Below are 72,089 nucleotides of genomic sequence, written 5' to 3'. Positions count from 1 at the left end.
TTTATACATAGTTAAAATATAAAAAAAAACAGATATACTCTTTATCCAAGAAACCCATTTTGCTGTAGGAATAGAAAATAAAGTAAGCAGTGAATATGCCACAGATATTTTTCACAGTTTTTGCACAACACAATCAAAAGGTGTGGCTTTATTTATTAAAAAAACTAAATTCAAAGATAATTGATATTGTTTGGTCCCCGAGGGTATCACCAGCCCAGTAGTCAGCACTTCGGTGTTGACATGAATATCAATTATGTGGTCATTTTTATAAATTTCCTGTTAACAAAACTTTGAATTTTTCGAAAAACTATGGATTTTCTTATCCCAGGAGTAGATTACCTTAGCCGTATTTGGCACAACCTTTTGGAATTTTGGATCCCCAATGCTCTTCAACTTTGTATTTGTTTGGCTTTATAAATATTTTGATATGAGCGTCACTGATGAGTCTTATGTAGACGAAACGCGCGTCTGGCGTACTAAATTATAATCCTGGTACCTTTGATAACTATTTACACCACTGGGTCGATGCCTCTGCTGGTGGACGTTTCGTCCCCGAGGATATCACCAGCCTAGTAGTCAGCACTTCGGTGTTGACATGAATATCAATTATGTGGTCATTTTTTAAAATTTCCTGTTAACAAAACTTTGAATTTTTCGAAAAACTAAGGATTTTCTTATCCCAGGAGTAGATTACCTTAGCCGTATTTGGCACAACTTTTTGGAATTTTGGATCCCCAATGCTCTTCAACTTTGTATTTGTTTGGCTTTATAAATATTTTGATATGAGCGTCACTGATGAGTCTTATGTAGACGAAACGCGTGTCTGGCGTACTAAATTATAATCCTGGTACCTTTGATAACTATTTACACCACTGGGTCGATGCCTCTGCTGGTGGACGTTTCGTCCCCGAGGGTATCACCAGCCTAGTAGTCAGCACTTCGGTGTTGACATGAATATCAATTATGTGGTCATTTTTATAAATTTCCTGTTAACAAAACTTTGAATTTTTCGAAAAACTAAGGATTTTCTTATCCCAGGAGTAGATTACCTTAGCCGTATTTGGCACAACTTTTTGGAATTTTGGATCCCCAATGCTCTTCAACTTTGTATTTGTTTGGCTTTATAAATATTTTGATATGAGCGTCACTGATGAGTCTTATGTAGACGAAACGCGCGTCTGGCGTACTACATTATAATCCTGGTACCTTTGATAACTATCTACTGATCAAGAAGGTCGCATAATTCTTGAAAATGTTGAAATAAACAACAACATATTTTCTTTAATAAATGTATATGCACCTAATGAGAAAAAAAAGCGAAACATCTTCTTTAAAAATGTAAATAAAATAATTGAAGAACACAGTCTTGGAATTTTACTAGTAGGGGGAGATATGAATGAAACATTGAGTAGTACAGATAGAAAGAATAATAAAAAGAATAGAGAACAACAAATTCCAAATAGTTTGAAAACTTTAATCAAAAAAAATAAACTAGAAGATATATTGAGACAATTACATCCGAAACTATATCAATATACATGGAAACGTAAAAATAAGGACGATGAGGCAAGTAGAATAGATTATTTTCTACCCGGTAAGGAATTGAGAACTATGATAAAGTCTACAGATATAAGACCACCCCTGATTTCTAGTACAGACCATCAGGCAATTTCACTGAAAATTAACATGTCCAATGATAATAAGGGTAAAGGTTTCTTTAAAATAAACAACAGTATACTTACTGACAAATCTTATAAAGATAAAATAGAAAACGTTATAGACTATTTTATACTTAAAAGCAATTACACTGAAAATCAAAAGGAAAGCAATTCTCTAAATGGACTTCTAACAACAGAAGAATGTACAAAATCAATTTTTCAAATGAAATTAAATATATCTCCAGGCCTAGATGGACTTTCAGTAGAGTTTATAGAGAATTTTGGGACAAATTAAAGAAATATGCAATTAAAGCTTCAATTATTGCTATAAAAAAGGAATGTTCTCTGAATCACAAAAAATAGGCCTAATGTCTCTAATATTAAAAAAAAAAGGAGACCCCACTGAATTAGGTAACTACAGACAAATTACACTATTGAATGTTGATGTTAAAATTATTGCATATACATAAGCCCAAAGATTAAAACCTCTGATGTCAAAAATTATCCACAGTGACCAAAATGGATACATTTAAAACCGTTATATAGGTTTTAATATACGTCAGGTACAAGACATTGTAGATCATGCAGAAAGTTAAAAATAGATGGAGCTATACTTTTTCTAGATTTCTCCAAAACCTTTGATTCCCTAGAGCGTGAATTCATGTTTCAATCACTAACAAAATTTGGTATTGAAAATTCTATGTTGGGACGGGTCAAAACCTTGTATGTAGATATCAAGGCATGTATCTCAAATAATGGATGGATTTCAAGCCCACTGCAAATATTTAGAGGAATTCGTCAAGGATGTCCTTTAAGCGCCATTTTATTTGTCTTTGCAGTCAAAATATTAGCCTGTAGAATAAGAAACGACAATAATCTTAAGGGAATAAATATAAAGTTAGATGGAAAAACACACAGCCTTATAATAAGCCAGTTAGTTGATGATAATACATTGTTTCTCTGCTCTAAAGACGAAATCTCTCAGTCACTTAATATAATTGAAGTATTTGGTTCTTTATCAGGACTTATTTTAAATCGAAGTAAAATAAAAATTAAATGGGTGAAAAGATTAATAGAAGGTGAACAGTAAAAATTCTGGTTTGTTAGATTGACCATCGCCATATTTTACCCAAGTTTTAAGTATTTCAAAGTAAAAATTAGAGATTTTTTTTATTTTTTATTTATTGATTTTAAATTATCCAGATTCATGTGAAATATTAAAAAATTTGATCCATATTGATTAAAGTATAATGTCGGAATAACTTTCCAATTTGACTGTTCACCTTCTATTAATCTTTTCACCCATTTAATGTTTATTGCATCAATAAACTTGTCAATATCTATCATTCCAAGACCTCCCTCAGTTTTTTCATGTTAATTGTTTTTCTTTAAATTGTTTGAAACTTATGCAGAGTATAAGTGTTGTTTATTCAGACGGAATGGTTTCTTCCATGAGATGGGGCAGTTGATTCCATTGTAAGGTCAAAGGTCGGGTCTGTCTGATATCAGGGATTATGTTTTCAGGTTACAATTGCAGGCTGCCAGCTTCTCACTTTTGATTTGGCTGTTGAATACAAAGGACGTTTACTCTATAGGAATAAGTTTTCAATTTCATTTTACACTTTTTCTAATTACACCTGATTTTCTGCTGTTTAAACTTGAGACTTTATTGTGGAAGATTGTCTGGACTGGAAATCGGATTTATATAACTTTATTTTCATTCTCCTTCCTTGGAGACACAAGGTATTTTATACACGACTTTCATTTCCTATTAGTGATTACGATTATTCAGAAGAACTGTAGACAATTCTTTATAAACTCCTCGTAAATTAGTGATCTCGTACATAATATTCAGTGCAGTTAAATTCGTTTTTTTTTCACTTCTTGATATTCAACATTGGACTTCTATTTCTCGAAATTTGAGAACTTGAATCAGTTTTATTTAACAGTTTCGTTATTTTACGGCTATAAAAACTTTAGTAAATAATATTCAACATTGGACTACTATTTCCCGAAATTTTAGAACTTGAATCAGTTTTATTCAACAGTTTCGTGATTTTACGGTTATAAAACTTCAGTAAATAACATGGCTTCTTCGACCAGACGCAACCGTCGTTCACGTAATAGACAACATCCATATAACAACGAAGAAAATGCTACACAAAGCTCGCAATGGGATATGGAAAATCCAGAACATTGGACAGGTGCAAGATTTCGGGACGAATTGCGGAAGTTAGGAATAAACATTCCAAAAAGCTGGTATAAAACAGTACTTAAACAACTGCTTCTATACAACAAGGAGCGCCTTTACAACAACAAAATTCAAGAAGGTGCACCCGTCGCAGCGGATGACCATATTAAGCAACCAACAAGAGAAGTACTTCAAGACCCGCCCACAGACGAAAAAGTTCCGCCCAATCAACGCGCATGAATAGTGTAACCGGAAACGACGTACGTGCGGACTCCAATGTAAACAATATGGCTGCTTTGTTTACATCAACAATGGTCAACACCTTTACACAGTGTATGGCAAGCGTGCAACCATCCGTTTCCAACATTAGACCATCACCGGATTCCTTGAACAAGACCTACGATCTAGCTAATTGGTACGAACAACGGAACGCTTCCGATGTCCCGCTTATACCAGTTTCTGGTTCAACCCAAAGAACCGCCGAACAACACAACTTCAGCTTTAGTCCGTCGACAAGTGCCTTACCATTTTCTCACCATACCAGTGCCTAAATGGTTTCAACAAGAAATGGAGTGATATCGGATTCTTTCACTAACGTTGATATTGTGTCGTCGAATATTCAAAGGAATATTATTGAGGGTAAGGATATTAATCTTACTACATTACTAACATCAAATTACGAAAACCCTCAAGCACACAATATCACTGCTGATGAAATAAAGGTTAATTTATCAAGCAAGCCTGACCCCCGTCTTAACAGGAACCTGAATATACAAGATTTTATTCAGGTCTTTGGAATATATAAACGAATCATGTGTGTGTCATATCCTGAAAGACGTGAAGAGCTGTGAGCTTATGAAGCAGATACGATTCAGATTCATAAATCTTATACCTACCATAAGATGTTCTCCGCAAAGGCAGCTACACTTCTAAGAGAGAAACACATCAAGGTCGATAGGAGTAAAAGAGACCGTGACATTCTTTCACTAGTTAGTGGGGTATTAGAGTAAATGTATGCAACTTATGTCATCAAGTTGATCATGCCACATAATTTTGTGCATTGCTGATTTCTGATCATCATCATGTAGCAACTTAGGTAACAACAGGTCAGTCAGACCAAACATGCAAAACAAGCTTGATAAACAAGGTCGTAGTAGAGTTTTTAACGACAGTAGAGAAGTATCTAAAAATTATAATAATGTCAGGGGTTGTTTCAGAACAACATGGAACCTTCTTCACGTTTGCTCAACCTGTAGATCTACATGTCACCCAGCACATACATGTACAGGTAATAGACAAAACCATCATGTACCTCAAAAATATTCACCAGCTTACAAAAATAACACTAGTAGCAAAGACGATACGTTTTGTGTATGGGCCATTTCAACACAGTCCTTTTCCTCGTTTTAGAGTAAGCCCTCTAGGGGTAGCAACAGGGAAATATTCAGATAAGAAAAGATTAATTTTAGATTTGTCATCACCACACAATGATGAATGTATGAGTGTTAACGACATGATAGATAAAAGTGATTGTTCTATGTCTTATGTGAAAATAGATGATGCTATCCGTATCATTTCAAAATGTGGGAGAAAAGCAAGTCTTTCCAAGTACGACATATCCGATGCATTTAAAATTTGTCCTTACAAACCTACACAGTGGCCACTGTTCTGTTTTAAGTGGAAATCTATGTATTATTTTTATGTAAGACTCACCTTTGGATGCCGTTCAAGTCCTAAAATTTTCGACACTGTCTCCCAAGCAGTGTGTTATATTGCTGAGAAAAACTATAAGGTACAGCATATCTTGCATTTATTAGATGATTTCCTAACAATTGACCATCCCGACGAAGATGGAGAGAGGACAATGGCAATTATGAGGACAATATTTAAACGGCTTAACATTCCCATTGCTAGTCATAAAACAGTTGGGCCTACTACTTGTTTAGAATATTTGGGTATCATACTAGATTCACAAAAAATGGAAACTTGATTACCTGATAATAAAGTGCAAACAATATGCAATTTTATCCGCAAAATACTCCACAAATCATCTTGTACAAAAAGAGAACTTTTACAGTTATTGGGACATTTAAATTGTGCTTCCAGGGTTATTTTACCTGGAAGGTCTTTTGTTTCTTATTTGATTAATTTGTCAACTACAGTTAAAGATTTGTCTAACTTTGTGCATTTAAGCACAGAATGTAGAACAGACTTGGATTTTTGGTTACGTTTTTTGTCAAACTGGAATGGCATTACTATGTTTCATGAAAATGAATTAACAAGTAGCTTTGATATGGAATTATTTACAGACGCTGAGTCAACAATAGGATTTGGGGGCTTTTGTCGGGGGAAATTCTTTTATTCAAACTGACCTTTGGAATAACCATCATTGACAAACAACCTTTCAATAGCTTTTATAGAATTATTGTTGTAGCAGAAGTGCTTTGGAGGCCAGAGTGGTCTTGTAAAAGAATATTAGTGATGTGATAATGAGGCCACTGTAGCTATTGTGAAAAAAGGGAGATCAAAAACTTTAGAAATTATGAAATTGATGAGATAGCTGACTTGGTGTGTGGCTAAATATAATTTTTACTTTAGTGCAAAACATGTTCCAGGTTATAAAAACCAAATTTCGGATGCCTTGTCTCGTTTACAGATCATCCGTTTTCACAAGCTGGCCCCAAAAGCAGTACAGAGTCCATACATAGTTCCAAGTGCTTCAGAAGTAACGTGTCACTGAGTGAATCAGTTAGTAAATTATGGAATTGTTCTATTTCTTAAGGGACAAAAGTGTCAAATGAGACTGGTTATAATATTTTTTTTTTAATTTTTGCTATTAAATGGTATAAGTGTTAGTGACAGCAAGCCTCATACAGTGTCAGAAGATCTATTGATATATTTTGCTACACATTGCTTTCAACATCTCAAATTACAGTACTCTACAATTAAACTATACATATGTGGAATTAGACATAGATGCTTAAAGGACAACATATGTTCTCCTTTCAATAATTCTAGTTACAATTTAGAGAGACTGTCCTTGTTTTTAAATTCTATTAAAAGATTACAGAAACCAATCATTAAAGATCGCTTAACCATAACTTTTGATATCCTTCAACATTTATGTGTTAAGCTTAAAGAAGGAATTTTTTCACCTTTTCTTGACCAGATGTCATATACTGCTTTTACAGTAGCTTTTTATGGTTTCTTACACTGTGGCGAATTTACAATTCGCAGGTCAAAATCATTTGATTGTAACAACAATTTATGTATATCTGATGTTTTATTTTATTCTGACTATGTTATTTTACATTTAAAGCAGTCTAAGACTGACCCTTTCAGGATGGGTGTTGATGTTCAACTTCACAAGCTAAATCATGATTGTGGTCCATTTAAAGCTTTACATGATTATTTGATTGTAAGGAACATCATGTTTAAATTTCAAAATAATAGTGCTTTATTTATTGACGAATCTGGTAAAGCTCTAGAAAGATAATTTTTCATCAGCAAGTTAAAGCATCCTTTGGGTATCTGTGGCCTTTAACGGACATTCATTTCGAATTGGAGCTGCTACAACAGATGGAAAATCTAATATTGAGGATCACTTAATTAAAACATTAGGTAGATGGAATTCTAATAGTTATTGTCGCTATATAAGAACTAGTAAAAATGTAATTAAAAAAGCACAACAAAAGTTATCATCATGATTCTTGTATATTTCCATTACGTCAAAAACTGAGGGAGGTCTTGGAATGATAGATATTGACAAATTTATTGATGCAATAAAAATTCAATGGGGGAAAAGATTAAAAGAAGGTGTAATTTTAATGTGTCAAATTGGAAAATTACGGAAGCCGATAAGGGCCATTCAAAAAAAAAAATTTATGTCGTAATTACGACATAGCATGTCGTAATTTCGACATAACATGTCGTTATTACGACATCGCTATGTCGTAATTTCGACATAACATGTCGTTATTACGACATCGCTATGTCGTAATTTGGACATAACATGTGTAAATTTCGACATATCATGTCGTAATAACGACATCACTATGTCGTTATAACGACATCGCTATGTCGTAATAACGACATCGCTATTTATAAAAGAATATGTATTATGATTGCCAAAAGGCTTAATGACACAGATATTAACAACTATACGTCATCATAATGCCCCAAATAATTAGAAACCTCCCGCATAGTCAGCTATAAAAGAGGGAGGTAAGATACCAGAGGGAGAGTCCCCAAAATGTTGTGTTGCAGACAGTGTTATTATTCAATTATTAGCTCCCTTGGTAAAACTCCAAATTTCATAATTAATGCATTTTGTTGTTAAATAATTTACACGAAGCTTAATAAGTATATATTTGTTGATTGCATAGCTTTTGCTATTTGAATTCATTGGTTAAAGATATTTATTTATATTGTGAAGTTTAATATTTGCATCGTCGCAAAATCTTTGGATACCTTCTTTGAAAACCTTCAGTGAGAAACTTATATATTTTATAAAACACGATGGAGGTTAACTAATTTTAAACGTTTAACAAATAGCTGTACAGACAGTTAAGGAAGATAATACTATGTGAATATGTGAGCCTATCTTGCCAGCCAAGCATCCCATCTCCCTAAAAAAAAGCGCATACTACATAGCTTCTTGCAATAAGGGGGAAATAAAGTATCAATTACTCTAATGCTACTTTCAAACGTTGGACACGATATTCCTACAACAAAATGCGACGTCGAAGAGTTTGCAAGTTTTATTCAGTTTTTTATAGTGTTGGTTGATTCTGGTTCTGTTCGTTTTGTTATGTCATTTTATCAAAAAATTACCTCGAGTTGTGGAAATCGATATAATAATGTTTACCCTTTAAGTTATTTCAACTTAAAATGCAGTACTGTCGCAAGTAATGTAGGAAAAAAAGATGAGACGGAAGTACATGTATACGGTTTTCATATTTTTTTTATCATAGGATGTTTAACTTTTAAGTTGCATATCATCTGTCATTGTAAAATTTCTATATCTTAATTCATCCCCTATCTCTGCAAGTAAATCGAACATTTTTACCCTTGGTTAAATTTGAATAAAATTGTATTTTCCCTGACACATAAGTTGTCGAAATACACCCCTTCAATTACTTGAACCTTGGCTTGAGAATAATTTCCCAAGTCATCTTCAGATATATACATTTTAAAATGTAGTAATCTACTCCTGGGTCGTCCGCGAAAACGGCAAATACAAATATAATCCCATTTTTTTTTAATTCGATGAAACGGTTTTCGTTGCTGTTTGGGATTCGTCTTTCAATTACCTCCATTTCATGCACAAGTTTATATTTACGAAAAGTTCCGGCTTCGCTAGTACAGGAATTACTTTCATCACGAAATAGCAGGACAAATCGCGAAGTAAAATGTTCCGTGAACTGATATTAAGTGTTTTGATATTGGTGAGTGCACCTAACTGAAGTGATGACTTTAAATGATCCATTTCGGAGTACTTCCGTAACATAAATTTCAATTTATTTTATAAAATGGGATTTTCCCCCATTTCCAAATTCTTTTAAATAAATCGTTAAAAACTATACAATTAATAAAAATTGCAAAATTTAACCTGTGTCGAACCTATTTCCCCGGGCGGATCGAGTCTTTAGCAACATGCACTAAAAAAAATTCGGCAGCAATCATTAACATCTTTCTCCAAATTTCATAACACGATTTGTTTTAATTATCATAAACATTTAATTGAAACTTTAGCACATTTAAAAAATTGGCTACCGTTTTGTAATGTATGGAAGCATTTTATTCCTTTAAGACCCAAATATGTAGTTAATAAGGAAAGAATCTTGGCATTTTTTACTCTTCGTATATCTAACTTTTGTTTTGACCAATTTTAAAAAAATACGCCTTTTAACTGCTTTGAAAAACGAAATATCAACTTGGACAAAATGGCTACCGTTTGAAAAACAACTGTGTAGAGAAGATTTTATTGAATATCAGCAATATTTGAACTCACATGAGGCAAATATTTGTACTTTTGTTAGATTTTATTATTGTCTTACTATTTTTATTCATTTTCTACTATAATATGCAGTCGAGTCAAATGAAATTTGGTAAAAAAACGACTTTAACGCCTCAAAGAACCGACACATGTCGTTGTTCCTCTCAAGAATCAAGAAGATCAGAGAATAGGATCACTATACATAAAAGTTAAAACAGTTTTTCATAAATGTAACGTTGGATGGGGACATCAGCAAAAGCTATGCAATTAACAAATATATACTTATTAAGCTTCATGTAAATTATTTAACAATAGAATACATTAAATATGAAATTTGGAGTTTTACCAAGGGAGCTAATAATTGAATAATAACACTGTCTGCCACACAGCATTTCGGAGACTCTCCCTCTTTTATAGCTGACTATGCGGGGGCTTTTCTAATTATCGGGGACATTATGATGACGTATAATTGTTAATTTCTTTGTCATTTAGTCTTTTGCCTATCATAATACATATTCTTTTAAATATAGCGATGTCGTTATTACGACATAGCTATGTCGTTATTACGACATGATATGTCGAAATTACGACATAGCGATGTCGTTATAACGACATGTTATGTCGAAATTACGACATAGTGATGTCGTAATAACGACATGTTATGTCGAAATTACGACATGCTATGTCGTAATAACGACATAAATTTATTTTTTTGAATGGCCCTTATCGGCTTCCGTAGAAAATTAATCCGACATTATACTTTAATCAATATGGATCAAATCTGTTAATATTTCACATGAATCTGGATAATTTAAAATCAATAAATAAATAAAAAAAAATCCTTATTTTTACTTTGAAATACTTAAAACTTGGGTAAAATATGGCGGTGGTCAATCTAACAAACCAGAAAACTTTAGAACCATCAGACAACAAATTATATGGGGTAATAAATACATAAAGTTAAAACGGCACAGTTTAGTTTTTATTCATTGGATAAAAGACAACATAATCTATGTAAAGGACATAATTGATGACAAAGGTTCAATATCAAAAGAAAAAATACTCAATAAGTTAAAATGTAAAAGAAATTGAATTGCTGAAATAATACATATAAGAAAGAGTATGCCAAATCATTGGACAGATATATTACAAAAAAAGAAGTCACCAAAAACTATTGTTAAGTGTAAAAATCAAATATCTTTAAAACAAAGCGCAATTATATATGATTTACAAAAAAATAATAATAAAGATATTTATGTAATTCTATCAAATGTAAGTAAAGATATTCCTATAGGGTTTACAAAATGGCGGAAAGAACTAAATATAGATAGAAATCAACCAAAAATTAGATACACATTAAATTTTATTTTCAATTATTTAGAAGACAATAAATTAAAAATGATTCGATGGAAGTTATTACATTAAATATTACCTGTAGGTACACATCTTTTCACATGGAAAATTAAGAACACCAATTTGTGTTCAGTGTGTGGGGTACCAGATACTTATCAACACAATTTCATGGAATGTACTTATTTCAAAGTTTTTTGGAATAAAATTTGTATTCTATTAAATAAGCTTCATATAGGTGAGCATATATTTACTTTAAAACACTTAGTAGTAGGATATAAAATAGAAGAGGACTCATTAAATGATATTCACTCTACACAAATGCAATTGTATTTCAAATAATAAGATAAATCAAGTTAATGTTTATGAAATATTTAAACAAGAATATAAATACAGATATTATCTGATGGAGTATAGAAATAAAACAATAAGTAAGATGGTTAAAAATATTCAAAAATATATGTAATTGAAATGTATGATGAGTGAAAATTAATAGCTATGCTAGACTTTATATTGTACATGTATGTTGTAGTTGTTGGTTTTTCATTTTTTTTTATGTGTAAACAAACAAAACAAGACACTTTATCTATTATACTTTTTAAAAACTAAAATGTTTATAATTCAACACTGATTTGTTTTACACCAAATATCCTCAAGTAATTGTGTGTATGTTGGTATCAAATCACATGTTAACTCTTTATTCTTTATGTTGTTTCTATTATATTTCCAGATACATTTACACTTTTTCACTCTAGATGCATTTATTTTGTTTCTATGACAAAATTGCTAACGAACAGTATATAATACCTACCAAACAAGTTTTATCTAATCAAACAATTTATTTTCACAACAAACATGTGCTTCCTTTTGCACTAGCTTTCGGAGAATGAATTGGTTACTAATCCAGCACAAAAGGTCAAGTACAAATAACTGTGTCAATGATACGAACATGGGAAATGAATAAAAATTCGGAAGGCAAATTGATGTTCCGTAAACACGTGATTTATACCATGGAATTTTATTCTTAATATGTATACACTGTATTTAAAGGAATGTATATGTTATATAATTAAAACTTTAATAATTTAGTATACTTTACTGAGCTTTTTCCTTGAAATTCAGTAACTAATAACAGGGATACTCGGGCAAACGCTGTAATCCAAGTAAATTGTTAAAACAGCAGATATGTAATAAAAGATATTAACTTGGGGAAAAAAAGAAAAAAAAAAAGGTATCCTCAACAATAAACAACAGTTATATAAACAGATATTAGACAACATATTGACCAAAACCCCGACTTCTCCTTAAAAACATCCCGATTTGTTAAAGTTCATGCCTGATTTGCCTTTCCTAACACAGTTTATAAACTGGTTGTCTTACAAGACATCTATAATCATGAATAATCATCCGAATAGAACATATGTTCAATTCACAATGCATTGTCACTATAGATTGACAAAGTCGTGATAACAGTTAATAGAGAAGTCTTCACATTCATGCCGATAATGACTTTGACTTTTCATGGCATATATTCTATAAATGGAAAATAATATATAAGACAACAGTTATATAACGTGAACACAAGCAGAATATTAAAAAAAACATCAAAATTGATAAAAGATGCATTCAAAATTATTCACACTATTAAACACTAACAATGAAGTTTGTCATTTTGTGCTAGACTCTTTTTCGCCATCATTGTGATTCTGACTGTCTAGAATATAGATTTTAAACAAATACTGATATATAGCTGAAATTCACCACCACAAAATGTGTTTTTGCACTATTAGTGGCTTATTCCCCACAGTGAATCTAAATACGTTAACAATTGTTACCCAACATCCTAAACGTCGTTATATATAATGCGACTAATGTAATCCTCCTCTTTATTGAAAGGTTTATGAATCCACTCGGCATTGATGAACATAGGATGTGTAAAAAAAAAAATCAAGAATGCACTAAGCAATATCCTGTACTACAGGTTTCATACTACCTTGAACAACAATACTGACTACGTCCTGTGTGTAGGACTCTTTGTGACCAATAAATGCTGGCATTAACATAATACTTGTATTAGTGACTTGATCACAATGAAAATCTGTAATAGATCAAACTAATTAAAAGTCTTTTTTTTTTTTTTAAATCTTAGCTTTTCTTGCATACACCCCCTATTTTCTATTCGTTGAGATCAAGCCATGCAAAAATGATATTTGGTTTCCCCTATCCCTGCTGGGAATGAAGATGAAAAAAAAAGAAAGAGTTGTGTTTGGTTTTAAAATTGTATGATAATCTCTTAAACTTTAAAGAGTTTAGTTTAAACAATACTTATTCAGATAAATCAACATTTGACAATATTATACAACATGTACAAAAGAAATAATATATATTATTGCATAGCAATATAATATTTCCATCAGAATGTAACAAAAAGTTAGCGTGCAATAAATTCCAATATTGCACTAGTGCAATGCATCCTCAAAATTCATGATGAAATCAACGACAAAAACTTTAAGTTTAAACAATTTTTTACTTTCAAATATTATATTGATATACATTAAAAGGGTTATTGCATGAATATTGGGGAATATTGTCCCTAATACAGTAGAATTTTATATTGCATGAGCTTGCGAGTGCAATATAAAATTTTACTTGGGACAATATTCCCCAATATTCATGCAATAACCCTATAATAAGGATTGAGAAACAAGCAATTTGCTTCTACAAATCTGTCATCTTAAAAGTGTTTCAACATTTTTCAATTCTCATTCCTTCAGTTTCATATAGATTAAACCAGCATAAAGAATGCTAAACAAACATTAATTACAGGTTTATAAAAACAACTAGACCGAGATTACTCTGACGTCCAACCGCTGTTTTGCCAGACAAGCTGGGGCCGTGGGACGTCAGAGCTCGTCCCATATCAAAAAGTGGTTATTTGCCCACCCAAAATAGATGCGCTGCTACGTCGCTTCTGGTGCCGACTGACGGCATTGGAATTATATAAATCGGGCATCAATCTGTTCATTTTTCATTTATCTCTTCATTTATGTAAGTTTCACCTACCTGCCACTCTTTATTTTCTCATATTTAGACAGTTTTCACAGTGATTTTACTCTTTAGATATAGTTACATCATACAAATACTATAAGTTCGAACCATCACATATATAGTGAGTAATTGTGTATGGACACTGCATCTCATACCACTCTATGACTAAAACATCGTCACATATTTATAACTCTTGTTAATTTCTGTAATAGTTCTAATTGCTGTTGCTCTGCTCTGCTTGCAGCTTATTTTATTTTATACATGTTCAGAAATGTATATGTTTCCAAACTAACTAGCTTGCAACAGAGTTTAAATTGTTTGATTGAATTTAGTTAGCAGGTCAACCACAGTCGTTACACATAGGGGCGTTTGCATCATACACTCATGAGGCGCACATACACCTTTAATAAAATTAATCATATTTGATATGCTTACTTCTGTCTGCATGAGTTTTATATTTATGCTGTGTGCTGTCTGATTTTCTATGTGATAGGCAAACAACTTAATATGCTCATTTAGTTTTTAGAAATTAAAAAAACGAACGTACAATGTATATAGATAGTTTTACTTTAATTAAGTATTTACTTCCAATATTAATGTTTTTACAGCTTGTAATGTTATCTTTTCCACACTAAAGTCGTGCTGATTTGTTATTGTGTATTTGCATGTATATTGCATTCTTTGTTCATGTATTGATGTATATGATCTTATTTTCAAAAATTGACAAAAAACATTGTTTTTAATTTGTTTGTTAATGTACCGAATCTAAATAAAATTATTTTTCGCCAGCCTTTACTCAGTGATATTTATACGTTTAATATAATCATTGGTTTAAACAATAATGCTACATGTTATAAAAAAGTAGAATCACAAAAATACTGAACTCTGAGGAAAATTCAAAACGGAAAGTCCCTAATCAAACGGCAAAATCAAATGATAAAATACATCAAACGAATGGACAACAACTGTCATATTCCTGACCTGGTACAGGTATTTTCAAATGTAGAAAATGGTGGATTGAACCTGGTTTTATAGCGCTAAACCTCTCACTTGTACGACAGACGTAGCAATTTCCATTATATTGAAAATGACAGTTGCTAGTCTTTATGTGCTTTAGTATAGAAGACAAATTTCGCCAGTAGATATAAGAAGAACATGCTTCATATCACACCTAGAATAATTTCGTGGAAAAAAGTTAACGATGAATGACACAGATAAAAAATGATGACTTCAAATCACAATACTCGCAAGGAATTGATGAGACAAAAATATAAATCAAGCGTTTCGCAATAACGCACCCACCAGTCAAAGCCAATTAAGGATTTAGAAATGCATTAACTAACGCAAGTTGATTAAGAATTCTTAAATGCTTTCAGTACCTGTAAATATATGCAAGTACTTATACCTATATGTTAGTCCCAGATTTATTTTAATTTAGCTTGATATATCATATTCACAACTGACAAAACACATTTCTTAAAAAAAAATGTAAAATTGGTACGGGATGTAAAATGTATCGTGTTAGATACATGTGAATTTCATGAACGTGAAAACAATGTGAATTATCACGGAATTTTGTCACGAAACAGATGCAGTGGCCTCAAATTAAACAATGTTCTACATTTAAGAAAAGAAAGTGGACCAGGTCATCGCCTTTAACGTTATTGCCTTGGATGAGAGACACATAGTCGGTCCCAGATTTTGAACTATACATATTCAAATCGTGTCACATTCATTCTGTCATCGACCGTTTGATGATAATGTAGAATGAATATATTGACCGATATACTGTCTACGACCAACATAGGAGATATCAATATGGAAAGGTGGTTATTTGTCGACTTTTGTTTGTATTGAAACAAACGTTCAAAAGATCAAAAATATCTCTTAAGTAATACGGAGTACATAAATTTTTAAGTTTTAAAATTACCCGGTTCCCTATTATGAAATTTCGACTTCTATATAGCAACATTTCAGCAGCGCAAGCATATGTAGTATATATCTCATAGTTTATACGATATTTCAGAGATTTTTTCCATATATAATTGTTTTGATTGAAAGTTGCTACTCACAAAGATGCGAGTATACCAAGAGGTACAAGGGGTCCAAGGGGTAGGGGTGAACAATTTCTTTCGTAAACTTGGTTGGCTGCCCTTTATGGAATATCTGTTTTACGATTAACGACTGATATTTTACCATCTCCAATGAATATAATATGAAGAAATGACTTGTTTGTTTACTGAACGCTAGAGAATCGAATAATCTAGAAAAAAAACCCCTCATAAACGTTTTCCTATTTTGTCTAATATAATAATAGAATATTTCAATAAGTGGCACGCTACATCGCTGATGAAAACTGTCTAAATAATTATTACCAATCCAACAAATCGAGTAAATTTTGGGAAAAGTATTCATTGAAAAAAGTAGAGTTCGATATTTTTTTTACAAACCATCGAAAAAATGAGAACATTTGTTTTTAAAATTTCTTTATCTTTTAATTTTATGATCATGATATATAATTTTATTTAAATTCTACAATTTTTAGGGATACACAAAGTACCGGTACCTTATCCCGACCAGGATAACGTTAGTATATAGCATATCAGTGGTAAATTTTCATCAAAGGTACCAAGGCCAAGCATTTAACTTGATACGCCAGTCGTGCGATTCGTCAACATAAGACTCATCGGTGACTCCCCGATCAAACAAATTAGAAAGCAAAAACAAGTGTAAAGTTAGTACTTGTTAATACACAATAACAACAACAATACTTTATTTTAAGAGGGTTACACAGTTAGCTATATAACTAATCTTCCCTGATGCCCCCATCTTGAAAAATCAAACAAAATACAAACATATACATTCGATACATTAGTATAAAAAGTCAAGTATGATAAAAATGTTCAATACAACTTGATAAAATGTGATGAAAAAATAAACATGATGACATAATCAGTTTTTAATGTTATTTATACAGCTAGGTTGGTTTTTAATAAATGATCTGTTATTTTGTATTTGAAAGAATTAACATTTGTAATATTTCTTAACGGTATTGAATACATAAAAGATTTTTTTTAACAAATAATTATTCTGTTTTTGGTTTAGGGAGTATGAGGTTTCCTTGAACAGCATTTCTCAAGGGGTATGGATTTCTGTCTGAAACATAATGAAACTTGTTAGTAAGATATGATGGGGCATCATTTTTAATGCACTTGAATGTCATCACAAACTTGTGATATTCTATTCTCTGTTCAACTGTCATCCAGTTTAAGTGTTTGAATAAGGGCGCAGACGGAACGAAAGGGTCTGTTTCTAGTATTAATCTAGCAGCTCTCTTTTGTAATTTTAATATCCTTTTTAAACCCTCACTGCTACAACTACTCGACACTATACAACAATAATCAATTAATGGCAAGATATAACCATTATAGAATAATGTTCTGCAGTCTAGATTTAGAAATGTTTTAATCTTTAATAGTAGATATAGTCTAGATGAAATTTTTGAGCAGATCACGTCAATTTGGTTTGTCCATGTGAGGGAAGAGTCAATTTTAATGCCTAAAAGACTTTCGCATGTGGAAGATTGTATTACTTGATTGTTAATAGTTAAACAACTCTCATTGTAATGTGGCATTGCTTTTTGCTTCGTTCCAATAAACATATATTTTGTTTTATTCTTATTGATGAACATATTGTTATCATTGCACCATTCCTCAACACCATGTAAATCTTCTTGTACCTTTGAATGTAGAGTTTGATAACAATTTCCAGAAAGATGTAAAGTTGAATCATCGGCATATAAATCAGTGCAACAATTTTTCATATAAATAGGAAGGTCGTTTATGTATAATATAACAGAAGGGGCCTAATATAGAGCCTTGGGGGACACCATACTTGATATAAAGTTTTTCAGAATGAGCAGTACCATTTGTACCTGTTGAGTTCTTTCATTCAAATATGATATAAAGAAAGAAACAGCAGTATAGTCAAATCCATAAATTTCAAGTCTTTTACAGAGAATATCAATATCTACTACATCAAAAGCTTTCTTAAAATCCAACAGGACTGCTAAGTTTATATCACCATCATTCATATCCTGTATCCATTTAGCTATGATATTGATAAGGGCAGTTTGGCAAGAGTGTTCTTGTCGAAACCCAGACTGTGCTGGGTGTAAAAGATCTAATCTTTGTAGATAGTCATACAAATGTTTTGAACATGTTTTTCTAAAAGTTTTGATAAAACGGGAAGTACAGAAATTGGTCTATAATTTGTTGCCATGAATTTTTCACCAGCTTTAAAAACAGGGGTTACTCTTGCATTCTTAAGAACACTGGGTAATGTACTTGTATCTTTATTCTGTTAAAAATGTAAGTTAAAGATGAAGTTATGAAAGGAGCACTCAATTTAAAAAATGTTGGTTCTATGTTATCAGATCCGGTGGATTTATTAATGTCAAGTTTGATCATCTCGTTAAATATACCATTTATTGTGACTGTTGGAATTGCAAATTTTACTTGTTCTGACTTAGTAAATTTCGTTTGTACACATTGAGTTAATTTTGCATAATCATGATTATTTTCTGTCAGTCCTCAGGTTTTCAACACAAGATGTAAAAATCTTATTAAAAATATTACAAATGTCACTGACATTATTAGTTTTAACACCATCTTCATGATCATTTAAAAGTTCATATGTCTTTTCTTGTTGCGATGGGTTAAGACTGTGAATACATTTCCACTAATCTTTAGAAGCTTTTGAATTTTTTACCATCTTTGAATAATAATTTCTTTTTGATTCATCGATTATGTGTTTTGTCCTGTTTCGCCAATATTTGAACTGAGACCACATTCCTAATTTATGGTATTTCTCTCTCATTTTTCTGGCATATGCAATTTCATTATTGAACCATTCAGGTTGTCTGTCTCTTTTTACTCTTTTATTAACAATTGGTGCATGTTTATCTAGAACTGCATCAAATATGTCATACCACATCTGAATACGTGTATTTCGGTGACTTTTATGTTCAATTTTATCAAAAGGTGCAATAGCTAAGTAACTTAGAAAATTTGTCTCATTGATTTTTTTTTAAATTTCTGTAAGAAATGAAAGTATGATATCTTTTTTGATATAAGTGGATTTTTTTTCTTTTCAAGTAAAACAAACTGGATAATGATCACTTAATGAAAATTTGGCAACATGTGATTCTAGTATCAAATCTTTATTGGTGACATAAACATGATCAATAAGTGTACTAGAATCAGGTGTAACTTTTGTTGCTTCTTGAATTATCTGGTTGAGATTATAGGTTTCTAATAAACTTAGCCATTTTTGTGGTTGTTTATTAGGTTTCAAAAATCTATGTATAATGATATATAATAATTCAACAAATAATAACAAACCACAGATTAAAAGAATGATATATTATAAATTTTAGTTTAAAATAAATTTATATGTTCTGCAACCAAGTTATAGAAGATTTCACCTGTGTCATTCTTTATTTATCATCATTTCGTAATTTTGAAGAAATTCCCATTTAAAAGTTTCATAAGCTTGTTCGTTTTATGGTTTTTTGCTCAGATATATAAAAACCTAAGTATACAGTAAAAATAATAATTCTTAATAAGTCATTAATACAGTAATAATGTATATTATACGATGACCTACACTGTATTTTAAATTTATTGAGTAATAGTTAATTTAATTCAGTTTTGTTTGATTCCAAAAGGATTTCAGATATTTGCATGTTAAAAATTAAAGTCATAATTTTCGCTGACATTAAATTTATAACATAATGGAGTACCCCTATTTGTGACATGTTTGCCTATTGTGTATGTTTGTTTTGTTCACACATCGTTTTCATTTTGATGGAATTTAATGCGACTATCTTACTAGTGATAGGTCTAGCTAGCGATAAAGGCATGTTTAATCCTCTATTTTCTACATGAGAAAATGTCTGTACCAAGTCAGGAATATGACAGTTTTTACCCATTTTTTTATGTGTTTGGGCTTTTGATTTTGCCATTTGATTTTTTACCTCCCGTTTGAAATTTTCCGTTTAGTTCGGTAGTTATTTTTACTTTTTAGTTACTTTCCAAGAGAAAGTCAAATGTGTGGTGGTAAATGTTATATAGAAATTTTCATCTCAACATTTTTAATTTATTATCCTTAATATCGGTAAAGATAAGGTGCAGCAGTTGTTCTCTTTTACTTGTGTTGTTTTCTAAGTTAGGCGTTTTGTCCCATTTTTGAAATCCTATTGGTTTTGCATATCTATTGATGGAAAATGTAAATGTCGTTGGAGAAATGTTTTTTTTATTTGATACCATTATTTGCTTTTCTATCTTTTAATTTAGATTCGAAGTCTGTTGTAACTTTTGTTTTATTCGATTTCTATTTATTAAAATTAGCTCTTCTAACCACGGTTTTGGTATTGCTTTCATCAATTAAGAATATTAAAAAAAACCAATTTGCATGGCAAGATAGTGTATCTACAATCATATTTTGATTCAATTTTATTTTATTTTCAATTATAAAATTGTATTATTCTACTGTTTATACTGTTTTTGAAATTGAGAAATTTGCCCAAAATAGTTTGCTATATAATCTGTTTTTTTTTTAGTTGATACGATTCTTTTTGAGATTTTGAATTTATCCTTGCTATGACTATTTGTGAGTTTAAAAACGGATTTAATTTGTTTAGTTTATTCATCAAATTAACATTAAAGTTCATTTTGAATATTAGAAATTTCTTGCAAAAATTTATCTAAGTAAAATTTTGGTCAGACTTTCTAGTTGAGTGATTATTATTCGTTGTCAACGAGTTTCTTTGCCCAATTAATATTTATCGCTTTTATTTATACATCTCTTAAGTCGATCATTTTATAAAGCCCACCACCATGGTGATTGTTACCTATTATGACCCTTTTTACTCTTTATGGTTAATTGTTCCATATCAAACTTATATAATACTTTTTTAAATTTTGCTAGGTATTCTTGATCAATTTCGGATTAATGACGAGTTACATTACCTATTATAGTTAAATATCTTTTATTCCAGTCTTTATTTATCTTTTAAGATTTTTCATACAATCCTTACAAGTTTAATTTTTATACTCATTTATATCAAGACCAAAGTATATTTCCCAAACTTTTATCGCTACTTGTGGCAACCTAATGTTTCAACTCTATCTTGTCTCTTTGACACTTTCCCATTTCCATTCTCAATTTTATCTATCTGTAGGGACCTTTAAATTACCTAGCCTTAGTCCCTCTGTTTTATGTCGATTAGGCTTTAGACTTTAAAGTGTTTCATTCAACATTCAAAGTTACTGAAACTTCCGGTTTTGAATTAAAAAATAAAGTGGTGTCATCTTAATTTTGAAGTCTTGGTTGTATCATCTAGTTTAATTTAAAACCTTTTAATGTTTTATCTTGTCTTAATCTACACAATAAAATCTCAACAACAATAACGTAATTATAGAACTGGCGGTACACCCTTGACGGGCAAAATGCTGAAGAGTGTTGAAATCCAGCCATTATTTAATATGCAACCCTTTAGTTCTGTATATAAAGAATTTATCCACCTCAATAGAAATTTCTGAGACCAAACTGCTTTAAAAATCCATACATTTATTCACATTCTAGCGATTTCACGATTTTTTTTTATAATTCCAGTTTTTCAAAATATCTGATAGTTAAAAATATAATTAATATAACTAACATGCATATGACCCATTTAAACAAATCAATCGTTAATTGTTATTCGAGATTAACATGTGTCGCGTATTGGATAAATGTGAATTTCTCGAACGTGGGAACAATGTGAAGTATCACGACACGAAATGAACTCAGTAGACAAGAAAGTGGTCAAGGTCAAGGCTATTGTCCTAATTGTCTTAGATGAAAGACACAAGATTGTTCCAATTTTTAATATTATATCAATTTTAAATCGTGTCTGTTTGATGACTAGAGAAGGTAGACATATATGTATCGTGGTATTGGTCTACGACCAACATACGGAACAAATTGATAAGAAAAGTTGGTCATTTGTCGACTTAATCTGTATTGTCAAAGCCACTTTTCGGATAGATCTCTCAGCCAAAATGGAACTGCTGAAATTGAAGTTTAAATCGTATTGACCCGTTTTACTTGTAATCAAATGTCAAACATTTGCTTGTATACTTATGCCAGAGCATTCCTATCATTAAAACAAAATCCAAATTAACCTAATAAAATAAGTTTATTTGTTATTATAGAACATGATTTCAATAAAAGGGCTGCTACAATGTACCTCACTCATATAAACTACCCGATATAAATATGATGTTCATTGTATGTATAAAACGTACATTGGATGGAGAATTGTCTCATTGGCACTCATACCACATCTTCTTATATCTATTTGTACCAACAATTCATGAAACCTCATTGTTAAACAACACAATTATTACAAGTTATTGTTTTCACATTAGTCTTTGTATGTAAATACTGATTACATCCATCAGAAAAAAGCGCGTTCGCTTTTGAGAAAAAATTTCATATTGTAAAACTATACCAGGCTAACAATTGTCGACAATTTTCAAAATTCCTTTTCTGATCAATTTTTAATTTCATGTATAGAAAATTGTTAATCATTCATTTCTGTAATAACTTTTTGTTTAACATTTATTTTTATTTTCACATATTGATTATGATCTATATTTTCTGACAACTTATTGTTTTTTATTTTAATTTCGAACATACTAACTGCATCAATTGCAAACAAGTCTGGAGCCTGTAGTTTAGTGGTTGTCGTTGGTTCATGTTTGTCATATTGGTTTTTAGTACAATATTTTGTTAAAAATAAGTTTTTTGATTAAAGTGTTTCATATTTTCCTGTTGGGGTCTTTTATAGTCTAGATTACGGTATGGGATTTTCTCATTGTTGAAAGTCTTACGGTTGTCTATAATTGCTTGTGTCAATTTCATTTTAAATTTGATGGACAGTTGATTTGGCTTATTGGCAATCATATTTTATTTTTTATAACTGTAAATCAGCTAAGCAGAAAATGCTTTACTTGAGTATGAGAATATTCACAATGGCAGCATATACAACTTCACTAGTTATATAGAAACATCCACCTGAATTAAAATATATCGAATTATTTAGTAAATATTTGTCAACCTTTTGTACCTTATCGAAACGAACTTACTACAGAAACTTCATTTCCATGTTATACTTTTTTCAGTTCCTTTGATTTTTTTTTATTAAAATTGTTTTTAATTTATAATATTTTTTCTATATAACGATATTGAATAAAAGAGAATCTACATTCAAAAATAGAAGATACATGTACCAAGATAGCAGTATATACTATAACCAAAAGACAATTAACAACAGTTATATACCTATATGGAGTTATTTTCTTTCTGAACGTCAGGTCATTCTTTTTCAGAATCTACCCGGACGATACCATGTTTCAAAGGTATATGCATAAAAGGCATAAAATAATTACCTGTGTAAGGTCATTATTTTCCTTGATAAACATGCAATCTATGATTTACTTCAAAATTTTATTCGTCTAATAGTTTTTTGTTGCCGATTTAGAAATTTATTTTCTAAAGTTCAACGGATGATAGATGTAAAAGAAACCGTCATTGTAGACCCGCAATTTAATTTTAGAAACAAATAACGTGAAGTTTTGTTGATTTATCGCTATAATAAAGAAACATTATCATATAGGTCAGATGAATTTTAATGTAGACTTTCATAAAAATAAATCCAGATTTAACATATTCGTGTGTAAGATTTTGAAAATGTTATAATCCTGGGGCCTGTTTATCAAAGCTCTCTTAGGATTAGGACGTGTCCTAAGACCAACTTAGGACACATCGTAGTCCTAAATGGGTTTATCAAACATGTCGCAACTTAGGAAAATCCTAGGAATTGTCCTTACTTTAGGATACCAATTTAGGTGTCTTAAGATGGTCTTAGATTGGTCCTAACTTTAGGATACATTCGAATGTCGTCTTTTGTTCATTTTCACGCGCATTATTTTTAAAGCAGTAGTAAAAATAGTTGAAATTCTCCGTAATGATATGAATAATGCACGAGATTTGCATTTGCACTGTCAAAGAATGAAAATGTGACACTTTGAATTCAACTCACTCAAAAACATGTTGTGATTTTTTTTGTATTATATATCTTGTTTACAGTTAGTTTGTAATTTTTTTTTTGTGTTATGTTTTGTTTTATACAGTTTAAATGTACAATTATTTTACAAAAAATATTTTTTACCTTTAATTTAAAACTACATATTAGTTATTAGATTCTAATTAACCATATTTGAAATAAAACTATTGATAAAATATGATATCATAATTATTTTTTTCATATTCGGTTTGTATTTTCTTTTCCGCTAATACTTAAGGACATCAGTTAGGACGTCCTAACTAAGATATTCCTAAGACAGCTTCGATGTGCATGTGGGACGTGTCGTAAGTCGGTCATAACTTTATCCTAACTTCTGTCCTTAGAAATTCTTAGGACCGATCTTAGGACAGTTTCGATAAACAGACCCCTGGTACCTTTGTTGACTATTATTGAGTCAAACTGAATAGGTTGATTGCTTAACGTCCAGTGGCAAATATGTCATGCATGTTCAGAACGATACACACTGAATAGGAACTCATACTGTAACCTACATGTATTTATATTCGTCTTCGTGTCAGTTCATAACTTTTTAAAATTTTTGTATACCTTTTACTCTATCAAATGATCAACCAATAAAATAATCTTATATTCTATTGAATAACATTAACGTAACTCACAAAAGGGTCGGGTGCGGAGGGTATATAATTTTATCCTGATTATCTTTTAATAAAATGTATTGCTATTCGAAAAACAATCTTTCTGAATTTTTCATTCGATTCATGTAAAATGGTTAAATAAATAACAACTTTCCCGCGATAGAAATAACATAACAAAACAAAAAAAAAATACCCCCTCCCCCTTTTCCATAAGCTAAGTGGTACAATAAATAACTTACAATGTGTCTTGTATTTGTCATACACCGTTATTGAATATTGTAACAATTCGTTTGTGTCTTACTTCATGCAGTTACAGTTATATTTTTTATTGTGTATAGATAACAATTTTTAAAAGGTTTATAACTTAATTATTTAGTGAGTTTTATTTCACATTTTAAATGAGCCGCAGGGCGTATTAAAACCTGAACGCATTAGAAAGGAATGTCCCACTTTATTGTTGTCGGTAAAAAAGGATACTAAATTTTACAAATCTTTATAAAATTAATATTTTTTGACGGTATATAAGTCAGATAATGCATATTTTAAGGTTTTTCTTGTCGTAGAACACACTTCGGGGTGTTCTACGACAAGAAAAACCTTAAAATATGCATTATCTATAACACAAAACATGGAACACGACAACATTTAAGGAATGGAAAATAATGTTAAAAATCAGGCTTGAAACTATAGAAAAACACTGAATGAGCAAAACCAGGATATAACTAGGCTAGTTATTTTCAACTACATGTACCGGTGGCAATGCTATTTATCATAAACATGAACGATTATTAATTTCGTGTCTCCTATCCACTTTTCAATATTAGTCTTCATCTGAAATGCTAAAGAAAAAAGGTTTTGAAGTCTTCAGGATCTGTATGACAGAAAGCTTAAGGATTCACAAAAACAGCCAATTCCATCTTAGTTATATTGGTGATAAATTATATACGATACTGCATCTGTGAGAGTGATATCAATTCGCATATGTTTCTTACAGCTGAAATATGAATCAAGTGTTAATGTTTTCTTTCTCAGTATTGAAATTCTATTCATTTTTGCTCTCCATTGCATGCCATATCTTTAGGCATCTATGTGGTAGAAAATTCCACTGATATAAGACCAAATTGAATATACATGACGATAGTTTCGATACTGTGAGCTTGTTATTGATAACTGCGAATAATCTGTGAAACAGTAATACTGAGCATTGTTTTCTTTGTACATGTGCTTAATCTGTCTATGGAAGCTGTTTAGATGTCTTTTTTGTATGTTATGTTAATTGTATATTTTCTATGGAACTTGAGCTTTTAAACTTTTTGAAGTATTTAGTATACTCAAACGTGTTAAACGTTTTTGTGCCTGTACATTGTACATAATAATAAATCTCATAATTTTCTATCCCCGTCCCCCAGAGAATTGCTGGTATTGATACCACATATATGTGTCTTTGTATCTTTAATGAGGTTTTCGTATTTTACATTTTCTCTAGCAATGAGGATACAAAATGACTCGACGATACACAAAATGTAAAAATAAAACTGCTTGAAAATTCATTTAATAAAACTCCATAAAAAATTAACTGTAAAATTCATTTGAAAAATAACAGACTCCAGTATTTCTGTAGCATTTTTTCTTCCATAATTCAATTATTTATATTGTTTTTCCTTTCCGGTTACTACTAACATTCCCCTACTGGATTGCATACTGAAAATCTCTTGTATTTGTCCTGTACATGAATGCCCTACAAAAAAAATATAACTTCCCATATATGTCTTTCTATAGCAGTAATGCCATAGACTTGCTGATTGTTAGATAATAGTAACAGTGGTGTATGTTCTATGTTTTCTGTAAAGCTATCTTTAGATAATGTTAAAAAATAATTTGCTAATCTGAATAACATGAATAACAAGCAGCATTGTTTACATGTTGCTGTTTTCAACGTGTTTGCAAATGGTAATTAGTTATAAAAAATAGGTATATATATATTTTTTTATATAAATAAGGCCGTTAGTTTTCTCATTTGAATTGTTTTACATTGTCATATCGGGGCCTTTTATAGCTGACTATGCGGTATGGGATTTGCTCATTGTTGAAGGCCTTACGGTGACCTATAGTTGTTAATGTATGTGTCATTTCGGTCTCTTGTGGAAAGCTGTCTCATTGGCAATCATACCACATCTTCTGTTTTATATAAGACGCAAAACCATTTCATCCTTAAGGTGGTACCAAACGCCTTAACCAAAATTAATTTGGCTCGTTTAATTTTCAAAAGCTCGTTTAATTTTCAAAAATTTGACAAGATGTCACTTAAAAACTTTTACAAAAACATAAAATATTTAAATAAATTGAACTTACACACCTGATTTAAACGTTCAGCTGATTTTTACAGTGTTATCGCCCTGCTGTGTTATAAACCACAGGTCTTAAGCATGTTAAGCATTTTAAAAATATTCAATTGAAAAAAAAAAAAACAACAACTGACGAATCGAATTTAAAAAATCAGTTTGAATTGCTTTGACCTTAGTCGAATTTGGTTACCTTGTAAGCTACTGTTTGGTCAAATAGCGAAGAACATTTTTAAGGACTCATTTTCTTCTGGTTGTCAACCATATGTATTCGAGCGTTCATGCTAAATGTACATTTTACATCCAGAAGAGCCTAGCAAACATCTTATATGCGGAATTATTTATTCGCTCAAGCAGAATATAATTTATCAACTTACCTTTTTATAATACTCTTGAAGGATTTGGTTTAACTTTAAATGTGGTTGTTGCTGTTTATTCATTCTTGTGTATTCGTCGAGAAATATGTTTTTCATAGGTCTGTAATTAGTCTAGAATAGAATTGACAAACGTGAAATCCAACAAATTGTATATTCAAAATGAAAAATCCCTCAACTCCCAAATAAAAAAACCACCCAAAGGTGTTACTTCTGTTCCTATTGACAATCGTTAAGCCATATTCTAGAACTTAATACAGAGACTATCATTGGACAGGGTTTTCTTGTACATTGTAATCATAATTGTTCACCAAAACACCATTAATAGAAAACTGATATTCTATTTGGGCAGATAGAGACTACATTTAGTTTAGTTTAAACATATTTGTTTATAGTGGATTGGGAAACAAGTTTTGCAACTTATGTTAATCCCTTTCCACTTTGCGGGTGCGAGTGCTGCCTTGTAGCGGCCTTAGCCTACTCTTTTTCGAAATCTACAACGGTGTCTTTAACGTGCAAGAGATATGGCTCTCTCTTAACACGGGTCAGCCATTTATCGTCCCTTCCGACGGACTATCATCGTTTCCTCAAGACCATACTCGCAAATGGTGTCGAGGGAGAGCCTACATTTGGTTACATGTATCATAACTCATTACATTCCAAATGATATATGATTCAAAACTGCTTTCATCTTCAATTATAAGCATGATAGTGAAGTGCTTACTCTCTGCAATTTGTACTCTAAAAGCAGAATTCATTTTTTAAAGAGAAAAATAAACTCAGATTCATTTGAACGGGTAAATTCTTTATGACAGAAATTTGTTTATTGCATTTAATCTCTATAATTGAAGATAACTGATTTGTGTATCATATTTTTTTAATAGCTTAATTGATTTGATAATCAATTTCTAATTTAGTGATGCAAAGTACGTGTTGAAAACTTTAATGTCAATACAATTGTTTGTTCATATTAATACATGTTTTAAATAGATAACCACTGTCAACGGAGAAGCCCCTTTTATTCTTCCTTTGTTATGCTTTTGTTTCATAATCAAATATTAAAAGATGTTAGTCGTTTAGTGGATGACTGTCTTTATCACTCCATTTAATCTTTTTGACATTACTAAGGTAAAACATATCTCTTTGTGTTTTTTCTATCTTCTATATTTGGTGAACTATACATTGTGAACTTTTAACATGGTCTGTCAAAGACAAAAACATGGATCATTTGTAAGGGACAAATAACAGTCAGGTATTTGTAGATATGAAAATCAAATTTGCATTTTATACCCAGAATTTCAAAATGATGAACGTAGGGCAAAAGAGTCATTCTAATGTCTTCCAAAGTTGAAATTACTTAATAGTTACTCTTTATATACGTAATATCTTTAATACCGATGATTATTGTTACTTTCCTGGTTTCTCTTTTCGTTATTCCTGAATATTCAGCAGAATGTTTTGTTTTCATGTCATGTTACACAGATCATATCTTACTACATGTAGCTTGTTGTAATGTAGTTTAAATGAAAACAAACGAGGAACATTTAATCTTAACACTAATAAGTTTGACAAAACAACGATATGTATCTTCGTCAAGAAATAATTTTCCTCGGAATTGATACTAGCTATTTTTAAGAACAACGATTCAAATCTGTTTATTTTAAATGAATGCTATTGACTTTTAGTGTCATTTTGTCATAGTTGAGTATTCTTTTGTTAATGGTGTTTCCTGTAGAATCGTTTGTCCGTTGTTTCCCTTATGGATTTTTGTTTCAGTTTTAGTTTTGCATTTAGACTTGTTTCGACTTTAGACTTAAGTATAAGAACATTCCTGGATTCGAAACATCTGTTATATCATGTGTGTTATAATAACATTTTAGTTGTTATGGTTTTATCTTTTGCCTTATTTCATCTCAACTGCATCCAATTTGATATAACTTCATTTTTTTAAAAGCTTGCATTTTCATATATGTTATCCCTGTTTGAGGAAACTATATTATAATAATGCACATTTGGTGCAGAACAGTTGGTATCGTTAATATTTTACTACATCTAATCATATTTCTCAAATATATTAATTGCATAAAATGAACTAAACATTTTTTTTTTTATATTTATTACGGATTACATTATACAAACAATACAATCAAAAATAAAATGACAAGCAATTTGTAATATTTAAAAAAAATTATTATCAACAAAGTCTGAATTGTTCTAAACAACTCATAATAGAGAATTCTCGATATCTGACTTTACTAACGTCATACATAAAGTATACGTAAGAAATCACAATTAAGACTATATTTGATATTGAATTGTCTCCCTTTTTCCGAAATGCATTCAGCCATAATTTCGCCTTTATCGTCATATTTTTCCTTAATCTAATTAGGATATTTGAATTAAGACAACATTTATTTAGTGGAAAACGTTTATTTTCAGTTAGGGAATCATGAATACATTGGACAATTAAACAATCTTTTGTTGGTTGATACTGTACGTGTACAGAAGTCTTTTTTGTTTGATATAAACAAACCGATCAAAAAACAGATTCAGGCCAATGTCATTAATCGGCTGCCTTCTGCTTTATGGTCTGGTGTTGTCTTTTTGAAATGCTTTCGTCTTTCATTTTGTTTTATACTTCGTCATCCCGGGCTTTAATATCTCAGATCGTTAATCTATGTCATAGCTTAGACTATTTCTTACGAGTTATTTATTGTGAATTGTTGCAACTGTCTTTTTAAACTGATTTTTACCGACTGCTGTTGCATCGCTTTCTAAACTTAGGAGAGAATTTTGAGTCGGTAAACATGTTTGTCCACCGCCATAATTTATGCTCGGTCATATGCTACTCAGTGCTTGACTAAGTTGCTCCTTATAATATTTGTGTTTGGTTTGCACGTGTTTGCTTTCTCGTTTTAATTCCCTTTCCAAAAACGAGATTTCGTCAGTGCACAATTAGTCGTCTTAAACTTGAAAAAGCAGTTTTGATTTTTTTAGTATTTAGTGATTCTAGTAACTTAAAATTATTGACCATTAAATCGCAAGAAAAATAATCGTAATTAATGGAAGCAAAGGAAGGTATAAAGTGCTGATATCCAGTTTAGGATTAATAAAAAATCTCAACATACAAATATCATCTCACTTTGTTGACGATATTCACACCAAAATAGTTTGTATCTCTAATTTAAAGTTGTGTTTGACGTAAAGTTGTGTTTGGCGTATTTTATCATAACTAGTATTTTGAAGTTTTTTTTTTAACCCCGTCTGATAGACCTTATAGTCAAGTCAGAATCACCATACATGTGTGAAATTATAAAAAAATATCTAAAGATGAATATTTATGGTTGATGCAAAACTTCACGCCAACATATACATGTGTCGTATATCTTATATCAAGATAGTTCTTGTTTGTTTATTGTCTTCAGTACATAATTAAGGCAATCTGAAATTGAGCCCTGGGTCTGGACTAAAGCTCAATAATGAAGGTCATACGGAAACCAATAGTTGCTTAAAATCAACATTACTCCCCCTTGTAGTTAGCTATCTGATTGTTTATATCTTTAGATATCGTCCATTCATCTTTTGTGGTTAAACATAGGATTTTTTAAAAGTTTTATTCTTTATGCTTCATATATACTTCATCAAATTGTCTGTACGAAATAAGATGCCCCTCCGAAACAAATTTTCAAACAAATAAAAAGATTGTGCGTTTCTTCTATGATGTCAAAATTAGAAAGAAAATTAACGGAACATCTGAGTGGCAATCTCCTGGTTATATGGTATCAATCATCTCTTTAAACAAGTATCTACAGTAATGTTGAACACATAAGTAACGAAGTTTTTTTTGCGGAAGAACTTCTTGCAAACACGTTTATGAAATATCGAATGAAACAAGTGTGGACACAGACTAGCGTGGATTGTATCCAGCATATAAAGAATAACACGGTCAAAATCATAAGACCCAAACAAATTCGAACTTGATCTGGATTTAATCATGGACATTTGCGAGCCAGACAATACCACCAGAAAGACAGATATACAGACAGATAAGACCATCAGACCTACAAGACCATTAGAGAGACAGACCGACATTAAAAAAAACATCACCAGACAGACACACAAACAAGGCCACCAAGGACAGACATACAGACAGACAGAGAGCCAAACAAATATAACAAAGTCTCCTACAGCTCCACTTCACAGGTCAGGAACTTGTATAACCAGTTAACACTTAGTCTAGATGAGTAGCGATCTATATCAATCAACAAAATGTTTTTTAGATAATTAAGCACAAGTCCCACACAAATGATAATCAATTTAGTTTAATTAACCCAAGTTAAACTTAAGGATGTTTGCTACTCTATTTTAAAAAAAACTGTTATAAATTGATAGTATACAAGAAAGAAACAATAAAAGCAGAAAAAAATGGAGGGTCCGTGTGCATGTTTTCGAGATATAAGTCGTTGAAAATTTGGCGGGAAACAATTTTCTCTAGACTTTTCATTCATTAAACATTGGCCACTATCTATTTAAAAAATAACAAGGATTTTATAAGATTTTGAAAAATGGCTTAGTAAAATATATGGAATGAAAGTATGAATAAAAAAGGGGGTTAATTTGCAAAAAAAATCGAGGCACATTCAAGGATAAACCAGAGGATTCCGAAAATCTGACAAACGTCTAAAAAATGAATAGCAAACCTCCTTAATCAGCCTATATTTGCGTCTTGGCATTAAACGTCATATATAAATGTGTAACATAACGTTGCTACGAAATAAAGAGAAAAGCAAATATATTTGCGGGTTCCCAAAAGGTACAAGAAATACCGTGGAGACCAAATATCTACAGATAAGCCTTTTTCAAATGATTTTTACATTTCGTTCTTGTACTATAACACCACTGTTCCAGTTTAAGGGGCGGATTGGGACTCCGCTAACATGTTTAACCCCGTTTTACGTACATATGTGCCTGTACCCAAGTCTAGAGCCTGTAATTCAGTGGTTGTCGTTTGGTGCCATGTTACATATTTGTTTTTTTTTTCATTTTTTTGTACATTAATTAGGATTTTAATATTTTATTGTTAATCTTTAAAAAATGAGTCTATCACAATTATCGTTCTCTTCAAAACTGAGTCGATCCAGAGCTATGCATTTTGTGTAGAAAATGCATATTACTATATTGCAGATAAAAGGCCTAGACTACAATTCATTGACGGTTCATGTAATTGTTGTCGTAACTTATATAGCTACGACTGGATTATGAACTTGACCGATAATAATTAATTGGTCACTAGTGATACGAAGCAAGAATGTAATTTGTTTTTAAACAACAATTTCCTATAAGAAATAGTTTTCTGTGATATATATGACTTTTTGTTTTATTTATACCCCCCTTTTGACGCTTTTATACCCCCTTGTTGACACCATGTAAACGGATTTAACCTATGAGATTAAAACATTTGTTTCATTAAAGAGCTTAAAACATTTGTTTCATCAAAGAGCTTAAAACATTTGTTTCATCATTAGATTTATTTAGATAAGGTTGTACAAGTTCCGGTTAGATGAAATTTAAAAAAAAAGGCAGTACAGAAATTTTGATTTAAAAAAATACAGCATACATGAGTTTCGATTGAAAAAAAGGCAGGAGCAACTGGGCAAAAAAAAAACAGGACCAAATAAAATAAAAATGCAGGACAGAAATTACAACTTAAAAAAAGTGCAGGATAATTTTTTTTTATCGTAGCCCCTCCCCCCCCCCTTTTCCCCTAAAATCAAATGTCAAATGGTAGCTTCCTGAAATATCAGATGTATGACATTAAGTGATGTGGATATACCCCTTACATTGTGATGCGACAACTGGTCTACCATGATAGGAATACTAACCGTATCATTTAATTTCAAAAGGTTTTTCGAGAAATCATGCATTAAATTTGCGCTTCAGAATTGTGCAACATTTCGCGAAACTAAATAGAATCTGTAGGAAAAAAAAGACTTCATCTTATCTGTGAGAAGATATATTTAAACTTCAATGTTGGATTACGTTATACAGCCGATGTTAGTTTCTTTATCGTCCCTGGAGTGCTGATTGGGAGTCCCTATATCTTTCCGCCTTTTTGGTTCTAAACTTCTCGGAAGGGTAGATGTGTATAGAAATAGTTCTAGGTGTTTTTTTTTGTTTTTTTTTATCTTGGTTACAATGCAAAATCACTGCCAGTTCCAGCTGAGGCCAACTCTTCACTAGAAGATGGAGTAAATTAAAATAGTTCCAGAACAGAATCGATCAATGTTGGGCGTTATAACGTTGCAACTACGAGACAGGGATTTACGGGTTGGAGTGCTTTCTGTAAAGTCCGCGTTCTCAAATTTATACATGGACTTGACTAGGATGTAAAATTGTCCCATTGGCACTCAAACCATATCTTTTTATTTATGTTGATAGGTTAAAATTCTAAATTGGATGCTTTCTGTGACGTTTTCAAGTTGTGTTATTAAATATCGGCCTAGTGTTGTAGTGCTCATTTAACACTGTAAATTATTGCCGCTGCTGCTGTTGCTTCATGTTGAGTCATATACAAGGTGTTTCCATGTAATGCTTTTACTTCCTCTGTAGATCTTGTGCTCACTACCTTCTTGTGTGTGTTTTGTTGCTGTCGCTAATTGAGGATAGAGAGTTGTTGTTGCTGTTGCTTAAAATACTCATAATAAGATTTTTTTAATAAAATGTTTGCAATTCTCCTGGAACTTTTGTCTGACTTAGGAATATATGCAGCGGATTTGAACGTGTTAACAGGGGCCAACCTTCACCCTAAACCTGATACAGCAGTATATTAACATTACAAACAGAAAAGACGCACTATAAAATATTAATTGAAAACGGCTTTACTCAGACTTTAAAATAAACGAATGTAATATGAAATCGTGTGTACCAGTGTTTGACTGAAATTTCCTCACTTTACATATGTTGTAATGGCTTTTGCTCTTTCTGCATTAAAAAAAACTTTCAAAGAGGGAAAAAAATTCCAGCCATCAGCTACATTTCCTTTTATCTGTTTTGACTCCTTATAATTTCATAATCTTGATTTATTTCCTTGCATAAACTTCAAAGTTTGTTCGATTTTCTGTAGTATGCGCTGCAACGCATTTAAAAAAAATGGAATTGATGACTTGGGATTCTACAAAGATCTTCTAGTAATCTAAATAAGTGTCCATCGGTTGATAAATAACATTGCGCATTAACATAACAACTGTAAAGATACAAATGTCGTCTTCACCGAAAACTTAAATTAATCAATTTGGAAAAATAGATATCAAATATGACAACTTAAATTAAAAGATACTGAAATATTTCATTTTATCTATAAAAATCGTATTTTTTAGCTTACTGTGAAAAAATATGAATCTGTAAAAACAATCACGGACTTACCATCTTACGTATGCAAAGTCAGTGATTAAAACATGAACGTTTTCACCTGTTTAACGGCCTAAAAATGATTTTGGGAAAAGAAAGACAATCCAAATTAAATTTTTTCACTTTCATATTTATAATGTATGTTGAAATGACGCTTGGAAGGTACAAATAACATGAAGTTGACGCTTCCTACGTACAAATACCATTGTTAAGTAACATTTAACGTATAGAGTAGATACTTATGTCGCTTGTGTTGTTTTCTCTAATACCCAACACCCCCATCCCCGGGTACTTCAATTGCATGTTAAACATTGATATTCAGGCTGTTAAAAGGTAAAAAAAAAACCATGAACAAATTAAACACTTTACTGTAAATTCAGAAATTATTGCGTGCATTTGTTATTGCGATTTTGTCGTATAAGACTGAAGTGTGATTTTTAAGTTTTACGATTTTGAGAAAAATCCTGTTTTATTCATATAAATTATTTCAAAATGCGTGTTTAGATTTTTGCGTTTACAGGTCTGTTGTAATTTTCGCATTAATAAAAACCTCAAAATAATTTCTGAATAACAGTTAACTACTTACATCGAAATTGTAAGATTTTACAATTACAATACAGACAAGATAAACAATGGTAAACACTCTTCTGTGGTCCATTTTGTATCCGTGTGAACGTGGTATTTCAGACTTGCCCTTTAGAAATGCTAGTATTGACAATATAAATGGTGAAGAAATCCCATGTTGATGATGATTATGATTTGGTATATTTCAAATTAAAATCATTAATTTATCAGGTTTGCATGGACGTTTTTTTTTTATCAATTTATACTATTACTTTTGATCGAAACAATTTCAAATGCGTTTAGATATATCGCATAATTGTATCTATTGAAAATTAAAAAGATATCCTGTTTCTATATGTTTGTATTTGTTGTATGAGTTATATGTAAGAAAGATGTGGTAAAAATGTACGAGTTCCAATGAGACAACTCTTCATCTAAATAACAATTAAAAGTAAACCAATATAGGTCAATAACACTATGACATGGAACAGAAATTTAAATCACACGTGGATCTATTAGCTAAAGCTATGTTCATTTGATATGTGGGTGGATGAAAGAGAAACATCTATTCACCTTTCATTGATGTTGCAAATGGGTTGTCAGGATTGCCCATTGAAAAAACTCCATACCGCTGCTATTTAATTTGGTAAATCCGGACAACCTTTGGTGTGTAGTGCGGCAAAAAAAAAAACCCTCTTAATGTGTATTATTGAAAATCATGATAACTGAAAGTGCGATAGTAATTTTTATTCCCACAGTAATAAAAAGGACATAAATCAAAATATATGTTAGTAGACATAGGTATATAAATCGTTTTATATGGCTGGAATGTTACTTATCAGTGTCTTCTTTCAAACTCGCCAGTAAATAAAAAAAACAAAGTGTTATACCATAATGCATAGATAAAAAAAAATTTTCTTGGAACTTGCATTGTGCAGTCGAAATATGACAAGAGGTTTATTTTGGCGTCAACATTGAATTACAGGGTCGCAAAATGTTTTCGCCTTCCACTTCAATTCTAAAATTAATGGTTTTTTTTTTTCGAAATGATATATATAGAACACTAGTTTTAGTTTAAGGAGACCAACCATCCATTGGATCGATTGTTATACTGTTTTTATATTTAGTTTGTTACATTCTAGAAATTCTAGACAAATTTGCATTCAACCTGTTTCAGAGCTTTGTTCACATATTTATAATGTTTACTCTGTTCACTAATATATTATATGTAAACCAAAAACACGCATAAAACGTCAGCCGTTTTCTCGTGTTATCTATAAAGTAACGAAAGCTTCATGTAAGAGAAATACGATGCAAACTTGGAACATGATATAAACTCAAAGGCATATTAGAGAAACTGAAATGTTATCAGTTTATAAAATACTACTGAAAATCATTACCATAACTAAAACTAATGCATTGGTGTCTTCCATCTATAATTTCTTTACATATATATATATATATATAAATGCCTGTTTCTGCAGACAAAAACCTACTACAAGCTGGTCCACACAACGGCTTACCAATCTATTTCTTAGTGTTGAATATATGAAAATAAAAATTATGACATGGTAATAACTACATGTATGAAGTCATTTCTCATTTGAATTGATTAACATTGTCATTTCGGGGCCTTATATACACAGGCAAATTTCACTCACATCAATTTCACGTGAATTTATATTCATGTGAATCCCACGTTAAATTCACTTGATTTTCACCCTAACGAGTTTTTACATGAAACAGACGTAAAATAAGTTCATGTTGACCCCATTTGAGTTTGACATGAAAATAACATGATATTTTTTCGTATGAAATTAACGTGAATATCCATTAAAGAGATATACAAATAACCTCTTAATTTTCAAATTCAATTAAAATTCATGAAAAATACAAGTGCTTGTTCTGTAAAGTTTACATGCGATTCACATGAATTTACATACGTGAAATTTACCTGAAATTTTTAATGTGAGTTTCATTTTCTAAGAACAAGAATAAAATCGCGAAATGCAACCATTTTTAAAATAAAAACTTCAATTAATAGTTCTAAAGAGTTATAACGTGTCTGTATATTCTATATTTGGAATATGATTTACAATCTTACAATGTCATGAAAATGTGTAATAATACGGCATTATCTATGACGCGTTAAGATGTTCTCAGTATAAAAGATCTGATTTCAAGTCATTAGTAGTTAGATTTTAAATTCTTCTCACCTTTGAACATTACCATGAAGCTTCTTATTCTGTGCTTGGCTCTTTGTGTCGGTAAGTAATATACTATTTTATAAGATGATCAATTAGTGGTACATGAAACAAATAGCATTTTTATTAACAGGTCAAAATGGCTAGAGATTTAGATTGGGATATTTTTTTTAAATCATAAAGCATGTTAATATTCATATTCTTGTCATAGTGATCATTGTAGTAAGATCTTTAAACATGTCCGTCATATTTATGTATAGTAATGATAATTTTGAATATCATTCCATAACTTTTCATTATCAATTTGATCTGACAAAAACTTTACTTGTATTAAGTTCGAGAGTCACTGATGAGTCTTTTGTAAGAGAAACGCGCGGCTGGCGCAAATGCCAAATTTCAACACTGGTATGTTTGATGAGTTTATTAGTAACTGCGAGTAATCGTAGATCTGTGCTTTGTGTCGTTTGCGTGTATGTAAATGTTTTTGTGTTTTGTATCCATCTGATGATTTAAGCCCTTTTGAAATGATTTTTTGTTTGATGTTGTACTATAACACCACTGTTCCTCGTTTGAAAGAAGGTTTGGTACCATAAAAAAAGGTTTACTATGCTATGTTCGGTATGTGCCTGTTCTAAGCCAGTATACGTGAAACTTAGAATTTGTCAGCTGATGTTGTATATTTTTTGAATTTGGTTCATTGTTTTATATTTACTAGTAAAGCAGTTCGTATGTTTTATCATTTGAATATTTTCTTATTTTCGTTTTGGAGTCTTTCATATGTTTTTAATTGGATTTTTTTGCTCATAATGACCGGCCGTACGATGTCATTTGGTCTTTAGTGGAAAGTAGTTTAATTAACAATCATAACTCTTCTACTAAATTGTATATAAATGTTCTTTGTTATACAGTTATAGCTGCAATTATAACATACTCCTTATATCTTAACTAATGTGACAATTACACAATTTGAAATGCGTCCTCATTCAGTATAGAGTACTGACCCAATTATTTTGAGATGTTTGACTTTTTGCTTTTTGTCTTTATACAATCACAGTATTTTGGCTTTTAATTATTTGGATGCATTTGTAATCACCGTCATTCCAGCTAAGCGGCTTGAATGCCTTAATTTATAATGTGCTGTTTTTATATTTACAGTTGTTATGGGCGAACGGTGTCACCAGGCAAATGACTGCAGTGTAACACTGTGTTCATCAGGCAGCAGTCTTGCTTGCATACATGATGAATGTACATGTACAACACAGTCGGGAAATGGTAAGATAATTTAAAATTATCCAAATCTATGAACAGACTTAATAAATATTTAGTTAAATTTCATATATTTTTTTAAGTCTTTTTTAAAAGTATTTGTTTTAATTTTTTTAATTTATGAATAGCTTCAATTGTATTATTTAAATTTCGGTTCATTATTGTCCTTGTAAAGAAGATAAAGATCACATTATGGCAATTAAATGTATTCACTTATATGTAGCATAAGAAAATTATGCCAGGTACATATTGCACTTTTTCATCGCATATATATGATTTACAGAAACATTAAAGATAAAAAGGAGTGGTGCATTAAAAAACCAAAACATTTGAGTAAGAAGAAAGAAAAAAGAAAATTTCTGATACAATTAAAGTATTATTTGTTTATTGTCAAGGGACAAATTATAAGACTGCAACGGTAAAAGGTTGTCTGTTGGAAAGCAAAATAGTGTGTTGCCATTCAACAGACAACCCTCGTTCAAGTATACTTATAGCAACATAATGAATAATGTATCTAGACAAGTAACTACAATGTGTTGGGGATTAGTATGACGTCTATTTTTGCTGAACGAGTAAACATTTTTTGGGGGACCAGCTGAAGCATGTCTCCGGGTGCATAATTTCTCGAAGCTTGTTTTCAGTTCTTTAGTTGGGATGTTTTCTATTTGACACATTTACAATTACCATTCTTAATTAAAAATCCATACTTCATTATGATAACATTATGTATTCAGTTATGTATTCAGTTGTTTAAAAAACACAAGCACTACATTTTGAATTCTAAATTTGTGTATATTTTTTATTATATTCACTAATAAATACAAAATTGGCCAATAATCGGAAAAATCAGTAAAATCATCAATGCTGATACAAACATCAAGTTTACATTATTCAATTATTAAAGTAGTAGTTGAATAACAATTTTCATTTTCGTTTATTTGATCTTTGCTAATTTATTTAATTTTTTTTAATTAATTTTGTAATTACTTCACACACAAAGTCGAAAACAATATATATGTATACATGTATTTATGATCTTTGCTCTATTTTAGGATGCACCACAGCTCAAGATTGCCACCAGCATTGCCATAACAGAGATGGCCACTGTGTTGACGGAAGTTGCCACTGTAGACAGGGTTAAACATTAAAAGTTCAAAATTATAAAAGGCTTTATTTTAGTTTTGTTTTATAATTTTGTTACTCTAGACGTAGTATCTTCATTAGAATGGCAGTTTTGAGCATTTTGAATATGGACGAACCAAGTTAATCACTTTAAGATACTAACCTTACAATGTCATTAACAGAAACTGTAACAGATTGACATTTCTAACGAATAAATTTTCAAAAAGCAGAATCCCTGCATAACAGATAGTATTTTCACCAAATATTGCAATAAATCTTAATTGATTATATTTGTCAGTGTTACTTAAAACTGCTAATTTACAAATTAAATGATAAGAAAGTTTTCCAATCAGCACTGATTTTCTGAATTCATTAAAGAAAAAAGCTGTTCAACAGAATTATGAGGAAGGACGACTGTCACGGACTTAATCACGAATTAGTTGATCAATGTGTCGATGTCTGAACTGACTATTAGCATGTTTTCTTAGCCTAAGAAATGTATTTATCAGTCAGTTCGTCATATGCATAATGTCAAAAATCGATGAAATAAAAGTCTACATAGGGAGTACATATTCAAGAAAAAGAGGACACGTTTGTGTTAACGGCAATTCTACATTGTCTCCATTTGTAGAAATATTATTATTTACTGTCCCCCAACTGGTGTTGCCTACCATATTTGTTTTTCGAACGAAGAAATTTCACTCCCTTCACCACTTGAATCCTTGGTTTGTAAAAAGAAAATAAAATCTAAAAGTACCGTATCAAATGACAATACAAACAATTCTAATACCCTCAATAACGGAAAAGAATTGTCACATTCCTGACTTGGTACACGCAACTACTGATGTAGAAATTAAAGGATAAAACTTAGCTATATAATTCTCTCACTTGTATGACAGTTGCATAGAACATGTAGAATACCATTATATTGACAACAATTAGGGAGCATTGCAAATGTCACAATAAATAAATTATTGGTTTACAGCCGTCAACATTGTGTAATTATATTAATCACTACAAAAACTAATTTGTGTAAAGAAAGAAAACAGCTTTTCGTGAACAACAACCGTCTTTCAAGAAAATCATGATAGAAAATGGGAGCTCTGAAAAATATGTTCTTTGGAACTAGGCTGTTAGTGTTGGTATCCCTTAATGTTACTAATTACATAAATATCGAAGATATGTCACGTGGAAATGATTGATACATAATCTTGTTTTGGTGGTACCATTTACATATTTTTTTCTTCTGGCTACTTTGTATTCTTTTCAGAAATTTGTATTGACCTTGCCGTCGACAATACATTGACGGCTTAACTGCATCGTCGACGAAAGAATGGTCCAATAAAATTGAGAATGGAAATGGGGAATGTGTCAAAGAGACAACAACCCGACCAAATAAAAAAAACAACAGCAGAAGGTCACCAACAGGTCTTCAATGTAGCGAGAAATTGCCGCACCCGGAGGCGTCCTTCAGGTGGCCCCTTAACAAATATATACTATTTCAGTGATAATGAACGCCATACTAATTTCCAAATTGTACACAAGAAACTAAAAAAAAATAATACAAGACTAACAAAGGCCAGAGGCTCCTGACTTGGGACAGGCGCAAAAATGCGGCGGGGTTAAACATGTTTGTGAGATCTAAACCCTCTCCCTATACCTCTAACCAATGTAGAAAAGTAAACGCATAACAATACGCACATTAAAATCCAGTTCAAGAGAAGTCCGAGTCTGATGTCAGAAGATGTAACCAATGAAAATAAACAAAATGACAATGTATTGACAAGGATTCTGTACGAAGTGAAAAAGTGTCTTCAGAAATACAGCCCTTGGATTGTGTAAACTTCCCAAAAAAAACGTGTATGGTGTAATGGTGTATGGCATATGGTGCAATGGTGTAAGGTGTATGGTGCTATGGTGTATGGTGTGAGGGGAATGGTGTTATGGTGTATGAGAAATGGTGTGATTGTGTACGTGCGATTGGGATGAACGGTGTACAATATTTTATTGGTTGAAAACGAAGTTCTTTTTATTTTTTAAACAATAATAATAACCTTAATATTTGAAATTTAATTGCATTTTCGGTAATTTCGGATCGTGAAGATAGAATGGTGCAAAGGTGTAACGTGTATGGTGTAATGGTACAAGGTGTATGGTATAATGGTGTGTGGTGTAATGGTGTATGGTGTTCCATCAAAGGACTGTACTGTGCAACTGTTTACTATTTTTAACCATACGAAGATTGAAAAACACTTTAAAGAACCTCTGGAAAAATTTAATAAATCTCGATCTTTCTCTGAAGTTAGTTATATCAAACTTTTTGATTTTTCAAGCCTGTTTGCCATCATTTCCCAAGTAAGATCGTCAAAAAGAAATAATCCACAATGCATTTCAACATATAAATGTTAGCATAAGTTATAAATGTCTTACTTTTGGATACGTTTCGGCACATTTTTTTAATAGAGACAAAATATCACACATGCTAAACAGAGGAACAAGTGATCTGTGTGATAGAGTTTCTTATTGACAACATATTTTTTGAATTTTGAGGCAGAGTTTTTAACAAATTTTTGGCCACTTTTAGGACAAACTGCCCGCCTCTCCTTGTCAATATCTACGTATATATATATAATTATTTCAAATGAGTCGGAATAACTTGAGACACTTGTAAAAACCAAGAAGATCAAAGAATTCAAATAATTTAATTTGAAATTCAGATTAATTTAACCATGGGTTGGCCATTTATATTTGACTAGTTTACCTTGAGCGTTACGAGGGGTAAACTACGAAAATAAATGCCCAACCCATGGTTAAATTTAAATTAATCTACGGCTGTCCTGATTTATCTCGATTTAAATAAGACAAATTCTGTAATTTTGTTAATGCCCTATGCATACGATACTGTTTTGGTCGTCCCGTTTTACCAAATTTTGATAATATTAGTATCATTATATAATTAAATGATTATTTCTTTTTAATTGCATTTTTCACTGATATATTTTCTTTCAATGTTATTTTCTTCCTTCTGAGACGAACAAGAAGCTTTAAATCTCCCAGTATTTACATTTGATGTTTTGTTTACGGAAACATACTTATGACGTCACCTTGTTTCGTTGCCGTGCCAATACAATAACAACATTTTGCAGAATTTTCGTTTTATGAAATTTTACCATGAAAAATATGTTGAAATGGACTGACTTGTTTATTTTGTTGTTGAATAGAGATACCTGTAATGTATCTGAAAATAGAATCTTGTGGTTTTGATTTCGAAAATTGAGAATATCTAGAAGTACAAATAAATTGGTTGTAACGCGGAACAGCTGTTTTGTGTATTACTGCGTTTGCGCTAAAGGTTTTATTACACTGGTTGACGATAATAGTCCGTCATAAAAGAACTTCCTCAAACACACCTAAAATGACTTCTTTTGCAGAATGCCATAATTTTGAACCCAGTAGATAATGGATAGCCAGAAATTTTGTGTAACTTGCATTCTCCAAAAACGTGAAAAATATTTTCCCTATTTTCTTAACAAAATATACATAGTTTAGTCACTTTTAATTTACATTCTAATAAGAATGAACTCTATGAACAATTTTGAAAATAAATTTAAAAAAAAAAAGAATTCTCGTCTTTCGTTCAGTATTTTTGTGATTTCTTTCTGTATACGCGTCTACAAGTGAAGTTGGGTCAGGATTATCTACCATTTTCGACGCATTGAAATGCATTTACAAAGTCAGGAATATAACAGTTGTTATCCATCCGAGTGATGTTTTTAAGATTTTCATTTTGCCATTTGCTGCAAACTTTCTGTTTTGAATTTTTCCCGTAGTTCGGTATTTTTGTTACTTTGCTTTTTGTATTTATAAAGTGAGCATTGTAACAAATAGTCTAACTATACAATTTTGATGGCACTGGTTAATAACTGAATATTATATCTTGAACTTTCCAAAAATATTCAAATAGACATGAACAACCATAGATACACCCAAATGATTGATTGATGGTTTCTTAAACGTCCAGAAATAATTATAACATGCATATTTAAGACGAGAACAAGTTAAGAATAAATACGATATGTAGCTTCTATAATAGAGGCATCGGGGATTAAGGTCGATAAATTTAATACTGCCACAGGAAATGAGGGTATATTGGAAAGCGTTTTAGCGTGCATATTTGGACATCCCACATAGCAAAACGAATCCCCCACTTTAGGTAGGGTTTTACTGCCGGTCGGTATTAGATCAATGGTGATCGTACTTCTATTCCCCAGTTATCATTGGGTGAGACATCCATAACAGTCGTCTTATACTAAAAAGGTTACCGAAACACAAGTGACCAAGTCGATTTAAATGGTACAGTAACTTAAGTTTATTTTCGATATATATATATGAGTTTGACTGTCCCTCTTTCGCACCTCTGTTGGGCTCTATACTTAATTTGCACATAGTTGAAAAAAATAATTTCCATTGCGCATCATTTTAACGTCATAATTACTACATGCATGTAATAGTTATGTTACTTGCACTTGCTATAACTGTTAAATTATTGTAAGATCTGGCTGTTGTGAAGATTATCAAAGACAATCAGTATAAATACAATGTTATGTGAAGGCAGTAACGAGAAAATGACATACAAAATTAAATGTGACTATGCATCACATATTAACATCCATTCAAAGGTCAAGATCGATATTTCATGACTTTGAGTTCTATATCTAGAATCTGATCTACAATCTTAAAGTGTCATGCAAATCTATAATAATACTGTATTATCTATGTTCTGTTATTGTTGGATCAGTATAAAAGATCTGGTTTTCAAGTTCTAATTAGTTAGGTTTTAAATTTATCTCACCATAGAACACTACCATGAAGGTTCTTATTCTGTGCTTGGCTCTTTGCGTCGGTAAGTGATTTTTCTTAATGTTAAGTTATATCATCGGTATATGTTACCCGAGATAGAACTTTTTATACTTTTCCAAAATGAAGATTTTACTATTAACTTTTTAAACATATCATATAAAGGATGGGTCAACGTGCTATTTTGTAAGCAGCTAGTGTTGTTAAAATGGACTAAATTAGGTTAGACTGATTATGAAAAAGCACATGTTTGTGCATAAAAAGAAATCTATAAGATAGAACTTTGAATTTTGAAATAAATTGTTAGAAGTTAGGTTTCATATGTTTTTAGAAAATAAATATAGCAAATGGTGTCACCGAACATGTTTTGTTGCTACAATGTACAAATAAAAATAAAAAATTTCCATATAAATCCAGTATATAATTTTTACTAAAAGAGTTATCTCCCCTGAAATGACTTAGTTAAAAAAAACATTGTTTCTAAAACACAAATGTTTGGTATTTGTTAAAGTATTTTGGACAATAAAAAAAATCAACAAGTTTTCTTCATATAAATAAATAGTCTAACGTATAAAATTGCACATCTTCGGGCAATTAATTAGACTGATTGTGTATTGCAATAGCACAATCTAAGATGGCGGTATACCATGAATCTACCATAAAAGTAGAGCGCGATCAGCAGTGATCTTTCGAAAACCTATTTTTGTTCCTGAAAATTACTATTATATCAACAACTTAGTTACAGGCGTACTTATATTAAACGTTATATTCTAATATAAGAGCTTCTCCAGCTTAATAAAAATGTTTAGGTAACAGACCTGTTATACAACCGAATCCGAGTAAAAGAAAATATCCATATAGAAAGTCGTTTTGTTCATATCAATTTTCACACATATATATCCGTAGCTTTAAAGTATTGACAGGTACATTTATTACCTGCCATTGTGTCGATACTTCTTCAGTACATACGCCATTTGCTCTTGGGGAACCACCAGTCGTCGGTGCTTTGGTACTTACCTAATACATAACATATATATCGTTTGTCTTCAAGTTATCCTTAGATTTATTTATAAGTCTTTTATAACGAATATTTCAATTTGCAAATGATTCAGATGGATTTTGCTGTAATATAGGTCTCTTTGGATCATGATGCTTTTTATATTCATGCATCGATAGATCCGTTGATTTCAGTCGTTTAGTTGGTTGCATTCCGTAAACATGTCATTTATGAAACCCAGTTTATTTATTATTTTTATATTGTATTGTTACAGTTGTTATGGCCGAACGGTGCCAACATTCGAATGACTGCAGGATAACACTGTGTTCCACAGGCGCCAGTCTTGCATGCATACATGATGAATGTACATGTACAACACAGTCTGGAAATAGTAAGATAAGCATATTTCAAATTCATATTGAAGATTAGTTAACTACAAATAGGTCAGGCTATCATAAATACCTTAAAGATGCAGATTGATAACAGCACTACATTCTCAATTCTAATTTCATGATAAGTAAATTTACAATTTGATACAAAGCTAGAAAATTGAGATCAGATCAATCAAATCAATCAGAAAACAAACAGCATTAATGCAGATTCACACATTAGAGAGATATCTGAATGACATTTGTTTTTATATTGTTGATGTAAAATACTATTTATTTAGGGAAATTATTATCCGCCATACAGTATGGAGAGTTTATAAATTATTGATTGATAAATCCCAATTAATGGATCCTTTAATAGCTGTCATACAAGTCATGAGGAAATTTTCGATTGCTTTAGAAGCACATCTAACACACCGTTTTCTAACTGTACGAAGGCAATACTATGGCAGTTGATTTGTCACATGTTTCGTTTATTATTAACGTTTGATTTGGTGAGTCTAATCAACTTTCCCTTTTTGAATTTTCCCTGGAGTTCTGTGTTTTCGTTATGCTTTTTTTACAAGAAAAGTCTAGAACAACTTTAGTTTTACCTGTACATGTACTTATGATCATTGGTTTTTTTTCAGCATGCACCACAGCTCAAGATTGCCACCAGCATTGCCATAACAGAGATGGCCACTGTGTTGACGGAAGTTGTCACTGCAGACAACAGGGTTAAACATTAAAAGTTTAAAAGTTATGATTTGTTTTTATCATTGTTCCTGTACACATTATGTGACTTTTAAATTTCGGATAACCAACATTGAACCAAGTCAATCACGTTGAGACAATTTGAATATTTATTTCATTAACAAAGATAATAATGAATTGACCACCCTCAGTCCCGTGTGTTGCAATGTATACATATACATCATCAACTAAAAAAATATATGATGAAAATAATAAGTCCTTTTTATTGAATATAATGGCAAAAACAGAATGTATTCATATTTTTTTTCAACGTTTATTGCAGTGGTAAAGTCAAAAGACGTGTTGATGATATTTGCTAGTGTTACTAATACAGAAAATTTACGAATACGTTATAACTCATAAAGGATAGAGTTGTGTCACATATATTATTTCATATTTGCCATGTGATTGTTTTAAAAGAGGGACACAATATAACAAAGGGAGAGTCACATTCATCAATCGAAAATAAACTGAAAACGCCATGGCTCAAAATCAAAAAGACAAACAAACAAACAATACTACACTTGACACAACATAGATAACTAAATGATAAGCAACATGAACCCCACCAAAAATTAGGGGCGATCTCAGGTTCTCCGGAAGGGTAAGCAGATCTTCCTCTACATGTGTCACACGTCGTGTTGCTAATATTATAACAAATCCAGTAAATAGTGTTATCCGGTAGGTCACATTTATAAAATGGAAGGGGATTATAGTAACGACGTAAGGAATTTATCCGATATCATCTGTGAAACGGTTATATATTCCATAACGGTAAAAAAAACTCGTGATGTCATCCGTAAAATTTACGAAGGGATGATTTCAATTTCGCCACTTGGCTTAATAGCTTCCTCATAAGCAGCAGCCCTCTATAAACAAAATCATGATAGGAACCACAAGCACGAGAATATCGTTTCAATTGGGAGATATATACTGGGTTTTTTTTGGAAGAAATTTTTCATTCTACCTTTGTTGCACAAATGCATTATCCAAATGAGAAGAAATCAAAGATATTATGTCTTGTTGTCAACTTTATGATTACATACCATAAATTCAACTATTGCTAGAACCAATGGCTAGCTATTTGAAGGTATTGGCCATTAAAATCAATATATTGCTATTGTACCACTGAATATATTTACAAACAGTAATGTGACAAATGTCCACCACTGAATTATATGCTCCTGACTTGAGCGCCTAAAGAATGTATAAAACAGCTAAGTACATTTCAATACAAATTCTGTATTGTTTATTATTTGTCTCAGATACGACGTTTAATAACAATGACAGTATAAACATGATTAAATAAACAAATAGGCAACTCAAATCATTGAAAAACAAGTAGCTATATAGATAAGAGTCGTTTGTTTTCTGAAAGGAAAAGAAAATAGTTAGACTTTTTTATTTGTCTCAAGTTGCTTTTACTAAAAAAACACCTTCCCGAAATACCAGTTAAACCTACATAGCCGATCTCGAAGTAATTTTTTACCCTCGTGCATATGTATGTTAAACTTTGCAATCCTTTAAAAATACTGAGTTCATTGTTGCATGCAAACCGAGAAGTTTTTTGAAAAGAACATAACACATTGGCATCTGTAGAACAAACTTACATGTACGATTTCTAAAAACTCCCTGTAATTTGAAAGCTTGTATTACACAACTCCAATTAATCTGTGGAATAGAAATTCAAAGTTTAATACTTAAACATTCTACAGTGATCGTTAAGTGTTCCTTTGCTTCAACATTAACCGAATATTTGACCTATTCTCAAATGAACAGTTATACCTAGAAAGTATAGCCCCATCGCTTTCTGTGTTCTAATCAGAAAATTACAAAAAGAAAGTGGCAGTCATTTCATGTGAAACTTCTTATATACATTATCCTTGCATGTGCTGGAAAATTGTACATAACTGCATTTAAAATAACACTGCTTTTCGTACGTTTCATTGTAAAAATATACCAGGAAAACCTTACACTTATTCGAAAAGTAACAGCTGAACGTTGACACTAGTTCCTATGGTAACATACCAGGTCTTGTGGTGGAATGTTTAACTAACCATTTTGATGCTGAAAATTCATAAAGAGCTATGATAATGTATGTTCATAAAGACCTATATTATTTCACAGTATGTGTGATCAATTCGTAAGAATATGACCAGGGTTGTGTGCTATCGCGATTATCGTTTGAGCTTACTTTTTATATTACATGCTATTTTGTGTTTTCTGATGTTATTGTGTGTGTTATCAGTTACTTTGCAATCATATAAAAAATGAACATTTTGTATGACATATTTATTTTAGATAACTCTGGTTCTAAACTTGATTCTAAATATGTTAAGGAGGAACAATTGATCAGTATGGAAAAAGTTCTTATTGACAACATATTGAGAGTGTCTGTATGTCAGTTTGCATTTTTATTTTGAAATAGTTATTTGTTTTATATTGATTAAGATAAAAGAGGTTAAATTTTCAAATAATTTGATTGTTTGTTTTGTTTACACATAAAGGTAAATATGTACCGATTATCAGGTTATCTGCATGTTGATATCGTACAATATCAGCTGCGAGACATAATATGAAGCTTTTTGTCGAGTGTGCGTAGCGAACGAGATCAAAAAGCCTTCATATTATGTCTAGCAGCTGATATTTTACAATATAAATATGCAGATAATCTGATAATCGATTTATCGGGCTATATTTGCGTGTTTCAGAAGTGTTTTCTTTGTTTCAACAGCACACAAAAGAATACTTGATAAGTTCGGGTCAAAGTTATTAACGTCGGTTCAAACATAATGACGTCGCTGATATGTCCGGGTCTAAGTTATTAAGGCCAGGTCAACGTATTTGACGTCACAAAGACATGATACGGAATAATATTAAGAGCTGAACAGAGTGATATAGACAGTGGGACGACCGATACATTTTAATATCATACAAGTCATGGTGTTGTCCGTTTTTCTAATTTCCCTTTTTATTTGCCTCTCGTCTAGTTAGCTATCAAACCAAATTTATTCCACCATTATCTACCTGCCTGTCACAAGTCAAGAATATAAAAGTTGTTTCCGTTCGTTTGATTGATTGATAAATTTGAGAATGAAAATGGGGAATGTGTCAAAACCACAACAACCCGACCATAGAACAACAACAGCAGAAGGTCACCAACAGGTCTTCAATGTAGCGAGAAATTCCCGCACCCGGAGTCGTCCTTCAGCTGGCCCCTAAACAAATATATACTAGTTCAGTGATTATGAACGCCATACTATTTACATTTCTAAATTGTTCACAAGAAAATAAAATTAAAACATACAAAGGCCAGAGGCTCCTGACTTGGGACAGGCGCACAAATGCGGCAAGGTTAAACATGTTTATTAGATCTGAACCCTCCCCCTATACCTCTAGCCAATGTAAAAAAGTAACGGCATAACAATACGCACATTTAACATTCAATTCAAGAGAAGTCCGAGTCGGATGTCAGAAGATGTAACAAAAGAAAATAAACAAAATGACAATAAAACATAAATAACAACAGACTACTAGCAGTCAACTGACAAACCAGCTCCAGACTTCAATTAAACTGATTGAATGATTATGATTTCATCATATGCATATCAGGCACAATCTTTCCCGTAAGGGGTTTAGTATCATACCATTATACTATATATGAGACGAACATAACCCCTGTCATGCCAACAACTAGTTTTTGAATAACTGTGTTTAGTTCCGATGCAATGACCCTATAAGTGAATCAATATTAACACCAAAATAAGCAATCTTTAAGCTTTCCATTTTGCCATTTAAAAAGGGACATTCTGTTTTGAATTTCACTAGCAGTTCAGTATTTTTCTATAGAAAAGGATTCAACTATAAATTGTAATTTTTCTTTTTTCTATATCCTGAACTTTTTGAATTTCATTCCTAAAACGATAAGAACATTCGCGGAGGCAGCAAGGAAAAAACTAACAATTAATGGAAAGAGTATATCTTGGCAAACAGAAGAATGACTATAACATTGTGAAACAGGAACGGATTTTCTTACACAAGTCTTATTTTTAAAGTGCAAATAGTCGCTGGCAGAGGGTCAGCCGACCAAGTCTATTTTTAAGGGCCAATAGCACTGGTCAAATATGGTTCAATATGTAAAAAGCTAACATCCAATACTTTTGATTTGTATCCAATGATATCAACATTTGAAGATATCTTCCACATACTATCAAAACAATAAGACGTGGTATGATTGCCAGTCCCCGTACGGCTGTCAACAATGAGAACAATCACCACCTTTAAATCAGTTACAAAATGCCCCGACATGACCAGTATGAAATTAAATCAATAGAAGAAACTTGCGGTCTTATTGAACCGAGGACAACATACACAGTGCGGTTGGGTTACCCCATCCCGTACCAAGGCCAGTGATGTAATATACCAATATATGAACGAATTATAAAAATAAGTGAAACACTTGCATAACACGTTAATTAGATTTGCGTGTACAATAGTTAATGACAGCTAGTTCACAGCTAATATTAACTTACCAAAAGAACGTATATATGACTAACTCATCATTAAGAACATACCCAACAGATCAATTTACAAATGTAGTAAAATAGACTTGTCATATTCCGTGATAAGATTGAATTACTTACGCAATCCATTTATCAAAATCCAGGTTTAATCCGCCATTTTTTCCTGAACCAAATCAGAAATATGGCAGTTGTTATCTAATAGCATTGTTGTTTGTTTTTGTTGAACTTCTGTTTTCTGCTATATCATGTGTTTCCCTTGCTTTCAGTTTATAACCCGGGTTTGTTTTCTGTTAATCGATTTCTTAGTTTTGAAAAGCGGTATACTAATTTTGCTTCTATTAAATACGATGATTTGTTGTTTTGGGAAATTTTAGAAAATTGACCGTACAAAATTGAAAAAAGAGAAATAATAGATTAATTAAAAACCAATTGTTCAGAGAACAATTGAAGGTCTTTCCATCAAAACAATGTATTTTGATATGAAAAGTTGTGAAACTAAGTTTAAAATGTCATTTCAATCGTCAAATGATAGCTCCTAGTAAGCTGATTCCAAAAATATATTGTTTCCATACATTTTTTTTTAAATAAGGGAAATAATTTGTTACTTCCGGTTTGAAAAATGTTACTTCCAATTATATTTGAATATTTACTTGACACTGATTCCAAAAATATCTGGTTCTATATATTTTAATATTAATAAAGTACAAAAAATAGCTACTTCCGGTTTACAAAAGGTCACTTCCGGTTGTTTTTTTCAAGGTTAAATGGTTTGATACCTTTTTCTAAAAGTTGTATATCTTTATCATGTATACATATAGAATAAAAGCAAAGGTCAAAATCTAGAACGTCAAATTAAGCTATGACCTTGAGATCAATTTCAAGGTCATAAACCAAGGACCTCAAATCAAAAGACCATAGGTCTTAATTATATTTAGTTATTGAGTTAAATCACCAAACGCGTATTTTTAAATACAAGAGGGGAGAAAACTCCCTTTTACATTCAACGTACGCTTGCAATCAAAATTTACATCTTACGACATGTCGCAACTAACAATTTAGTAAAAATAATTTGTTGATATCTTATACAGTCTTTGGATATAAGTTAAAATAAGCCAAATTCAAATATTAGAATATGACCTTGACCTTTGACCTTGACCTAATTTTCATTTTTTGGGACCAAGGACCTCAAATCAAAAGAGCCTAGGTCTCTATCACTTATGGTTTATAAGATAGAAATTCATATCACTTATATCAGATGCATAAGGGGAAATAACTCTCATATGGAGCGGTCATATCGCTTCGGTCAAAATAGGACAAATCATGCGAAGGATATAACGAGCAATTTTGTAAAATAAATTTGTCATAATCTTTTACGGTTGCGAAGGAGATGCGCTAACAAGGAAAACAGTGTTTGGGGAGATAACTCCTACAAAGAAAAGTATTCGTTTACGCAGGGTAAATTTCAAAAGCGCATAAACTGTTCGATATCATAAACAAAATATCTAAGCAACATATTGCGAAACAAATGTTTATCGCAAGAACAAAATTAGGCGGAAGAAAAAAAAAAAAAAAAAAAAAATAATCAGAAGAAAAACAATAGGTCTTTCCACAGAAAAGTGGAAAGACCTAATAAGGGAATTATGAATATATCATATTTCACTAATTTGAGACAGAGGATCACAATTTTTTTGAAAAAAGGTGAATTGCGAAAATGGACCATGTTTCGAATATTTGCATGCATACATAGTTCAAGATCGACTTTTCATGCCAGCAAATTCTTTATCTAGGACATGATCTACAATGTTACAGTGTCACGGAAATGTAGAATACTATGGCATTATCTGTGACCTGTGACGATTATCTCAGTATAAAATATCAAGTTTCAAGTGATTGTTAGTTAGATTTCAAATTCTTCTCACTATTGAATATTAAGATGAAGGTTCTCATTGTGTGCTTGGCTCTATGTGCAGGTAAGTTTATTTTCTTGTTTTGGTCAGAGCTGAGTTTTTCTAACAGTAATGGTTCGAAATATAAATTTAAAAATTTGGTATGATTGACAATGAGACTCATCTTCACTAGATACCAAAATGACACAGGAATTAACCAATACAGGTCACCGTATTGCTGCATATTCTTACTTATTTATCATTATCGAAGTGGCATCCTACTCATAAAGTTGGGGAAATATTTGCGATTTCTGAAATAATAATACTCAAGTATCTCTAGACGTTGTCGTCCATAATCCAGTTCAAAAGTGGGACGAAGTTCGATCTCAAATGGAATAAACTATTTTCTTCATTTCAATTTTTAAAGCATCTCCTCATATATGCCGTAACTTGCACTTCCATGGTTTCTAAATATATTGGTTAAATTGTACCGGAGTAACATAAATTATCAATTGTCAAATAAGTTTTACCCAGAAAATTGCATTTTCGCATCTAATTGATAGAGTGTAAATTGTATATATGATTATATTGTTATAGTTGTTATGGCTGAAAGATGCCAACAGACAAGTGACTGCAAGTTAACACTGTGCTCTACAGGCGCCAGTATTACGTGTATCCGTGGTGAATGTACCTGCACGACTTCATCTGGATCTAGTAAGATATTTACATTAATTAACACCAAGATAATGTTATTAAACACGAATAATTGGACACCCTGCACAAATTATACTTTTCAATAACATGTAAAGCCGACTTTTGACAGCTGATCTTCACATCACTGACAGCACCTTCCTAATGTATTGAAACCTAGAACTTGCATTGACAATCATATCTTGATGTTATTAGGAACATGATAATTTTATTTCATATTTTGATCTGTTATGTTTTTTTCAGATAAACAATTCAACTGTTTTATTTGATACATAGCTTAATCCCGATGATTTTATACTTTCGATCTATTTATTTCCCTGAAGCAATGATTATTTCAAAAAATCAAATATATAAGTTTGTTTGTATTACGAAAACAGTTTATGTAAAATTATACTGTATAAGTCACGATCTCAAAACGATAGCAAATTGCTACTTCAAAATATAAAAAATACAAGTATTTCCATAATTATCTGTGGAAGCAAATAATTTAATAAACTATTGATGGTACCACATCCATTTCCAAATATAACCTTCTGTTACGTTGTCACATATGCCCTAACGTTACCTTTAGCTTGATACAGAATACTAAATGAATTCTTTGCATTTATAAAAAAAACTATCGTTAGAAGTCAACTTTGGAATTTCCCTACTTTGTCTTGTTACAACACATTGATAAGTCAAATGTCACGCCGAAAGATATTTTTGGAATGAAATGCTATTTATAAAAAAGTAGAAAAATCACGATAAAAAAAATGTTTTAATTTACAAACTTTTCAATTTAATCTACAACTTTCAAATGGTGACATTATCGGATTTTTACTCGTCTCATTGTTGAAGGCCGTACGGTGACTTTTAGGTGTTAATGTCTGTGTCATTTTGGTCTCTTGTGGATAATTGTCTCATTGGCAATCATACAACATTTTCTCTTGTATAATACATGTAATATCATTAAACGTACTATATTGGTAGTATTTCATTTACATATTGAGAATTATAAACTAATGACACAATCTGAATTAATTGACAAATCAAAATGAAAGAAAATGAGACGCTTATAATCCGGGAACGGATCAGCCGAACAGTGCCATGATTAATCTGGAAAATTTTATTTAAAAAAAAAAGATTAATTACTGAGAAAGAAGTTTATATTTTTGCTAGAATTTATTATTTTTCTGTTCCTAAGGAATTTATTTATTTGAATGCTATTTTCTTTTCGTCATAATGAATTTGTCATAACTTTTTTTTATTGGTTTGTAAGTTGAATTCTACTCACTTTCGTTTACCCGTTAAATTACATACCTTTTATCTTCACTCCAATATTTGCTTTCACACGGTAAACACTTAGTTCTTTTTATATATTATTTTTGAAATTTGAGTTGAAGCGAAGATCAACACATTTTGGTAGTTTTGAGAACATTGTGTTTGAAAGTAATTAATGCAGTTATCAAGCGATAATTCAACCACCAGTTTCTTGTCAATTTGTGTTCATCAATGCCTTGTTCACAGAAGAAATTTGTAAAACAAATCTTACTCACACATGTACACTTACTTATGAGCTTCGTTTTTTTCAGCATGCACCACAGCCCAAGACTGTCACGTGGAATGCCACGACAGAGATTCTCACTGTGTTGACGGACGTTGTCACTGCAGACATGGCGGCAATCAAAATTTTGGTCGATAACTTTTTCACTTTAGCCATTAAATATATTCAATAGATTATCAAGATACCTTCATTTTATTTTATAAACAAAGATATATCAGTTTTAACCTAAAACGATATATATGTTGTGCAATATGTACACATTTGATATTAATTGAAGACTAGTATTAAATAATATGCGATTTTATTATTTTATACTTAAACTTATTTATTGCATAACAGATGCTACATATCTTTCGATAAATAAATGAACTATTTGGTGTCAACTGCCCTATTCCTGACTTTATGATGGAGATTCTAAGAACAAATGGTGGGTTGAACCTGGTTTAATGGCTAGTTTAACCTCCCGCTTTGTTCCGATGTAAAAATGTATCGCTGAAATGACAACATTACGTGACCTTAAAACAGCTAAAACACACGTAAGAACATTCATCACAGAGAAACGCACAAAAAAAAAATTAAGCAATAGCTGACACATGATGTCAACAAAAATATTCAACAACGACAAACACCACAGGATGTAAAAACAGGGACGCGCTTACGTAACTAACATACAATCTCGAACTTTACATAATTATTATCTCATTAAATTTTCCCTCGCCATGCTCGTCCAAATTTAAAACCTTTCTTTACTTAATCCTTGTTGTAATAAATAAAACAAAATTCTAGATATAGATTTAGTTGCTCGCAGTAACTTTTTCTTTTCTAGTAAGCAATGTTTGATAACATCATAAACCAACATATTATTAGTACAAACACATTTGTCCAATACATTTAAATGGACTGATAAAAAACTAGGTATTATAATCATATACATTTTTATGTCACAATAAACTGCAAACTGTCGTAGTTACTATGAGCGCTGTCGATGAAATGAAACCCACAATGTGTCTTTAAATAATACAACGGGACCCACCTTTTAAACCGCCAAAGTATTGCACGTGCATATTTTACCTGTCTATATTTATAACCAAAACAAGAACTCGTTATACAACTACTCTCACTAACTAGTTTCGAACATATAAATAGTATAACTATACCACAAGAGAAAACCCAAGTTTCAACGAAAAGAAATTAGAATACTTGTCCGAATAATTTTCCTGACAACTATTTAAGTCAATGCTTTAATTATTTTGACTACAAACGATAGGACGTAACAGATTATGAAACCAAAACTAAAATAGATATGACATAAAAAATAAAGACATGATTCTTAGATGTATAAAATACCGAGACACGTCGTATAGCAATGTTCATTCACTATAACAGTAATTTTCGGGAATAATTCATGTTCGGTACACAGCAAACATACGACACTGATGTTAAACCACAATCTAGAAACACCAGGAACACTGACGAGCAACAAAAACTTAACCACAAAAATACATAGAAACGGACTATTTATCACAACTGCCATATTCCTGACTTTGTACAGGACATCTGAAATGGTGCGCTTACCCATACGATGTGAAGCTGTAGTTGAACAGATTGTGTCCTATTACGGATAGTTTTGACTTAGTGTGATATAACATGGCCGATGACGCACACATTACTAGAGACCAAGTCAGGAAAATGGCAGTTGGTATTATATAGATATAGGAAGATGTGGTGTGAGTGCCAATGAGACAACTCTCCATCCAAATAACAATTCAAAAAGTAAACCATTATATGTTAAAGTACGGCCTTCAACACGGAGCCTTGGCTCACACCGAAAAACAAGCTATAAAGGGCCCCAAAATTACTAGTGTAAAACCATTCAAACGGGAAAACCAACGGTCTAATCTATATAAACAAAACGAGAAACGAGAAACACGTATATATTACATAAACAAACGACAACTACTGTACATCAGATTCCTGACTTAGGACAGGTGCAAACATTTGCAGCGGGATTAAACGTTTTAATGGATCCAAACCTTCTCCCTTTTTCTGAAACAATAGCATAACATCACAACATAAAAAAACATACGATAAAATATCAATTGGCAGACTTAACTCAATCAAAAAACGTATGATTACACAATGAACGAATAAATTTGATCTGCGATATCTGAATACAAATGCACAGTTAATTAAATATTAGAGACAAACATTCATGACCAAAAAGCTAACAAACAAATTCAAACACAGGACATCACTGAGAAATATTTAACCAATCAATGTTCACTTTAGAAAAAAACCGTTTTTTTATAATCTTGAAGTTTATACAAATGTTGTAAGAATAAGTGAAAAATTGAAGATATTACAAATAATCAAAGCTGGTGTACAGACAAGATTCATATAAATAAAACATAACAAAAAAGCATTATAAACAGTATCAACAGGTCAAATTAACAAGAAAATACGATTTGAGATTATCGCAGTTACTGACAGTATGTTTCTCTGTGTGTGTAGGTGTGTGTGTGTGTGTGTGTGTGTGTGTGTTTGTGTGTGCGTTTGTTTGTGTGTGTGTGTGTGTGTGTGTGTGTGTGTGTGTGTGTGTGTGTGTGTGTGTGTGTGTGTGTGTGTGTGTGTGTGTGTGTGTGTGTGTGTGTGTGTGTGTGTGTGTGTGTGTGTGTGTGTGTGTGTGTGTGTGTGTGTGTGTGTGTGTGTGTGTTTTGCATTGTCGTTTTGGTTTTATGTTACACTTCTGTTTCTGATGTTTCGTTGTTTTCCTCTTATAGTTGATTTGGTGACCTAAGTTTTAGTTTGTAACCCAGATTGTCACCGTACATCCTTCAACAATAAACAAAGCCCATACCGCATTGTCAGCTATAAAATGTCCCAAAATGACAACGTGAAACAATTCAAACGAGAAAAATTAAGGCTTTATGTACGAAAAATGAACGAAAACAAATATGTAACATATAAACAAACGCCAACCAATGCATTACAGGCTCTTGACTTGGGACAGGCACATACAAACATAATGTGGCGGGGTTAAACGTGTAAGCGGGATCCCAACCCTTTCCCATATATAGGATAATGGTATAACAGTACAACATAAGAACGAACTATAAGAATTGGTTGAAAAAGGCTTAACTCATCTGATGGACAACCATACAAGTGGACGTGGCGGGGTACTTGTAATCCCAACAACAAAAAGACACTAGATACGGATATGAGAGAACTTGCAGTTGACTGATAGTTATGACTTTCGAATAGTGGTATACATGTACTTATGTTGCCTTTTTTTATAATGTTGATGCATACAGATTGTTTCTTCAATTTTGCTTGTTGCCTTGTTTTGTCTCTCTTTTGTCGATCTACGAGTGTTAAACATCCGTAAACTACTGTGACAGTAGTCTTTAATAGATTACTTCAAAACAGTATGAGATGAACTGAAGACAATCACTTTAGGGGTTAATGACTAATTTGTTTTCTGAGTTCCAACACACCTTAATCGTAAGTAGTAGATAACCTTATGCTTTATCATGTTTATCGCGTATTTAAAACAAAAAATGCAAGGGTCTATCAAATTATATGGTGCACATTAAACCCTACACAAACAAGAATAATGATAAAAACTGTATAATTAAACAAATACTTTCAAGAAAGTTGAATGATATTAAAAGATATCGAAATTCATATTTCAAATTGCAAATGTCATGGGAAACGAACGAAAAACTATCAAAAGACAGTATTATACAAAACATGACATAGAAAACCAAAATAATAGGCTAACACGTACGAAGCTAACAACCTGTGGTAATCTTTGAGGTGCACATGCTTTGTTAACGTCAGGCAAATATGACAAACTTTGAGCAAATCATTTGAATTACTCATTCATTTATTGATGTTTGGAGTTATAAAATAAACAAAATTACCAATGAAAAAATATAAAAACCTTTTAGTCGAGAAAAAACTTGAAAGACCAAGAAAAAAATCCACAAACAACAAATCCGTCATCCGCACTAACGACAATTTTAACTAAGTGAACACTAAGATAATGAAAATTTTCGCCATTATACAGAAGATCTTTATTTGAACATTCAAAGCAAAGCTATATGCATAAAAGAAGTACACAATTTATACACAACAATAACGTATTGTCAAACTACCCCGTGTTTAAGTTACTACGTTACATAGCTTATTAGACCAGTGAAGGATGAACACTTTAGAATCACCCCCAGTTTTTGTTGGAATTGAAGTTGTTAAGTCTTTAGTTTTCTATGTTGCGTCTTCTGTACCATTATTTTTCAGTTTGTCTTTTTATTTTTTAGCCATGGCGTTGTCAATCTATGAGTTTGACTGCTCCTCTGGTATTGTTCACCCCTCTTTAAGATCAGTGCTACTAATATTTTTATTGTATTTACTGATTTGGTGGTTTTTATGAATAAATAAATCTGTACGCGACTTGAGTCAACGTTTTATTAATATAGGGATATATACATGATTACTCTTAATAACAACAAAACAATGTTTAACCTGCAAATTTACGGTAGCAATCCACTAGAACTGATTGCAGATTAGCTATAAGTCTATCGCACGGAATCGTAAAGGATCGTAAGATACAGTTATTGAAGAACGTCTTGCAAAATGAAAAATCTGCGATGGATCCATCCAAGAAAGGAGATACACGGCTTTTATCAATCTTTAGTGATGGTGAAATAATACTTTAAAAAAAAAACCAGTCTATTTGCATCTCAACTTATATATATACACATAAATAATCGCTTGCCATAAGATAGTTTGTTTTGAGCTATAACAATGTGAAGAGAGTCATTAATGTTGTGCTATTTTAATTTGTTTCAGCGACGACACGGTCTTAAATCGTTCTGCTTTCAGGTCGTGTTTCGTTCGCTAACGTTGAATACTATATTCAATTGAATCCATACGCTTTTTTGAGTGGTGTTTCAATTTATGGGTTTAGAATCACGGTATTTATGCACTTTTTGTTAAATCATTTTTTAACAGACGTGTTGTTGACAATTCCTGAATACAACTCAGCCGAAATAACTATGAATTAGGAATATGGACACACGTATTACATTTTGACCTTGTCACTAATGCTAACCTGCCACACGCGTTTGAAAATGAACACTTAAGTCGCAAATGGTAGGCGATAAATACAAGAGATGATAGACACAGGGTTATCAGTTTTTGTCATGATTAAATGTCATTTCCATATGGACATTTTATTAATTTCCTGCTACAAACTTTTGAGTTTTTCGAAACACTACGGATGTTCTTATCACAGGAATAGATTACATTCGTTTTATTTGGCACAGCGTTTTGGCATTAAGGGTCCTGAATGCTCTTCAACATTGTATTTGTTGGATTTATAACTATTTTTATCTAAGCGTCACAAATGAGTTTTTGTGTAGACGAAACGCACGTCTGGCGTATTGAATTATAATCCTGGTACCTTTGATAACTTTTTGCATAAAATGCACAAAGCGTTTTTAAACATGTATAAGTATCGATAAGATGGTAAAATAATCGGAAAATACCTATAACGTATTCATTTTAATCAAACGAACGTCTTATTAACATTTATTTGACCAGGACATACTAGTATCATTATTTCTTTGATAAACCCAATACATGTCGTAAATCCCACGACCACACGACTATACAGCCATCTAAAGATATAATACCGCGAACACATGTTGTTAGTGAGTTGAAGGTCAAACGTTCAGTAAAGATAAACGTATTTTCTTTTTCGCTAATTTGTTCATATTAAATTTTACATTAGACACAAGCTGAATACAATACGTGAACCATAGTATATTATAAAAAGAAGATTTGGAATGATTGCAATTGCGACAATTGTTCACAAGGGACAAATTAACACAGAAATAAACAACTATACAATTCACCGAACTGCCTTCAACATTGAGCAATGCTCACACTACTTCATCAGCTAGAAACGAGCCCAAAAATAACAAATGTGAACAATTACAAACGAGCAAATAAGCATCCTTATTTATAAACAAAACACAACGTAAAACGAATATGCAACTCGTTAACACACACCAACCACTGAACAAGCTTCTGACTTGAAACATCAACATACAGTATGTGGCGAGTTTAAACATTCATTGGGTGCCTTTGCTTCCCACTTATCTAAGATCGTAGTGCAAAATAACAATACAATAACTGTACAAAACAATAAAGAAACTTACTACAGCGATAACTCTGTAGAACCATAGGTTTGTTCTATGTACCTTTGGTATATCAACCACCCTTTGATCTTGCAACAATATTTATACATTTGACTTTTCCCCATCCCAAACTTTAAGACAAATTGAAAATAATTGTATTGCTTTGTTTTATAAAAAGAATACCTTACGTTGAAACAAGTATAATGTCATAGGGATGGATAAATCCTACTAAGTATCTTTCTATTCAATCGAACTAGAGATAAACGATACACCAGACACAGAAAATGTATCTTTACTGCAATCTAGATATTCACTATTATTGTCGGTTGAAACAAAACTTAACGACACAAGAGGTGATTTTAGCTTCCAAATTATGAATTTCTATGTAGTAACATAAGCTCTTGCATACGGAGTATATATCTCCCAATTGATACGGTATTCCTGGGCTTGTGTTTTCTATCGTGATTTCCTATATAGACGGTTGCTGGTCACAATGAAGATATTAAATCAAGAGATCAAAATGAGGAAGTTGAAATCATACCTTCGTAAAAACAATTCACCAATGCCTCCTACCGAATGAGACTATTAACCGGGTAACTATGTAATAGTATGAGCAACACGACGAATTCCACGGGTGGAGAAGGATCTGCTCACCCTTCCACATTAGATCACCTCTAGGTTTTGGTTCGGATCGTGTTGCTTAAAATTAAGTCTTTATTTTTCTAAATTGTGTTTTGTGTAATGTTGTTTGTCTGTTTGTCTTTTTCTATTGTACATATTGCGTTGTCAGGTTATTTTTTTATCTATGTATTTGAATGTACCTCTGGTATCTTTTATGTACAGATCTATGTTAATTAAACGACTTGTCACTAAACACGAATGTATTAAAAACGATTATCAACAGGTTTAAAAACTAGAGGTTACAGGTTATATTCTAGATATAGCTGAAAGCGTCAATAAGGTTTCTTTCCAATTGAAGAATGTGAAACTTTTTTTGTGATTGAACGTAGTCACGAATTGCGAGCATTCCCATATTAAAAATATTTGGTTGTCCTGTTTGTGAATCATATACTACTAATCCAAACCAGGTCATTAAATATGTTATGATTACGTGAAGCTTTATGTGAATGTCGTTCAAACTCTCACATATAATTATCTCATTGAATACAAAATGTACTTCAAGCTTGGTGTGGTACATGCATTTGAGTCCTCTCTGACGATTCTATTATTCGTTGAAATTCCCATCTACAAGATCTACCTAATGGTATATTACTTTGAAGACAGGATATAGATAGCTTAGATATTTTCCAAGTCTTGAACCTGTAAATGGGTGTTTTTTTGTTAATAACATTCTCTCATACGTATTAATTCTTCTTGTTTGTTTTGTAGTTTGCTCTTTTATTGTGCCGTTAAACCATTATCCTTGGTATAAGGACGTTAGCGCCTTCAAACCTGTTTGACCGAATCACAATCAGTATGAACCCGTCTTAAGTCACGAACCTGCAGTGCAGTCTCTGCTGTTGCATAAGGTCTTTCATATTTGTTTTTGATAATTAAACATTTCATTTGTTTTCTCAATTGAATTGTTTCACATGTTTCTTGTGGAGGCTTTTCATAACCTAATATGCGATAATTTGAGTTTTTCTAAAAAAAAAAGGTGAGGTCTGTACAGTTGCCTATTATTGCCTTTTCTACTTTATTTTAACTTTAGTGCATAGTTGTTTTATGTGTACTCGTGCCACATCTCTTTATTTTTATAAAGTGCTCTAAAGATCTACAATCCACATTCAGGTATTAGTGTATCATTCGAAACATTCAATTTGTCGAAGTGACAATGACGTCCGCCTTCTTCATTATAAAAATATATTGTTTCTTGAAATAAGAAAGACAATAGACCAGAGAATATAAGGAACACAAGGTGGTTACAAGAAGTTTTCCCTTCATCTAAATTCACAAAGTATTGTAATGACAACACAAGTTAAAGTTAAAGAGGTTAAAACGATAAACAGAATATTGGCAACTAAATACTGAACATATGTTTATGTGAAAGTGTGGCAGAACTATGATATAACGGTAACAATAGCATTATAGGGTGCGTAAATGTCCTTACATGTGGATGTGGCCTTTAACATTAAAGTAATGAAAGTTTTTCAATGCATAACCAGTAAGCCGAATGTTGATACAAGCATTCGTTATAGAAATCCTTCAACATCTATATCAACCATGAAATGAATAAGAATTATTCACAGTTTATGACTTGGTTTTGTTCTTAGACAACCTAAGTAAGGTTATATTTTGAACCAGCGTGCAATTCCCAAAACATTGTGTTTACATATTACATAAATCGTGATCATTATTACTTAGGGATATGGTCTACATAAACATGCATAGGTTGACCCTCACATATCATGACATTATATTCTATATAGGGAATATTATCTATAGTGTGAGCGCATTGTAGGTCTTACGCAAACATCGACATACTATAAAAAGAACACACTAGTTGATCAAAGTTACATAGCAAATCATTCACAAAACTAAAAACTAACAATGAAATTCGTTATTTTGTGCTTGGCTCTTTGTGTCGGTAAGTGACTGCCTACTTTTATATTACTTATTTGCTATTTTCGAACCTTTTCAATCAATGATATTATCAGTATGATAAAACTTGTATTTCAACATGTTCAAATTTAAACATATCTTATTTTTTTCATTCTGTTTGTTTTCCTTGGCTTGAATTTTGATGTTGGATATCATTACGTACAATAATATATTCTATGAAACTATTGGACTCTTACCTGTAAAATAAGAGGGAACGAAACATTACTTGAACAATTTATGTGCACAAAACATAGTTTTTTTACAAATTGTTTACGCAAAGTTCTGGTGTAAAAACACCAACTCCGACATTTGACCTCGTGTTTTTATTTTGAGTATATAGTGGAAAAACAACCGGAAAACAAAACTATACAAGAAAGCAAACTGATTTACCAAATGAAGGCATTTGATTCTAAACTTTTAATAACTGATCTCTTCGGTGGCCGAAATGAATGCTCATATATGAGATTATGATACTGTCATAATTTATACAATATTTACTGTGCGTTATTTCCAGAATTTGATTAGTAGTAAAAAGTGTTGTTGATTAGATATTTGAACAAATCTTGTAAATCGTTAAAAAATTAAACAAAATCAAGAAAACAAACATCAAGCGAGTAGCATAATTTTCAAAAGTACAAAGACCGTACTCAGTTACAGCATAGCGTTTTCTGCATGCTTTGTAAGTATGCACCACCTGTAATTCGAATTTTACTTTTTGTAAAATCTCAAATCAGACGACCATATGCTTGTTTCTAATTATCCAAAACCCGCGTTTGTAAATTGTCAGTTAACTTTTGCACGATGGTGCCCATTAAGCCAGTGCAGGGTCGATTTCAGTCAATTGTCCTCACTCATACTGCTGTTGGAAAAATATATGCTTAAGGAGCACATCACTGGTAATAAAAAGAATGGAAATGATCTTCTTTAACATGAAAAATTCAAGATCAATGATTGTTATCGTTTTTTATTGTAAAACGCAAATTATAAACGAGAATTTTATCAACTGTTTGGGTCGGAGGCGCATTTCTTGATAAATTTCATCAAGAACGAACACACATACATAAACGTTAGTATCTGTGGAAGATAAAATTGTCATTTGTGAGAATTGTTATTTATGTTGTTGATTAAGCTTTGCCCGACCCGTGAATTTGTTGATAATAACAATTTTAACAAACGTTTCCAAGTGTGCCTCTAATTTTTGTAGACATATGTTAAACCTTTGTCGAGGATTTTAGAAAGACATGACTTATGTAAAGTCATAAACATGTATTTACAATTTATATCTGTTTTGTCAAATAATTTATTGTCAATTTTTGATTTGAAATATTGCTGTTATGTTTACTAGTAGTAATGTTATACATGTAAAATAAAAGATTCACGTTAAATTAGGTAGAACCATAACTCATACTATCGTTATTCGTATTTACAGCCGTAATGGGAGAGCAGTGCCGTCAAACGAATGACTGTCATTTAACAACATGTGCTACAAATGCTAATCTAGTGTGTTTACATGGCGAATGTACTTGTACAACATCAAGTGGAGCCAGTAAGTTTTAATGTCTAGTTATTGCATATATATTTTATTTCTTTATTTCCAAACCTAACTAACTTCTAAATCTTAGTGAAATATTATCTAATGGAAATAACAAAGCTAACACATAAATAGAGGTAGACCTGTATATTCTTTTTTGAATTTAGAAGTTCCAGGGAAGATTAAGTAAACAACAAAATGATTTGAGATTTGGTTTAAAGTGTCATTCAAGTTTTCCCTGACTGTTTTTGACGTTTTTACAATTTATCCATTGAATCTTGGATGTGTACTGATTGAATTTTTAGTGTTAGATGCATGACTTGGTTTTTTTTCAGCTTCAAACTAGATCTCAGTGCATGTAATTGTGAGAACTTTCAGATATGTACTAAGTGTCGTTTTGATGTTGGGATAAACAATAACCCAGACAAGTCCACTCTGTGTTTCTGTTATGTGTATTGGTGTTTGTATCAGTCTGATTTTTTCAACTGACTTGTATACATTTTTGTAGTTCGTTCTTATGTTGTACTGTTACACCATTGTCCCAAATTAGGTGGAGGGTTGGTATACTACTGACATGTTTAAACCTGCTAAATTCTGTATGTATGTGTCTGTCCATGGCTTAGAGACTGTAATGCAGTGGTTGTCGTATGTTGATGTATTACATTTCGATTATTGCATTGTACATACAGTAGGCCGTTAGGTTTCTCGTTTAATTTGTTTGATATTTGATATGTTTGTGTCATTTGGTCTCTCGTGATAGTTTTTGAATTGAAAATCATACCATATCTTCTTTATTTTTCATATTAACAACCACCATTTTACAAATACAGATAAATTTGAATTGAAATACTAATATTAAAAAAAGGACTTATCTTATCACAATAAAAAGATGTAGTATGATTGACAATGCCAAATGAATAATTAACAACATAATAAAACATAAATGAACAACTGTAGGTCCCTGTATGGTATTCAACTATATACACAGTCCATACCAGAAACTCAGCTATAAAAGGCTTATATCTGTATCTAATATTCAACAAGTTTTAAAGTTAATGGTACATATGCAATGTATTTAGACTATTATTAATATTTGGATTAAGATGCGCACTCATTCTCCTTGTTCTTTATTCTCAATTTTATTTGATTTTGAATGTTTAAATAAACAAATTTAAGCTATTGAAAACAATGATACAAATATAAATGATATACAATGATATGGTTTTGTTTCATTTCAGCCTGCACTTCCGCCGACGAATGCCGTCACGATTGTCATGACAGAAATGCCCACTGTGTCGACGGAAAGTGTCACTGCAGAAACTAATAAACAAAATAACGAAAGTCATAATGAAATTTGAAACATTTTATTTAACTGTTGGCTTATCTTTGGCATACTTGTAAAAATAAGACTAATTGTTTTTATTTGTTTTCTAATCTTATGACTATGGTGATTCATCATATGGGTCGTAATAATATTTTAAAGCCAGCTTAGCAGAACAAACTGTTTTAATTTTTTTTAAATAAGAGACAATCATGCTTAATCTAGTATTAACGATCAGAAAAGTCAGTTTGCGAACGCACAATAATAGCTGAATAAAAGATTAAAATACATTTAGTGTTCCTTTATATTCATATTTGTTTTTCGTTATTTCTGTGTCATTTCAACAGCATCATACGGTGTATACATCTCCCAATTGATACGATATTCCCGTGCTTGCATTTACGATCATGATTTTTTTATAGAGGGTTGCTGCTCACAAGGAAGCTATTAAACCAAGAGTTTCAAATGGTGATCCTTTCCTCCCTTTGTAGGTTTTTCGAACGCCATCACGAGTTGGTTGACCGTTATGGAATAACCGTTTCACAAAAGATATCGGATATTTTTCGTACGTCGTAACTACAGTCCCCTTCCCTTTCATGAATGTGATCTACCGAATTAGACTATTTACCGGATTTGTTTTCACAAAAGCAACACGACGGGTGCCACATGTGGAGCAGGATATGCCTACCCTGTCGGAGCACCTGAGATCAACCCTAGTTTTTGGTGTGGTTCGTGTTGTTTATTCTTTAGTTTTCTATGTTGTGTCATGTGTACTGTTGTTTGTCTGTTTGTCTTATTCATTTTTAGCCATGGCGTTGTCAGTTTGTTTTTGATTTATGATTTTGACTGTCTCTTTGGTATTTTTCGTCCCTCTTTTTGCTCTCATGTGGAGAACACAATTAATAAAGAAACACACAAATAATAGCTAACAAAAAGCAACAAGTTTGAAATTTCAATACGCTAGAAGTTCATTTTGTTCATACAACACTTACCAGTGACGCCCAGATACAAAAGTTTGAAAGCCGAAACAAGTACAAACTTGAACAGCATCGAGGACCAAAAATTCAAAAAGTTGACAAAAAAGGCCAGGGTTTATGTTAGGTACCAGAAAATCCCTATTATTAAGAATTATTTATACTTTTGCAAACAGTACATTTTACAAAATGACTACACAAAAGATATATGATAAAACTGAAGTATTAAGTAATTACAGGAAACAACCGATACATTACTTAACTCGACAAAATGTACAAAAATTAGACACATCTGAATAAGTTAAAACCTCAACGCTAAGTGATGTCATATATAAAATTGCACCCTGGTAGTTGTCAATTGAATAACCAAAGAATACCACAATAATCAAAGGTTATCACTGAGATCTAAACCGCTCATAAATGATTTTTTGTCTCAGTTGTTCAGACACAGTTGAATAAATAACATTGTCTCTTTCCGTACCTAAACTATCAGATATGTACAATAATACTTGTTAACCTTCACCCTTCTATTTTTATAAGTGGTCTGGTGATCAAGGTTAATATATATTAAGCTGACCATACCCAAAAAGAAAGTACGAACAATGTATTTAACTTGCCAAGAAAATCCTTAAATTCTATATGTTAGATAAAAATGTGATATAGTGACATAACATTAAACTGGAAACAGAAAGAATTGTTTGTAATGAATGTATGTCACTACGAATATCTTCACACATTTTACACTAGTTTTCAAAAAAATAGTTATTTATATGTCTGAGATCTGAAAGGACTTTTCCTTTTACCGGCAGACTTATAAAATGTAAGTAAATTTGTAGATTGAATGTACTATTCTTCAATAAATCTCCTTATCAAAAGATCATGAATATCTTTTAGGACAAACTCGGTTTGGATGATTGCCATAATATTACTTGTTAATATATATAGACAGTGGAGCATTATCACAATAGTGTGCAAAATAAAATCAGAACATACATATATTGTGTTTCAGCCTGCTATTAACACTAATGACTGTTGTACCAGGATTGGTATAACGAACGGGTTGATTTTTATTAAATTGAGATGGCGCTTTCGAAACATAATTATTGTTGGGCTGAACATCAGCCTCTTTCATTTTTGAATAGCGATTACCGAACGCCATATTTTTCTGCGTAACTTAATTTGCTCTTATCGTCAGTGTCACTTGCTACTTGGTATAATTTCATGTTGTCGACCATTCTTCTACCCTTCCTGGCTGCTGTCGGCGTTTTTGCTTAGTTTCTTTTGTCTTTCATCGAACTAGTGTCTGTTGGATTTCCTCATTGGCCATTATATCATAACGTCTGTGAACACTGCCACTGAACTACAACAGCTCTAAACGAAGTATTACAAATTGCGCAGATTTGAAATTGTGTGTATTAATTTAACCATGCACGGTTTAGACAGACAAAGGGAAAATGTTTGTAAAACAAAAATACCTTCACCATATTGAAGCTATCTAAACAATGTGTGTGATTTATTTTAATATTTGTGTTTTGGAAAGCAAATGCTGTTTTTGATGGTTGTGGTCTTTTATATTGTCCAACATAAATTTTTAGTATTTCTGTAATCCGCATAAATTTTAAACTCGTTAAGCTGAGGACGAAACGCACGTCATGCACACAAAACCTATGCAAAACAAAAATACATACAGAAACAACTAGATTGATGCCTAAGGTATATTTATTGTAATGCAAAACTTCAAAAAATGAAATTATCAGTTATAATTTCTTTTAACAATATGCATTCTATTAGTTTAATAATTATTACCTCTTGACTTATTTCATCTCTTTTTACTTGTTTTTGTTTACCTGTTTTTGTTTTCGTTTTCGTTTCCTTCGTTTCTGTGTTGCTCGCCTAGAGTATGTGTATTGCTTTAAATTCATAATGCAATCACATGTATATACATTTCCATCCGCGCACGTTAAATTGTCACAGGTGTTTGTTTTAACATCATCACATGTTATCACTTTTCCGTCATTACATGTTAATTTATCAATAGTCTCTGTAGAATTACCCAGAATTATCCTCCCTTCAATACCGTTGTAAAAAGGTGACGCATTTTTAATGTAATCCATTAAAACATCCGCCTCAAGATCTCCTATGAAATAGAAATATTATATGTGTTAATAATATTTTTGAGAACGCAAAATTCTGTCTTTATGCAATATTTAGCAATTTGACCTCGATTGATTTTTTCCACTCTAAGAATCTGTATTTTATTAAAAAAAAAAACTGGTATAGTATAATGCCAGGTATAAATATGACAGACTCTGTGTATTTCTTATCTACATGACATATGCTTTACTGAGTTTTTTTAAACCTCGATGTGTCGAATTATTTTAAATGTGATTTTATTCTGTTGTGTAATATATCCAATGTACCTTGTTTATGTTTAAACTATTAACAAATAAGGTTGACATCACAAAAGGAGTTTTAAATGGTGTTCGTTCTAATGAATTGTACCCGTTTTTCTCAACTTCTATAAATATCTTATTTCATATTTGTTATTTCAATTAAATATGTTCCATCTGGTTATAAAAACAAATATATAATGCATCAATTGATTACACTTTGAGGTTGTACACCATTGACGATTTGACACTTTTGATATAGTTCATGTTTGCATGTCCGTTAATTTTGTTAGTATAGTAGGTTCCAAATCAATGGTATCAAAAGTTTCAGTTTTACTGCAATCGAATCAAATTTGATGACAAAAACATATTTCGTCGGTAAAAAAGATAAACCTACATTAGAATTAATAAACCGAAACGATTAATAGTCTAACTAAATAAGACAGTTGAAGCAACAAAGATTCCCAAAATTAAAGAAAATCGGACAAATCAATTATAATCCGTTATGTTGAAAAAACTTATTATTTTGAATAATTTACAACGTTTTAATTAAGGCAAATTGACCACAAATGGATTAGAAAAACTGTAAAATTTCCTATTATTTAGTTTATCAATGATATCCCATGTTGGCAAAAAAACTGAGATGAGGTATGAGATGTATAGAATTAGGAATACCAAATATGTGTATGATTCCTGTACAGGTTTAATGAGACATGAAGTTTCAAAACTTATGATATTTGGTATCTGATATAGTGTTGTTAACTTTCAATGATTAGTCTCCTGGTCAGTATCCATATTGATTTTTTGAATTCATAATCAAATAGCACTAAGTGGCTTACCGATAGTATGTGATTGTACCGCATTGTCTCTGATCATTGTATATCCATCGCCACCATTTCGTATGAAATTAGTTAATATCAAACTATACATTACGTTCGCATCAATTGGTTCATATGCAGGAATGGTACAATTTTGACAGATAGCTAAGGCTTCAACTACTCTTTGTTGTACTGGTTTTGTGAGATTATATTTTACTTTTATTCCTGAAAGAATAATCTAATTTTATCAATTTATGATACATGTGATCAACTAAAAAAAGATGCATAATTGATTCAA

General features: G+C 31.5%; 4 protein-coding genes across 4 annotated transcripts in view; 3 read left to right on the top strand and 1 right to left on the bottom strand.

The window, feature by feature from the left end:
• Positions 1–37,878: 37,878 nt before the first annotated feature.
• On the top strand, positions 37,879–40,371 carry LOC134686578 (tenascin-like). Its single transcript, XM_063546249.1, has 3 exons — positions 37,879–37,990; positions 39,083–39,199; positions 40,246–40,371. The coding sequence occupies exons 1-3, from the start codon at positions 37,954–37,956 to the stop codon at positions 40,332–40,334; spliced, it is 243 nt and encodes an 80-aa protein (XP_063402319.1). The 5' UTR covers positions 37,879–37,953; the 3' UTR covers positions 40,335–40,371.
• Positions 40,372–45,097: 4,726 nt separating this feature from the next.
• Positions 45,098–47,303, top strand: LOC134686577 (serine protease inhibitor Cvsi-2-like). The gene is made up of 3 exons (XM_063546248.1): positions 45,098–45,218; positions 46,444–46,560; positions 47,188–47,303. Exons 1-3 carry the CDS (start codon positions 45,182–45,184, stop codon positions 47,277–47,279), a joined length of 246 nt encoding a protein of 81 aa, XP_063402318.1. The 5' UTR covers positions 45,098–45,181; the 3' UTR covers positions 47,280–47,303.
• A 6,351-nt stretch (positions 47,304–53,654) lies between these two features.
• LOC134686576 (serine protease inhibitor Cvsi-2-like) lies at positions 53,655–56,127 on the top strand. The gene is made up of 3 exons (XM_063546247.1): positions 53,655–53,783; positions 54,297–54,413; positions 55,982–56,127. The coding sequence occupies exons 1-3, from the start codon at positions 53,747–53,749 to the stop codon at positions 56,089–56,091; spliced, it is 264 nt and encodes an 87-aa protein (XP_063402317.1). The 5' UTR covers positions 53,655–53,746; the 3' UTR covers positions 56,092–56,127.
• Positions 56,128–70,399: 14,272 nt separating this feature from the next.
• The window catches only part of LOC134688123 (snake venom 5'-nucleotidase-like), a 13,660-nt gene continuing 11,970 nt past the window's right edge, over positions 70,400–72,089 (bottom strand). Inside the window, exons 8-9 of the mRNA XM_063548594.1 lie at positions 71,813–72,016; positions 70,400–70,720 (exon numbers count right to left, since the gene is read on the bottom strand). Coding sequence (XP_063404664.1) covers positions 70,413–70,720; positions 71,813–72,016 — 512 coding nt within the window. The 3' untranslated portion in view covers positions 70,400–70,412. The remainder of the gene's footprint in view (positions 70,721–71,812; positions 72,017–72,089) is intronic.

The sequence above is a fragment of the Mytilus trossulus genome, chromosome 10, assembly GCF_036588685.1.
Source record: "Mytilus trossulus isolate FHL-02 chromosome 10, PNRI_Mtr1.1.1.hap1, whole genome shotgun sequence".
Classification (NCBI taxonomy): Eukaryota; Metazoa; Mollusca; class Bivalvia; order Mytilida; family Mytilidae; genus Mytilus; species Mytilus trossulus.
Note: the sequence above shows the minus strand (reverse complement) of the source record. Positions and strands in the feature narration are given on the sequence as shown.

Excerpts from the sequence above, each read along its gene's own strand:
- LOC134686576 (XM_063546247.1), top strand. The coding sequence starts at position 53,747 with ATGAAGGTTCTCATTGTGTGCTTGGCTCTATGTGCAG. Across the intron at positions 53,784-54,296 it reads GTGCTTGGCTCTATGTGCAG|TTGTTATGGCTGAAAGATGC; the intron begins GTAAGTTTATTT and ends ATATTGTTATAG. Across the intron at positions 54,414-55,981 it reads CACGACTTCATCTGGATCTA|CATGCACCACAGCCCAAGAC; the intron begins GTAAGATATTTA and ends CGTTTTTTTCAG.
- LOC134686578 (XM_063546249.1), top strand. The coding sequence starts at position 37,954 with ATGAAGCTTCTTATTCTGTGCTTGGCTCTTTGTGTCG. Across the intron at positions 37,991-39,082 it reads GTGCTTGGCTCTTTGTGTCG|TTGTTATGGGCGAACGGTGT; the intron begins GTAAGTAATATA and ends TTATATTTACAG. Across the intron at positions 39,200-40,245 it reads TACAACACAGTCGGGAAATG|GATGCACCACAGCTCAAGAT; the intron begins GTAAGATAATTT and ends GCTCTATTTTAG.
- LOC134686577 (XM_063546248.1), top strand. The coding sequence starts at position 45,182 with ATGAAGGTTCTTATTCTGTGCTTGGCTCTTTGCGTCG. Across the intron at positions 45,219-46,443 it reads GTGCTTGGCTCTTTGCGTCG|TTGTTATGGCCGAACGGTGC; the intron begins GTAAGTGATTTT and ends GTATTGTTACAG. Across the intron at positions 46,561-47,187 it reads TACAACACAGTCTGGAAATA|CATGCACCACAGCTCAAGAT; the intron begins GTAAGATAAGCA and ends GTTTTTTTTCAG.